General features: G+C 46.3%; 2 protein-coding genes across 3 annotated transcripts; one reads left to right on the top strand and one right to left on the bottom strand.

The window, feature by feature from the left end:
- The first annotated feature begins 3,108 nt into the window (after positions 1-3,108).
- PLEKHD1 (pleckstrin homology and coiled-coil domain containing D1) lies at positions 3,109-29,572 on the top strand. The gene is made up of 13 exons (XM_056493782.1): positions 3,109-3,820; positions 10,535-10,628; positions 11,154-11,243; positions 11,732-11,808; positions 16,468-16,559; positions 18,799-18,851; positions 20,040-20,134; positions 21,068-21,161; positions 22,396-22,574; positions 23,062-23,194; positions 24,804-24,948; positions 26,876-27,025; positions 27,364-29,572. Exons 1-13 carry the CDS (start codon positions 3,669-3,671, stop codon positions 27,522-27,524), a joined length of 1,515 nt encoding a protein of 504 aa, XP_056349757.1. The 5' UTR covers positions 3,109-3,668; the 3' UTR covers positions 27,525-29,572.
- Positions 29,573-46,649: 17,077 nt separating this feature from the next.
- CCDC177 (coiled-coil domain containing 177) lies at positions 46,650-52,244 on the bottom strand. 2 transcript variants are annotated; one of them, XR_008840687.1, is made up of 3 exons: positions 52,138-52,244; positions 48,438-51,533; positions 46,652-47,009 (listed from the first exon to the last, which is right to left on the bottom strand). XR_008840687.1 is itself a non-coding variant. In XM_056493781.1 (2 exons), exon 2 carries the CDS (start codon positions 51,523-51,525, stop codon positions 49,627-49,629), a length of 1,899 nt encoding a protein of 632 aa, XP_056349756.1. In that variant the 5' UTR covers positions 51,526-51,533; positions 52,138-52,244; the 3' UTR covers positions 46,650-49,626. The 2 variants fall into 2 exon arrangements, 1 of the variants encoding a protein (XP_056349756.1); XM_056493781.1 differs by having other exon boundaries at positions 46,650-51,533.
- Between the last annotated feature and the right edge of the window lie 10,097 nt (positions 52,245-62,341).

Raw genomic sequence — 62,341 nt, 5'->3', positions numbered from 1 at the left:
CTCTGATGTATTCTGAAAAATGGCTTTTTAGCAGGAATATTTGTTTAACAAAAAAACAGAGTGAATGAGTTTTCTTCCAGAAGAGGTATCTTAGTAGAATTTTTTAAAAAATTAAAATGATCTTTTCATGCTGAAAGAAATAGCTGTTGACTGTGGTGTTAGTTCCTGAGAAAGCTACCTCCCAAAAGCCAAGCTATGGGGCTGGCTGCTTGCTGTCAAATCCCTTTGCTTCAGTAAACTGTTATCTTATTTTGTGTCTTCCTCTAAGTCTCCTGAAGTGGCGCTATATCCACAGCAAATAGTTGGATTAACGAGGCTCCTGAGCCATCCAGATGAATCTGAGTGGGTGTGAAGGGCTGGGACTGGTGAAGGGCTTTGTGTGGAGCAGGTCGCTGAGACCATGTAATTCTTACCAAGGGATGATGTCAGATGGGGTTATACATCTGTAAGGGTGATGTCTGATGGGGTTGTAAATCTACACAGGCACTTGACTTTAATGCCATTTGCTGAGTAACTTGTCTTTGAGTTCTGCAGAACAGCTCTGACTGTCCATCTGACACTGAAAATATAATAATTATGCAAAAGAAACATGCTCTGTTAGTGTATCTCACTAGAGATGGTAGTTAATTTTCTACTTAAAATAGCCTCTGCACACAGCTGTGCACCTAGGAAGCTGGAGCATCACTTTGATGAGTACATGTGACATTTTGTCTTTGCAAGAATGAAACTGCAGCTGGACTTTACTTCTCCACATTGTTTGAGTACCTGCTAATAACTCCCATAATTGCTAATGTTTCTCAGGGTTAAAAATGGCTATGGAACCTTCAGAAGCTGTAAAAGCAAAAGGAATCTGCCTTACTGGAAGGTAAGATCTGAATCTCTCCAACTCTGCAGCAGCTCTAATCCATCTCAACTTACTGGCCCCAGCCCAAGAAGCAGTTTGTTCTTTTCTGCATAACACAGTATTGTCAGGCTGCCCAGAACATGGAGGTATAACTTTTCACTTCAGAAAAAAAAATACAAGCCTCCTCAGCAGCTGAAGTTAGCCAGTATATGTCTCCTTAAACTGAAGGGAGCATCTTTGAGCTGGAGGGTGGCCTGTGATGAAGGCACATGGGGTAATTCTTGGGCATTTCCTGTGCAGGGCTAAGAGTTGGACTTGACACTCCTTGTAGGTCCCTTCTGACTCAGGATATCCTGTTAAGAAGTGTAACTTCAGTTTAGCTTGCAATGTTGCCTGCTTCAAACTTTTATTTTTAGCAAAATTTTATTGATTTGATGTGTAGCAAAAATAAAGACGACATATTACCAAAATAATTGCCATGCCAGTACAGCCTGTTGCTCCAAAGAAAGGCTTTCTGGTTAAAGGTCCAGTGCTGTCTCTCAAGGATGTACAGCTGTGTTTCCCCTTCATTAGATTAGTACACACTTAAAGGAAATGTTAAAAGAGGCACTATTACTACAAATTACTGTGTCCAGACACCAGCAGTTACAAAATTCACCCTGCTGCTATCTACTGCATTGGCATTGCTGGCCTGTCACTTGGCAAAAGCAAGTTGCTCTTTCCCTCCCCTAGCCTGTTAACTTTAAAGAACTTGCTGTAACTACTCAGTGCCTTGCTTGTCTTAGAGGCCTCCAGAGGAAAAAAAAAAAGCTGACTTTTTGATGTTCAAGGGTAGAAACCTCTTTACTCTCTTAGTCTGTAGAAGGTAAAAATAAGAAAGAATGAAAAATAAGTAAAGGGTGAAAATCTGTCTCCTCATAGCAGGTCACTGCTGTCAGATCTTTGTGTTGTTGGTGCAGTACAGCATCAAGGGCACTGGATCATCTTTGCATAGGAGCTCTGTGGCTTTTCACTGCATACTTACAAAATAAAGTGATGCTGTAGGGCACAGAATAATTTTTACCCTCTGTGCAACATAATTTGAGGGAAAAGGTTCCCTCCCCTGGTTATGAGTAGTATTTCCTTCTTAGTGCTGTGTACAGAATGGCATCTATAGCATTAATGCTTCTCTTCTGCAATGCAGTGTTATATTCAAGAGTTAGAGCTCAGGTGAGATGGAGGCAGTATCTGCTGCTCTCTTCTCCACCCTCTGCCCTAATGTCACTCTGAGATGGGACATGTCCTGTCTGGGACCAAAAGGTTGGTAAAAGCCAGGATGAGAGAAAATAACAAATCATGGAGTTTGCTTGCTCTCTCATCTATTGATTACCTGTGACTTTTATCAGGAACCTGCATCTCTAATTTCTCTAATATTGAATGCAGCCTGTGAACTGAGGCAGGCTGCCTGTATCTCCTCTCTTTAAGATGCTCTGCAAGTGCCTCTGTCTGTACAAAGTTAAGTGAGCTCATGTCCTGTGGTGTGACCTAGCCCATAGCACATCCCAGCACATTTCTGATCGGGGATGGGAAAGGGTTGTGTCTGCACTGTGTTTCTTCTGAACAACTACATTGGGAAGGGCTGACATCCAACAATTACAGCATCAAAATCTATTCACATGGGATGGCACAGGTTAAATCAGGAGCAGACACCTCAGCACCCATGGCATACATGCCATACAGCATGTACATGTCTGTATTGGTTACAGGGTATCCCAAAACCTCAGATGCTTTACCAGCTGGGATTGTTCCCTAAATTCTAATCCTGGAGGGGAGGCAGGATGCAGTAAAGAACAATATGATGCTAAACTGCTTTCCTGTGGGCATTACAAAAGATAGATTCTTTTGGAGAACTGTTTGTATCTGTGCAGGGAGAAAGGGTTTCAAGAGAGGAGCAAGAACAAGGGGAACTAGATTAAAAAGCTTTCTGTGGGAGTACTAAGCAGAAGATAAACATGGACCTGAGCTGTGTGGCATACTCCTATGTGTCTGTGTTGGGGCCAACAAGGAGATGGTACCTAAGAGGGAGGGCAGGGGCTGTTCTTGCTACATCTCCAAGATGCAGGAAAGCATGAAGGCAGGCAGAATTTTAAGCTCTAACTTTGATCAGCAGTGGCCCTTTAAGGCAGAGCAAGGCATGCAGTGTGGACACTGCCCAGTCCAAACCCAGCAGCCACGTGAACTCTCCCCAGGTGGGCAGTGCCAGGCTGGCACAGCAAGGCCCCCTCACCCTCCCCAATGACAAAGGGAATCTGATTGAACTTGCTGGCTCCCACTCACTCTGCCCCAATTTTCCTCAGGACAAATGAGAAGAACTGTCTCCAAGCACAAAGATTTTGGGAATATGTGTCAGAGATGCCTGTCAGTAACACATCCGTCTTGCCCTAATTTCTGCATGGAGTGCTGCAATGTCGAGTGAAATAACCTTCCAAGCTGGCTCTGGTGCAGAGGTATTTTGGCTTATGTTATTGCTGAGAGCTTTCTTTCTGATGAACTCTTTCTGCCTCTCTGTGTTTCTGATGTCTGACTCTCTTCACTCTTCTTTCTCCCTTGGGCTGGGATGTGTGCTGTTTGCAATGCATCAGGAAGTAATACGGAATAAGAAAACTCTCATCATCTGTGCATCAGGGAGAGAATTACTGACTGAGTGCTGAGCAGTCAAGTTATTGATTCAAACCAAAGCCCAGTCTCTCTGTCTGCTGGGCTGGTTACATCCTGCTGGTTCATTGCATTTAATCGGATTCCCTGAGCTGCCACGCAGAGGGGGCGAGTTAGAACAGATCCATCTATGATGTTCGCTTCAAAATCCAGTGCTGTGTCCCCTTCTCCGTCCATGGAACAGGCAGATTCGGATGCTCTGGACATCAGCACCAAAGTGCAGCTGTATGGTGTGCTCTGGAAGAGACCCTTTGGGAGGCAGTCAGCCAAATGGTCCAGGAGGTAAGCCACAGTTCTGAGGGATGCTCGGGTGAAATACAAACCTAAGGGCTCTGGGGTAAGTTAAGAGCCTGAGTGCTTGACTCTTCAGGTGCAGCCAGCCAGGCAGAGGCTGGGGGTAAAACTTGGGGCATAGCTTCCCTGCTGTTCTCAGTCTGCTTTACACACGTGGCACCCCATTGTGCTCTCTTCTCCATCTGTCCAGACCTTGTGTTATGTGCACTTCAGGGTGGGAATAGAGACTAGCTGCCTCCTCTGGATAATGATGATAGTTTCACAAAAGGGGAAGAGTCAGCTCGTGTATTTTGCCCCTAAACTGCCTGAGCTTTTGTTTTAGCACTCCAAGTTCTTTGAGTCCTTTGGGTGTGAGGTGGCAGGGCTGATCTGACAGCGTGTGGGTCTGTGTCTGTGACCAGCTCCAGTACTGCTGTGCTGCCTGACAGCGACAGCGTGCTTGGAACAGCACATGCAGGCTCTTCCCTGGGGAGAAGGTGCCTCTGAATTCTCTCCCATCTGGTTTAGGCAGTTGTAAGCTGCTGTGTGCTGGCTATCGGCAGCCAGCAAGTTTGGAGCTGGAAAGCATTTGCTCTAACCTTTAACCAAGGACAGAAGTATGTTCTCTAATACTGAAGCTGTGGGTCGGTTTTAAGTTTAGAGTTGGTGTAGTTTATGCAAATCACTGAATCTCTGGCATCTTACCAGAGGGAAAAAATCTCACCTTTTGTGGGTAAGTACCTTTGCTGCAGTCTGCAGTGTAGATACAAACAATCCATTTCTAAAGCCAGCTTTGCTCTCTGTAGTAATAACTATAGTGCTGCCCAGTCTGTGAAGATGGCATAGCCTGAAAAAAAACATTACTTGGGAAGCAGTTTTGTGTTTGTAGCAGTCTTTGACCTGTGTGTGGGTTTTATTCCCTCCTGTGCCAAAAAAAGCCTATTTTCACCCAGAAAAGAATTTGTGCTGATGCTCCCTACTCAGCTCCCAAATATTGATAGATAAATGAATTATGTCTGGAAACTCTGTGACTCTGTTACGGAAAGGAAGTGGACAGAATAACAGAGGGGAAGGTAATTTGCCATGGAGGAGGCATTCTTAAATGGCTCTCTCTAATAAAAATTTCTTGCAGGCAAATGGCCCATCTCTGCTCCCTCTGTCATTATTTATTTAGTGCTGATCTATTCCTAGAAGTCACCCCTGTCTTGGGCAAGTGGTAAATATTTTAGTGATAGAAGCTGGGAACAGAAGGGGAGGTGACTGTGGGGCAAGGATGATATGGAAGATTAGTTGCAAGCACAGCAGCTGAGGGTCCTGGGGGACCAGACACAGGTCAGTGAGAGCTGAACACAGAATCTATAGGATTTGGAAGGAAGTGAGTGCTGGGGTAAAAAGACTTGAACAGGAGGAACAATGTGTTATTGGTTTTGTTTTGTTTTATCACAGGAGAGACTTGCTTTAAAGTAAAATAACCTTGCATGTTATTATAACAAATCATTATGGGGAGATAGGAAGCAATTAATTCATTTCCCCCTTTCCCCCCATGCCTAGCAACAGATAGCTAGTCAAGTACATTTTTTTATGAAAAGAAGAAGAGATGTTTCCCACTCTAGGTAAATCAAGCAAAAAATTGACTATTGCTTGATGTCATTGAGGACCTGATCTCTGATAAGTGTGGGTTTTGTCCTGAAATCTTGGACAACAGTACTACTCCCACTCCCAAGGAAAGTCTTTCCAAGATATGGGAGATAAAACAGTATGTAAGGGGAGGATTGATCCCATCAGGCCATCAGCCATGAAGAGGGGTCTGTGGGAGTTACATGATATTTACTGGCTTGATCCCATTCATTTGACTGTAGCAGCAATGCTTCTGGAGAAACTGAGAAGAAAAGCAACTGTTTAAGGGAGGGATGGAATCTGACTAGATAGCAGATCAAGGAAAAAGTGTTCAAGCATGGTGTCCGGTACTTTGGTGATGGAAATCCCAGGCTTTGGAATTTCACAGCAGTAGGGGTTATGCAAGGAGCAGGGAGGGGTAGCAGAGCCTTGTTTTAGTCAGGGCTAGGTCTGATGGCACCTGTGAGACAGCTGAACTTGACCTGAAGCAGCTGTCTGGAGCATTTTTTTCAGCTGTCTTTTGCCCATGCAGTGGTCTGCTCTGAAGCCCAAATATTTGAGGGCTGCTTCAGGTACTGTCCAAGAGTGGGCTGGATGCTTCTGGCACTGGACCAGTGTAGCTGTGTTTATCTGCCAGGCCTCACATCTGAGCATGCTGCCTTTCAGAGCTTGATTTTTGAAATGTCATTAGCAGCATCCTAATGCCTATCTCTTAAAGAAGGGGAGTTCTATTCCTAATGTGAATTTTATTTCTTTGTAAAGTAATATCCTTCCAACAGAGAAGCAACTGTCTTCTGAGTTTACTGGTGCTTTTGACCAGTCTAAGCTTGGGTCACTGCTAGAGTAGCTTTGGAAAATCATATTCTCAGTCCCTGACTAATGGTCCTCCTCTTCCAAACAGCTGCACCCCATTCTTCCTTCCAATGCACAACAAGCAATTTAGTCTCTCCTACTACAAAGGTTTTACTGGTAATGGCACCAATCTGGCACAGAGGCTGGAGTGAAATCCATAATGTGCATACCAGCCCTGGACATGGCATGAATAGGGTGCTGTAGCTTTGCAGGACAGAAGTGGCATATCCTTCTTTGCCATGAACAATCCCAGTCCCATATAGAAATGTCAGGCTCTAAACTGTCACCATCCATGTCTGAGACTTTGGGATTCAATGGGACTGTGCCAGGAAGGGGCATCTGCTTGGTGGACAACTGAGCATCAGAAAAGCAAGAAAGCAAGCTGAAGCACAAGAAATTGAAAACAGAAGAGAACAAAACACAAAATATGCCTGTATGTCTCCATAAATCCAACAAACATGGCAGGTTGGAAGGAGGGAAAGACAGCACGGTTAAGAGAGAATTTTTATCTTTTCTTGAGCTAGACCTGTCTCTGGCATTGCAAAGCAGGTACATCACCTTGTTCTGCACTGTGGCTATTAATAGTCACTGTGTGTGGTCACAGGACAGATGGAAAAGATAATTGTTTAGGACTGCTTTCTGCTCAGAAACTCCCCTGGGAATCCCACAGCTGCAGAGCAGCGTTTGTGTGCAGCATGGGGCAGCAGGAGCTGCTGAGACAGCGAGGCTGTGTGCTTCCCTCTCCTTGTCATCTTCCCATTTTCTATGTTCCTGACAGCAAGCATCCAGCTCTTCCCACTGCCTGCCAGGCTGGGGTGCTCCAGCTGCCAGGGGCCAGGGCAGGAGGCAGGCAGGGACACCTGGAGCTGTCAGGAGAGGAAGAGTCGGGGGCAGGTGCTGCGGACTCTGATCTTTATGCTGATAAACATCATTTGCCCATCGGTTTCCTGAGCTGTCCCCGGGGATAGAGCACTGATCTAGTAAATGGGATTTGCTGCCTGTGCTCCTGGCCCAGAGAAACACCATCAGAATAAAGGACCAGGGAGACTGCTGCTGTTTTATAGTGTAACTACTTCATCTGGGCCACTGCCATGTCAAAATCTTGTACAAAGATTAGCTAATTAATTCCATTAGCCTCTGTGTTACAAAGAGAGCACTTATTCCACAGAGATCAGGTATCTGAATTTGTCCAGTGTAGAGCTGTTGTTTCTGCTTTAGACCCGAGTCACTCCAACTGTTACCATTCCTCTGCTATTCTGGTTTAATTCCTCTGTGGTTTCAGTGCTTCCTTAGTGCAGGAGGCAGCAGCAGAGATGGGTGACCAGGGCAGCTGACCACATGAATGGCTCTTGGATTGCCTGTGCTGCCTGTGCAGTGTGGCTGTGCCAGCCTGTGACCTCTCACACCTTTGCTGCTGTTCTCCAAGGTTTTGAATTCTGCTCTGGTTTTAAATTGCTTATTTTCTGGGTTCTTGTTTGTATTCAAAATCTTCCCCTGCCTTTCCAGCTCTCCCTTTTCTCCTGCTGCCACATCTGTGCCTAATTCAGACACATTCAGTGTCTCCAGTCTCCCAGTCACAGTCCTAACTGGGTGTCTCCCCATTCTCCCTTGGCCATCTTTTCCCTTTCTACTCTAACTCATCTGGCTGCTGCTTTAGTCTTCAACCTGCTCTTGAGTCTCAAAACTCTCTCCTATTATTTTACTTCTTCCCTCTTTTCACCATGCTGCATCAATTGTCCCTGGATTGTTGTATGGGGACTTTGTCCTGAAGGTCATTTAAAGTGATGGTCTTGGTTGCTCTGGTGCTGCTTTCCACATAAGGATAGATGAGGGAATATGATCTGAGCATAAATACATTATGTGCACATGTTTTTCCTTTATTACTTGCAGTGGGATTTTGTTCTTATTATTTTTTAAACTCTCATTTTGTATTTACATTCCAAATCCCCATATTTTTTTCTCCACGTCTGTGAGGTCAGGGATCTAAAGTTCATTTATCTGTGGGAGACACATCAATTTTCAGAGATTTGTGCGATGTTTTGTTCTTATTTTTGTTTTGATTTTGGTTTCCAGTGGAGCATAATCTATATTATGAGGATTATCAGCACTGAGCAATAAAAAGTATGTTACAAATGAAACCCTGGCTTTAACTGGGGACTAACATTTAGATTTAAAAAATCACACAGTTAAAGATCAATATCTTTACCTGTCTGGCAAATGTTTCTTGAGATTAGTCAGACTGGAAAGAGGTCTCTGATGTCTGCCTTGGCAAAGTGCCTGCTTCTTCTCACCTCTGATGTCAACATGAACAGGGACAGATGAGAGGACAAGCAGAAGAAGAAAACTAGGGAACAGTAACTGCTGCTGGTGTTGTACATTCTGAAAATTTCTGGTGTAAATATGCACCTGTTAAATAACTGTCACTTTTAAACACTTTGGAGAAGGTAAAAAGTAGGTCCAGAGCTTGAGTTTGCTGGAGACTTTCAGAAGCTTAGATTTGTTCTGCATTTTTTATTGCCCCAAGAGCCCGTCTCTGTTTCCATGGCATTTGGCAATTTCATCTGTGTTGCCAGAGCCACACCAGAAGAGCAAGAGACAGAAGCTGATGGAAGCAGTGAAGTTTTCACCCAAGTAAAATAATGATCATAATTAATATTAATAATTATATATATATTGTTTTATTGTGATTATGATAATTCTCTGCCAGCTTCAACATCTTTCTTTAGCTTTTGGAACTAAACTGGTACCAGGCTGCTCATTTGTTGGAAGCAGGACAGGCTCCATCTTGAGGAGAGGACTGGGAGGGATGGGCACATCTGGGCATTAGAACTGTCCCTGTGGATCAGCCCACTCGGCCTGGAGCCCTTTACTGATGGTGGCTTCAAGGAAAGGTGCAGGAATGCCCAGGCTGCACAAATGGGCAGCACTGACTCTAGAGGTCTCCTCTTGTTCCCTCCCAAAAACAGGAGCGTTTCTTGGGAATGTTTTTATTACTCACAGAAATGTCTTGTCTTTTCCAGTTTCCTCAGGAGCTCTAAGGACCACATGAAAGTGATTTGCACAGCTGTGTTTTGTGAAGTGTAAAAAAGTGTTTTTAAATAATTTTTACCTTCTTGGCTTTCACTATCTCCTCAAATCTCTCTTTCTCATGATAGAAAATATGTACAGAATAGAACAATACATTTTCTTTGTCATTTATTCTTTTGAAACCTCCCTACTCCACTTGTCCCCATTTTTTTTTTTTCAGCTGCTCTTCATAATTTTTGAGTGCTGCAGAGATTTAGACCAAGTTGAAACTAAGTCAGCTATCTTTCTCCTGTACCACTGCCTGCAGAGTATGTGCAATTCAATTTTTGAAGAGAGAAGGGACTCTCCATGGGGCATTTCAAAAATCCAGATAGGTTAAAGGTGACACTCCTTTATTCATAATTTTGAGGACACACTCCAGTCAGTTAGAGGCTCAGCTTACAGAAGCTGTGATATTTTGTGGCTACTATACAATGATCACCAGAGCACACCTAAGGATGAGTGAGCAGAACAAGGCATATTTTAATGTTACACATATGAGAAAAAAAAAATTCAATTTCCTTTGTAGTTGTGAAGGTCAGCAACAGGAGAGTTTGCCAGGTGCTCTGCTTAAAAATATCACTTAAATTTATTTCTGCTTCTGAATGCTTTGGTGGCCAATTTTTGCCTCGAGTGTCACTTGGGGATGCTAGGATGTGATTCTCTGTCAGGGTGGAAACACTTCCCTTGTGGCTTATGCTGAGAAGGGAGGGAAGAGGGTGGCAGGCAGCATATTGCAAAATAAGCATTTAGCTGGTTTTAATCCATGCAAGAGACCCTTGAATTAAAGAGCAGCTCTCTCCAATAGGTTGAATTCAAGACATGAACTAGAGAAGGCACACATGCAGAGATGCCAAAAGTCTGTGGGGCTGTCTGTGGGCACAGAGTGCTGTCCCAGTGCCCTATGAGCACTTGGTGCTGTCCCAGTGCCTGTGGGCACTTGGTGCCATGGTTTGCCCTCAGCTCTGGGTGTGCCTGCTGGGCTGGACTGCAAGCACAAAGTACTTGAACTTCCCCCTTGCTGTTAAGCACCAGCTCTCAGCTGTCAGCAGAATGGAGCACCTCACCTCAGTCTTAGATAGGAGTAGTAGCTGCTCTGAAAGCAGCTTTAGTTAGGTGGAGATTTTCTTGTGCTGTGAACCACAACCTCCGTTTCACCAGAATGTATTTCCCTTCTCTGTCTTCAAGGTTCTTCATAATTAAGGAAAGCTTCCTGCTGTACTATGCTGAGAGTGAGAAGAAGAGTTTTGAAAGCAATAAATACTTCAATATCCATCCCAAGGTGAGCAGTGTTTGCACCAGGAGGGAGTTATTCTGTTTCTAGCATTCCCTCCCCTCTTCCTCCATGGGCCCAGCAAGTGATGAAGAGGTAAGCCCCAGTAAGTCACATCTCACAGGTCCAGCTGCCTGTCTGCCCCACACAGCACTGTGGGGTTTTGGCTGCTGTCAGTGACTGTAATGAATGCCCCGCCGCTCTCAGGTACCACACTGAATCTGCAAGGTTTGCCCCTGTTGGGAGATCACTTCCTCCTGGATGAAAGTTTGTGCTTCCATGTTCCAGCCCACAGCTTTCCCTCAATGCTGGAGGCAGGACAGCTTTACCCCCTTCCAGGGACTGGCTGAGGGTTTCCTGGTGGTAATGAGGAGAGTCCCTCTGCTTTTCAGGAACTGTGTGTATTGCCCCTCCTGGGGTAGCCAAGGCAGGGCAGGGGTGACAAAGTGGGTGAGGGTGGAAGTTCAGCTCCTGGTTAGTTGATAGTTATACTTCATTTTTCTGACTGATTAGAGTGCTCTGGTTTGTCTCCAGGGTGTCATACCCTTGGGAGGCTGCATTGTGGAGCCCAAAGAAGAGGCCAACATGCCTTATGCCATAAAGATCTCTCATGAAGACTTCCATGTAAGTAGATTTATTTTCTTCTGAAAAGCTCCAAACACCACAGGACAGGTTAATGCTGATGAGCAGAGCTGGATTGGCAGTCATTTCCCTCCCCACCAAGGTATGCCTCCCTTCTCTGGACAGACTATCCTGAGTAGCATCCCAAGTGCCCTCAAGGCTTTGCTGCTGCTTTGACAACCAACAAGGAAACTTGCACTTTCTGACACCAGCATGATACACTAGCAGGCCAGTGGACAGATTCCTAGGAGCCCTGGAGCTCATGTTGCCCCATCAGTATTATTCCCATGGTGACTTTGCTGTGTGCACACTTCCCAGGGTGTGGCAGGCCTAGGCTGTGTTTGCTCCTGTGTGATGCTTCTTGTGGAGGTGGAAGATTGTGGCAGGCTCTCCTCCCACCACAGCTTGTCCAGTTCTTGCCTTGGGTGCACAGAGGTGCATGAGGCACCAGCCTCTCTAATCTGGGTTTTTTCCCCCCTCCCCTCTTCCAGGGTAACATTGTTCTAGCAGCCGAATCAGAGTTTGAGCAGGCTCAGTGGCTGGAGATGCTACAGGAGTCTGGAAAAGTGTAAGCTGCTTTCTATTCCTTATTTGCTTTGGTCTGCTCTGTAGATGTGTAAAGGATAAAGAGGGAGAACTCTCACTAGAAGGGCTTTGGGGACTCGGACAAGCACCTCAAGGACAGTGAGAGCTTGACTTGCCTCCTGGACGCATCCTTTCTCTGGAGGGGCTGCTCTAAAAGTGATGCAGAGCTTCCCACCTTGCTGTGCAGTGTGTGTGGCTGTGTGCTCACCACCCCAGGCTGTCATCTGCCATGTGCTGATACACTGAGTTCCATCTGCTGTCCTCTCCTGTGCCTCAGAGAGCTGGGACCTGGGTCTCAGTGGGAGCCCTCCTGGTCCATTTTGTGTGGAAGCAAGGTTTGCAGGCTTGACAGAAGGGGAGGGTCAAGCAACCTCTCTGTACAAATTTGGGGTAAAGTAAGAGCAGAAAAGGCAAGACATGAAGATAGTGAGCAGCTGTCCATGTGCTCTACTGTGGTCCTTGCTATGAGCAGGGGCCTCACCAGCACAGCACTGACCCATGACAGTAATTGTGATGCAGTTCTGTGTCTGTGGGTGTGCATTCCCTCTGCCCAGATCTGTGGGTGCTCAGGCCATGCAGCAGCAGGATTTGGCCTCTCAAAACAGTTTAATTGTGAAATGTGGAGGCAGCCTACATCCCAGGAGAGGCAGTGTCAGCAAAGCACTTCCAGCCCACCTGCAGGGGTGAGAGGGTCTGATTGCTGTATGCATTCAGTACTGGCTCACACTCTGCTGGCAATGCTGGACAGGGATTTGCAGCTTGTTGGCCTCTAGCACTAAAATCCCCCGGGAGCCTGACAGTGCAATGAGCAGCTGCTCTGCAAAACCAGAGCAGGCTCCCTCTAAATCTCAGCAGATGCAGGAAGAGATAACACTTAAACAGGGATTTGATTTTCCCAGAGGAGATATAGAAACTTCCTGGGTCTCTAGGGGCAGAGCCTACCATTCAGCTATGAGGCTTAAAGCAAAGAGCATTTTGCTCTGCCCTTCCTGGCTGCATTATAACATGTGTGGTCTCTTGTCACTGTAGGGACAAAGGCTGTTTAACTTGTAATACCAGTGTGTGCACACATGTATGTGCACATGCTAAGGCAACATCTCAGTTAATTTCAGGGTTGTGAGGCTCAAAATGTCAATTTGTAATTAATGAGGAACCTAATGTTGTGGTGGATCAGCCCAAGCCAAGCTCTGTGCTGCTACAGTGTGCTTGGCTTTGGTGCTGGGGCAAGCTGTGGTGGTGTATGAACTGCAGCACAAAGCTGTCCATTGAAGTCCCATGGGAGCAGGGGGGGACACAGACCCAAGGCAGAGATCTGCCACCACTCAGCACAAGCAGCCTTGGCTGCTGCAGGGGAGAAGTGACAGACACAGAGTTAGCCCTTGGGCAATTTGGAGATTTTTATTGAAGATCAAGGCCAATGATCTGGGGCCAAGCTCATCATTCAGATGTGTATGGGAGGGAAGGAAGAAGGCAGCACAGCTCAAGAGGGGTACACATATGTAAGCCTTGCACTACTGTGTTTGTCTCAGAGCCAGCCTTTTCTCCAGTCCATGCTTTAATATTCCAGCAGCAGCATTTAAACCAGAAGCTAGAAGTGGCTGCTATCATAAACTAGAACACTTGCACCTAGTTGAAAATCTGCCTGAGACACCTTCCCTCCCCTCTCTGCTTCTGTTCCTGCATCAGAGAGTGGTGCAGCTCCAGTCTCATTGGTGCTGATGGTAGCCTGCATGTGAGGAAAAGCACAGATTATGTGATTTAATAGTTCAGGTTGGGAGATAAACAACAGTCAGAAAGGCCAGCATGGGCCAATAAATTGATCTGTAGTGAACTAAAAGAATACAGTTGAATTATTCTAGGCAATCTGTTATAATGTTCTTTCACACCTAGATGGAGATGGTGCTGGTGGCACCACAGCACATAGCTAAGATCATCCTAAGGTTTTCATCATTGTTTAAAGCTGACCAAAAAACCCCACAACAGTAAACCAAAAACCCACAAATATACAACCTAAAAAAAAAAAACCCAAAAGACAAAAAAAAAAAACCAAACATAGGCTGAGATATGGAAATAGGCGAAGGAGGAAAAACAAATCCAGGCTGGGAAGTATCCTCTGTCCTTTGTCTCAATTTTGTCCTTTCATTCATGGGTGGGTCATGTGTATGTGCCTGCACAACTGGCTATTACCTCCACCATCCCAGTCTGCTCTGTGTTCCCTGGAGTTCTTCAGTCCTTTCCAAGCCTCCTGCCCTGATAGGGAAATGGCTTATTCAGTGCAGAGGGGAACTGAGGGGCTCTCCACGCTTCCAAAGCCTTGTGGCTTGGGTTTACCACATTTGGCAGATTGTGAAATCCTTTTGGAAATGCACAAAGCCCTGGCTCCCTGGCTGCCAGGCTCTCTTCCCACCCAGAGAAGCTTTGGTGCAGCTGGTGGGGGAGAGAGGCACACATCACCTCTCTGTCCACAGCAGCATTCCCTGAACTGGTAGAAAGTAAACTTGGTGGGCAATGTGGGAAGGAAAAGTAACGTAGTACTTATGTCCTGCGGACTATAAAGTCCTAAGTGTCTCCAAAAATTGTCTGTGGGTGCTCCCAAGAAAGGTAAAATGCAGCCAAAGCTATAGAAATATTCCCAGTGCTGCAGAAGTGATTGAGATGTATATGTGATGGAGATTCTCTACAGCTTTGGGTTGGTTGGATTTTTTTCAGGCAGAGTATTTCTACTTGTCCCATGAGCCTTCCTGGTCCTGTGCTTTCCAATACTTTAAACAATGTAGCTTCTTCTGATGAAAACTCACTTGGCAAGAAATGCAAAATAGAAGAAGCCCTTGCCTGTCCCTCAGCTGAAGCCACAGCCTGGTATCTCCCTGTAGCTGTGGTTACACCAGCACCTCTTCCTTCAGATGAAGGAATAAAAGCTGAAATGCCACACAGTGACACGAGTGCATTTTCTAAGTCACACAGCAGTGGGTGTAGTAACCTTTGAGTAACAGACTGGGAAATATCTTGTTAGTCTGGGGAAGGGAGGGAGCCCTGAAAAAGTGAATCTATAAACTGACACCTTAAAGGCTACAGATGTTTTGATACCCTCCATGTAATCATATGATAAACTCTGTCACCCCCCCTCACTCCCATCTTGACCTGTTTGCTTCTCTGGGATCAGATTTGTCTTGTAACAGGGAATGCTAGTGAGAAAACACATTCACACCCACATATTCTCACTCAAGATGAAGAAGTCTACCTGTGGGCTAAACAGCACCTTTTAAATTAGCATTCTAATTTCCTCTCTGCTTTAGAAATAGCCTCATTAGCTGACAAGAAACACAGGTATCTACAAAGAGCTTGGGCTGCTGGAGCTGTGAGCTGCCTGGTCCCTGGGGAGGTGTGTGTTTAATTTATTTGTCTGACTTTTATAGGAGACAAAGTACAGCTTGCCTTGAAATAAGAGGCTGCCAAATTAACAGTTTCTAAAAAGCTACAATTTCAAATTGTTCACAAAGAGGCCCAGTACAGGAAGCTTTACAGATGTTTAATATTTATAAGGTCCGTTAGGATTTAACAAAGATGGCAGAATTTCTGGGCAATAATTGCTGTTCCTGTATGCACATCTATATAAACAGATTGGAATAAATTTTATGTATTTTTTAATGTTATGCATTTTATATGTGTAGATTTATAATTAAACATGCATAGAAGTGAGCAGCAAACTCCATTTTTGGTTCTATTTTTGGGTTTTGTGTATGCTTGCCCTTAGTGTTTAATACCTTTATTAAAGTCTAGCCTGTCTGTCAGCTCAATCAGTAATGGGTATCTGCTCCACAGGCCCTTTTTATAGCTTTGCTTCATAAAGTGTTTGAGAGACCTTGAGATCCTCTGGCCAGTGGTCCTGCAATAACACAAGGTGCTCTTTGAATATGCCTGCTTCCTTTAACATTCCCTACTTTCCAGCATCTTGTCTGGCTTTTATCTCTGGTTCTTCATTGTCAGGAAAAAGCACTTGACTCATAGTGTAGGGCCAGCCACCAAGTCCTAGTGGCTTACAACTTTATCAGAGGAGGGACTGATTGGTTCCAGGATGGATGGTGGGTACAGAAAGACTGAAGGTGCAAGGCCATAGGAAGGATGCAATAAGTGCTTGAAGTCTGAAGGAGAAGAGTGACTCTAACAGCAAAATATTGGAAAGGCTGCAGAAGACAATGTTGCCAGCAGTGGGAAGTTACTAGAGTTAAAAGCTAAAGTCTGATTCTAAAGTCTGTCATTTAAAGGGTTCCAGGTATGTCCTGTTGCAGTTGGAGGCTGTGGATGTCCTGGATTGGTCTGAATAGCCCTCAAAATTAAGCTCAGTATAGAAATCTCCCCAACACTGGAAAAAAACATTTGAATGTTGTGAGGTGTTGACACACAGACCATGTATTTATTAAAAGAAAAAAAAAAAAAAAAAAGAAAAAAAATTACTGTATGCCAGGGTAATTTCTCCAATTCATTTGTGGAGGAAACTTATAGAGAATCATGGTCCCTCCCAACTGATGAGAGTCTGCATGTTAGAATTCCTTGGTTAGTTTGCTGGGCTGAGTGCCCTGTCCTAGTCCTAGTGGGACCTTTAGGTCTCTTACATTGCCTGCTGTGTGTCTGTTCTCCCTAGGACCTGGAGAAATGCCCAGCTGGGAGAAGCCATGATCGAGAGCCTGGAAGCTCAAGGACTGCAGCTGGCCAAGGAGAAACAGGAATATTTAGGTAGGAAACTCCTACTTTGAAAAGCCATAAAGACCAAACTAAAATTTTGTTTTTCCTGGAGTTGTCAGTGTGGTCAAGCCAGGCAGCTACAGGTTTTCTCTGGATGAAGCTTTTGAGAAGTCAGCAGCTGAAATTCAGGTCTGAAGGGAATCAAAACATGCAAAAATTAAGGTGGGATCTGTGTGGAGTGTGAAGGAGTAACGTGCTTTGCCCAACATCTGCAGCCCTCCATGGCTCATCCATACAAACATTTGCAATCCCTGGGAGGTTTGGATGTGCTGGTTTCAGCTGCTCACAGGCAAACAGACAATGCCTTTGTCTTCCCAAATCAGGCAGGACTGATACTTCTGAGGTTGGTCACAGCTTTTATATGTGAGTTTTCTTCACCTAGCTGGTGGTCTTTTTTTTTTTTTTTTTTTTTTTTTTTTTTTTGGTCTGACTCTCTATTTGATCTTTGTGTTTACTCACACTGTTCATATTGGAAGTGGGAGCATTTGCATGGGCTTGTTTGAAGTATCTAATGGCAGTGGCTAATTTGTGCTCTCTCTGTTGACAGTGGAGAAAGAACAGTTGCTCCAGATGAGCATGAAATAATTTAGGTATGAAGGGAAGTAGATTATGTAATCCAATCCCCTATTTAGGAACCAGCCTCTGCATGGCCTGTTATCTTGGATGCTGTGACTGCCTTGGGAGGTCCAGTAATCTTTTCTTTGCATTGCCTATAGGAAGAGCCAAGGGGGAGTAGCCCTTTTAACTCAGATGCCCTCTAAGTTACAGCATTCCCCAGGTCTAAGAGACCTGACCTGGGGGCTGCAGGCCACAAGTGTGGGCCCAGTGACCTGTCTGGAGAGCTGTCTGCTTTAAAGAAGATAGCAGAATTTTGGGTGTTTCAGATTGGTGATACCTTGAGCTGGGGCTCATGGTTTCTACTCCTAATCATCAGACCACTGGAGGAGCTTTTTGCATTTCTGCATCCATGCTGATCAGGGCTGATCTCAGTATATGGTGTCACATGTAACAGTAATCCCAACTCAAGGATCCAGGCATGTTTATTCTGTCCATCTGAGCACCATTCACACATGTGGCTTGTATGTGAGGCAGGCAGGGAGAAGTGGCCCCACACCTGACTAAGGAATAAGTGGGGATGCTGAAAGGAGGACCTGAAAGGACAGAAACAGGAGGAAAATCAGAAACAGGAAAATTTCATAAAAACAGTATTTTGCAACCACCAGAGCAAAATATAGGGCTTAAAAGACTAGAGAGGTCTATAGTATGATAAAAGAAAAGGTGATGAAGGAATAGAGGAATGTACATTCTGTGGCAAACAGGAGATATTTGGAATATAATATATATATTTTACTGGGTTCTTTGGTCCATGACAAGAACATTCAGAGCTGGTCAATTGTCACAGTTGGTTACTTTCTTTTGACAGGAACTATCTATTTCTATATAAGTGCTAAGGCTTCTGCCTCATTAGCCTTACCTTCAATGATCTGTGTCCATCCTGTAGTCAAGCTTTGAGGTCAGGCACTGTTCCTGGAAGCAGGTCAAGGTTCTCTGGAGGAATACAGCTCCCAGGAACTTTTTGCATCTGCACTGAGTTATCTTCCACCCAGCTGAGATCCAGGTTTCACTGTCAGATGTGGACTTTAGAGAAGCCCATCAAGTCCAGGGCTTGGGCCCCCCAGGAGGGGCAGAGGAGGGAAGGGGGAGAGCCTCAGTGCAATTACAGTGCATCTGTGCTGGGTTCTGGCCAGCAGAAGTGCTGTGGCTAAGTTAGGGATTGGTTTCTGGGCTTGGCTGGGACACCCCAGGTGACAATAGGGAGATGGCAGTGCTGCAGGAAAACTGACTGCTGCTACATGTTGTGCCACCCTCTGCACTCACTTGATTTTTCTGCCTTGCTCCTTATCTGTGAAGCAGACATAAGAACATTTTCCTGACTCAGCGAGAGGATGATGGTGGTTCATTAATGCTGTTTAAGAACGCTGAGAGGAAACCTTAGAAGGAGTACAAAGCAATTATGCTTGTTTAGTTTATTAAGTTATTTGGCAGGAGGGAACTTAGAGAATATCCCATTAGTGCCATCTCAGCCTTTGGAGCCTCCCAGACAGATACACACAAAGGAATAGGGAATGCTGCATTTTCAAGCTTCAAAAAGTCATTGTTTCATGTTTGTAAATATCCCAGGGATATAAAATGCTTTTCTCTGTGCTTGGACTTTTTTGTGTGCTTGCAGATAAATTAATGGAAGAAACAGAAGAGCTGTGTCTGCAGAGGGAGCAAAAAGAGGTGAGTTCATCACAAGCCAAATTCCTACAATTGCCATGTGGCAGGGCTGGGAGGTTGGGACTTGATTTGAAGGGATGTCAGTGTTCAGGGAGAGAGGCTTGTGGAGGCACTAGAGTCTCCAGCCAGCCTCTGGATCCTGTGGATGTAGAGAGGAATAAGACCTGTGCCACGAGATGGGTCATGGAGGTGTATCCCTGCTCCCTTTCCCTGTTATTTTCCATGCAGTGGGTTTGTTCTGACTCTAGGAGGACAAGGAAGGAAGATCAAATGAAATTCATACTCACTGGATTGAATTACACAACTGTTATTTGGCAGATTCAAGAAGATTGTGACAATTAAGACCCATTTCTACAGTTAGAAAGCAAGCAAACATTGTTCAAGCATAGGGATACTGTTGTGAGAAACATGGAGCACAAAAAACAATGTAATTTGTTCTTTGAACACAACAGAGATGGGGAGAATAAAAAATGTTGCACTAGGGAAAAATCAAGGGAGCATTCCCTTAGATGTGACTATTATACCTTAATTTATCTTAGAATGCAATGGTTTGGGTTGAAAGAGACCTTAAAGACCATCTCATTCCAACCCCCTGCCATAGGCAGGGAGGGGCATCTTCCACTAGGGCAGGTTGCTTTATCAAGCTTATAATTGCTTTTCAAACTATTCCTAACCTATAATTGCTTAATATAATAAAAGTAGCACATCCTTATATTTACCAATCCAAATCTATGCTGATTTTTATAGCACCATAAAGTCATGGCAAGATAGCTGTGTAAATGGGTTGCCCTCTGGAGCTGTTGGAAAGCCTGCATGGATGTGGACCACCACGTTACAGCCTAGCAAAGTGCCTCATGCTCTTTTCCAGTTAATCCAAAGTGACTGGTGCCTCTCCTTAGGAAAAGATGGCACTGCTGACCTAGGCTTCTCAGGCCTGTATTTTTCTTGCTTACATTTCTGGAGAGCTAAAATCCAAAAGTGGCTTGGACAATTGCTTAGGACCAAGCTCCTTTTGCCTTTGCAGAGAGACATCTCCTAATTGCCCCTGGACAAAAGTGTGGTGGAATCAGACACCCTGTGGCTTTACACAGCTTGGGTTAAACACCATGTTAAAAGTCCCAGGTGCTGCTAACAGGGAAGCCTCTCCTGGCTGTGGTGGCAGGGCACAATCCTGTTGTCTCTTTGGAGCAGGAGCTCGAGCGCCTGAACCAGATGCTGGAAGCCGAGAAGCAGCGCTTTGAGGAGGTGGTGCGGGAGCTGCGGCTGGAGCAGGAGGAGATCAGGAGGTACAGCAGCAGGAAAGGACAAGACACAGCTGCCACACCAGGCTACAGGGCTGCTGTGGTGGTGAATCAAAACAGGCTGTAAAACCCACCCATTCTGTGCATGTAGGGGGGAGAGGCTACATTGACCAGCAATGTTGTGGGCTCTTTACCTGCATTTGCTATTGCTCGTATGACAATAGAATACAGCTTAGCTCCATTTTGCACTCAGGCCCCCAGAAATTTAATTCAAAGTGCTGGGACACAAGCAACCCCCAGATTAGTTTGGGTAGCACAGCAATGGACAGATTTCAGAAAGGAAATTAGTTCAATTGAGCAGCTGTGTGAGGTCCAGACACCTGGATCTGGCTTTCCACCATCAGCTGAATGGCAATGGATGTATGATGATGTCACCTCACCAATATTAATTTTGTCATTTTTAAAGTTAACTGTGCAAAATATGAGCAGCAAATGTACTTAGAAATAGAAGGATCCAAGTGCTTTGCCCAGAGTGTTGAAAGAGCATTTTTTTGCTATTGCTCTCTTTTTTTTTCCTTTTTCTTTTTTTTTTTTTTTTTTTTTTTTTTCTCCCTAATAACATTTCAGAAAAGCCAGTGTGATTTTGCAAACCATTTTTGTTCTCATAGGTTCTGATTAGATGTGACTGCCCTGTCTGAGCTCTTTCAGTTGCAACCATGGCTCTGCCCTTGCTGGAGAAGCAGAGTTAACTGCTGGGTTGGGTTTGATGATCAGGAGGCACAGTGAAGTCCTGGACACCTGTAGTGTGTCCAAGGCAGGATGTGATGCTTCCTGGCAAACTCATGGCTCTCCAGGACTGGCTATACCAACCCATGGTTGCAGGTCCTGCACCAGGAGACCCACAGGCTGCACAGCCTGGGCATGGTCTGTGGGGCTACTGTTCCCCTGCAATAGCTGTCACCCTTTTTGCTTCTTTAGGGAGCTGGAGCTCACAGCCCGTTCCCTCAAAGGAGTGGAGGAAGAGAAGAAAGAGCTGCGAAGCCTGACACAGTCCTTACAGAACACCCTAGAGGTGAGTGACCACTCCTCCCCTCTGAGTGACAGCATTTTGGCCTGGAAGCAATGCTGGCCCATGGAATGAATCCAACATCTGCTCATGCAGAGTTGAAGTGCTGTACAGATGAACAGGTTCGTTTGGTAGCTGATATGAACATCAAAAGGATGAGAAATGGCACAGAGCACAACTGGACCAAGATTTTCTCAGCAGTACCAGGTGATATGGTGGTAGGAAAATAACCATAATAAGTTGTAGTTTAGGAAGCTTAGGTGGAACAGTAGGGAGAGAATTTTCACCAGATGGGCAGGCAGGCAGTCAGAGAGGCTGAGAGACCTTCATCATGGACTGTTTTCAGGCTGTGAACAGCCACAGCTGACCATATCCTGCTGTGCTGACAGACTGGCTCTGAACAGCAGGCTGGACAAGAGCCTGTTGTAATGTCCCTTCCAGCCAACATGACTGTAAATCTGTGATGAACTTTTTTTTTTTTTTTTTAAACTGCACCTCCCTACCTTCTGGTGAAATTGAAGCAACAAGGGCATTCTGTGCTCACAGAAGGGAGCATAATTCCCAAGGAATTTATATACCACGTGGGAATCTAGGAAATAGAGTCTTGATGTATTAAATTCTTTCTTTACTGGTGGATTTTTGGAAAGTGTCTTTTCTAAATTCATATTGTTTGTGAAATTTCCACACAGTTGCCATTCTGAAGCTGCAAGGTCATCTTTAATGTTTATGTCAGATCATGCAAGTTTGTCCAAAAATCTGTTCCTTTGAGCTCTTCTCCTTGCCTGCAATTATGAAAAAAAACCAAAAAACTGGAAAGCTATGGAAGTACCATTCCTGCCCTAATTGCACACAGAACACTTCAGAGGCAAACAGTGTGATGTGTCTATTGCCTGCAGTTAGAAGTACCAGAGGGATGCCTCCACTTCCCACTAAGGAGCAAGCAGAGCAGGGAAGGCAGGGAAGCTGCACCAGGGAAGCTCAAGGTTCCACCCCTGAGCTGTGTCCTTACTTGCATATCACATCAAAGGAGCCTGCTGGTTCATCCCTTTGTAGTGAAGGCTATGGTGGAGGCTTTCTACTCTTGAACCAGCTATGAAATTAAACCCAAAGTTTGTTACTCCTGTGTTTAACCTGAATGAAGCATGTGGATGTAGGGATGGAGGCACTCAGTAAGGAAGAACCAGGCAGGAGCAGAAACATTAGACTTGGCTGATACTCACAATCTCTGTTCTTCTTCAAGGAGCTCTCCCTGGAAAAACAACAAATGCTGGAGATGCTGGAAGAAAATGAGAGCCAGGTCCCACCTCCAGCCAGCCCCAGCAAGGAGCAAAGCCCCATGTGGGGACTGCACTGCAGCCTGCGACAGATTGAGGAGAAGATGCAGCAACTTCTGCAGGAGAAACTCCTGGCAGAAAAAAGGTGAAGTGGGGAAAGAGGACACTTTTGCTCAGGCTTAGTGGTGCCAAATGGTGTGACTGTCTGCTGACTTGCTTTTTGTTGCCAGCACTAGACAAGTCTGGAAGCTTGTCTGGTTCCAATGGCAGGTTACAAATCCTTCAGAGGAGACAGAGTGAGGCAGGGCAGCTGAACTTGGTCCCAGTTGGACCTGCTCCTTTCAAATCAGAGCTTGAGCATGTGGAGGTGGTCACAGCCTGTCCTTAATGAGTTTTTGGTGATGCTGGGCTTCATCTGGGAGTTGAGAATATTCCATTCAAGAACTGTCCTCCTGGCTTTCTCCAGCAATGCTTATGTTACTGGAATGGAGTGCACAGTGCTCCTGTTAGTGTCTCTCTGCCCTGGGCAGTCAGGTAGTTGAGCATGCCCCATCATGATACTGAGCTCCTTTCCTTCCTGTGAGCTGTGTTGGGGTGGGAATGGTCACCTTTCTTTGCTGTGCCATGCACAGGATGAAGGAGAATGAGGAGCGGTCTCGAGCGCTGGAGGAGGAGCGGGAGTTTTACTCTTCCCAGTCGCAGGCGCTGCAGAACTCGCTCTCAGAGCTGACTGCAGAGAAACAGCAGGCAGAGAGAGACCTCAAGGTATCCCTGCATGTGTCACATATTGCTGTCTCTGGGCTCAGAGTGCTTCCATTTTCTCTTTCAATTCATTCCCTATCAAGCCAAACTCTTGGTTTTATTTAGTTTTCACACTGTGGTCATAAATCTTCATTAGCTGTGCTTCATATTGCCAACTGTATCCTGGCCTGCATCCAAAGCAGAGTAGCAGCAGGGCAAGAGAGGTGAGTCTGTCCCTCTGGTGAGACCCCACCTGCAGTGCTGCATCCAGCTCTGGAAGGACATTGACCTGCTGGAGCAGCCCAGAGGAGGATCACCAAGGTGCTCAGGGGGCTGGAGCACCTCTGCTGTAAAGACAGGCTGAGAGAGTTGGGGCTGTTTGGCCTAGGGAAGAGAAGGCTTTGAGAAGGAACCTTATAGCACTTCCAGTGCCTAAAGAGAGCTGGAGAGAGACTTCCCTGGAAGTCCTCGAGACTGGGTTGGATGGAGCTCTGAGAAACCTGGTCCAGTGAAAATTATCGCTCCCCATGGCCAAGGGGCTGGAATGAGATGGTCTTTAAGGTCTCTTCCTACCCAAAGGACTATGATACCACAGTAACACATGAAATTGCCATCTTATATCTATGTAGTACTATACTTATTTTTGTATCCTGAAGCCTGATTAATCCATTCTGTATAAGTCTTTTAGTTTGCTCCTGTGAAAGCATAATCTGTAGATGGAGGGAAGGAAAAAAAAGTAAAAGAGGAAAGTAGACACAATCAAGAATAAAGATGATTTCAAAGAAATGCTAATATAGATGTTGCAGAACTGAGCAGACATCTTCCCTCCTCACTTGTGCTCAGAAAACAAACCTTAAGACTTTTAAATCTTGAGTAACCTCTGCAAGAACTTGAGTTCAAATGCAGAGGAATTTAGCTGAGACACCAGCCCTCCTTCATAACAGACAACATATTAATCTGTGCAAAGGTAACTGGATAAAGTATGGTATTTTATTTAAATCTAAATAATGTAAAGGTTATGTTAATAATTGGCTGTTTGACACTCAATCTCCTTGTACAAATATTTTGTCCAAAAAACACTCCCAAGTTATTCTTTTTCCCTCACCTCCAGTATTTTCTTATCTTGTAACCTTCTACTTGGCCAGACTAAAGCTGAGTTGACCTAAGCTGTATAGTCTTTCTCATTTGCTAAACTAGTACTGTGTTTCTAACTTCTCTTGTGTTTGTTTCTGAAACTAAGCACAGTACATCCCTCTGTGGGAACTGACTGCCTTTATCTCAAGTCTGTCTCAGCTGGATTGATGTCCTTCTGTTCCTGCTCAGCTGCAAGTACTTGCATTAGCACAAATTCATGTGTTGAAATACCATCTCTGATTCCATATGGTTTCTGCAATAGGAGGAAAACTGTGAAAATGAAGTCAGAGTAAAAGAGAATTACCATAATAGTCTGGACTTCAGATTCTGTCTGAAGACATGAGAAGCGACTTTGTTGCCTTGCAATATTTCTCGGGATTTCCATCACTGTTGTCTTTTCATTTTCATTCATGTCAAGTCCCTCACAGACCTTGTGAGTTACCAGCATGTTTACTGAGGAAACAAGCTGTTTTTCAGTAATTCTGATTTTCTTCCTCAGGCTGAAGTGAAGGTACGCATGGATCTGGAGAGGAGACTGAGAGAAGCTGAGGAAGCGTTGCAGAGCTTGGAGCAAGGCTTAAATTCTCTGAATTGCAACAAGGAGAAAGAAAGGAAGATGAAAGCAGATGTCAGTAACTTGAGAAGTAAGTTAGCCATCCTCTCTACTGATGAGCAAACTCAGGAGAGGAAATATTTCTATCTATCTTCCCAGACACAAAAAGAAGATTCTAATTTAGCAAAGCTGCTCATAAATGTGGTCTCCCAACTTCTTCTACCTCAACACACCTTCCCTTTGAGTAGCCATGACATGCTATGCAGGGAGTTGGTGTTTTGCCCTCAAAGGAGGTTGACATTATTCCAGCCTCTCAAAGGAGCATGAAATTATTCCAGCCTTCTCTGTTGGGTGGAAGGCAGACTTAGAGATGAGCAAACACTTTCCAAAATGTCAAGCAGGGAAGCTGTGGCAGAGCTATAAAAACTGACTACTGACTAGGCCTGAGTTATAAGGAGTCCTCTGATTCCCCTCAAGGCTTTATTTCTCAGCCTTGGTTACAAGAATATCACCAGTTTAACGAGGCCCATGGTTGCTGTAGCAACGTGCTGGTAGGTGACCCAGAAGGTGAAGTTTGGATCTTTACTCAGAGCTGAATCACAGCATCAGCCCTGCACTGCGGTGCAGGGTCAGGTGTAAGACTGATGTTCCTCACAGGTTATCCCTGTTTCTTTGCCCTTTTTTTGCTTTGTTTGGGTTGGGTCTTTTTGGGTTCTCTTGGGGGGCATTACCCTGTCATTTGGCCTGAGTCAGGCTTGGGAACTGAGATTAGCAGCTTCAATTGAGTGAAATCTTGCTTGTTTTCCATGCTCAATTCATAGTGCAGGGACAAGGGTTTATGAAAATGCTATGTCTGTACAGTTAAAGCTTCATTTCAGTGAAGGGTGGAGGTACTGAGCCAATACAGAAAAGTCAAAAAGTCCTGTGGTATTCTGAGTACTGTTAGGTAAATAGGGACAAATAAATAATAAATTTTGTATCTATTCACATACTTATATATAGTTAAATAAAACAAGTACTATCTTGTAATTTCTACAAAAGATTTCTAAATGGAGAAAACCAGGCATGATTCTGAACTTCATCCCACTGGCTCAGAGCCATGGTAAGGAAACAGAGCTAAAGTGGATGTGTGGAGCTCAGCATTCAAGTAGATCTTCACAGGGTGTAAGTGAGTAACTGGTACTGAATGTCTCCTGATATTTCCAGCCTTAGATTTTGGGGGATGTTTTCTTCAAAAGAGTGAAAATGTACTGATGAGCAGAGCAGTAGAGAAAATAAGGGACCAGCAATGTTTCCCTTAATACTAGTCCCAGCACAGATTGCCTCATTCCTTCCAAGTGGCTCCTGCAGCTCTGCCCTGCTCTTTATAGAAGAGTTTGGGCACATTAGCACATGATCCCTTGAGCAGCAAGGGACCAGCAACAGGCAGGAGGACAGAAAGACACTGTCAAACCATAAGAGGGGAAATGGGCCAGAAAAAGCAGTTTGTGTTGCAGATCAGGGCATAATAATGTCAGAATTTGGACATGGGGCTTTTCTTGGAGCCCATAATATATGTAACTACGTGCTAGTATTTGCCATGCTATTAAGAAATCCCTTACCATGTGTGGCCTGGACACGTGTGCCTGTGCTGGTGTTGCCAACACCTTCCTTTCCCATTTAGACCTGACTGCTTTTAGAAGTCCTTCAAAGAAAGCACAATGAGCAAGGCTTTAGAGTTGAGAAGTTTTTTCAACTATCAAAAGCTTTTGGCACTTGAATCATGAGCAGTTGTGAGAACTACTGATGTGGAATGGATGGCTGCAGTTTTTCTAAATTTGAGTATGCATTTTTTGGGAACTGGAGGTTTTTATCACGTTGAAAACGAACATGTCCTTTCTGATGACATTCTGGAGCTTTATGGATTGTTGCCCATGAAGGTCATTGTTTCCTGGCTCAGCCCATCAGTGAGTGCAGTCCTGACTGGCTCATTGTTGGAGTGTCTGTCCCTTTGCTGCTACAGTGGTGTCTCTCCCCAGAGTTCTTTGAGGAGTGCATCCGCAATGCCGAGCTGGAGGCCAAGATGCCAGTGATCATGAAGAACTCGGTGTACATCCACAAGGCTGCCACCCGCCGCATCAAGAGCTGCCGCTTCCGCTGCCGCAGGACCAGCGCTGCCTGGGGTGACAGTAGGTGTCCTCTGCGCCTCCTGCTCCTCTGTGCCATGGGGCTGCACAGCAGCAAAGCCTGCAAAGGCTGCTTGTGTTTCATGCTCCTTAGCAGCAGAATGGAGCCACGGTGCTACCTGGAGCTTCCTTTCCCAGAGAGCAGGCACTGACCCTGTGTGCTTGTTGTGTCCTGGGCCCCTAAAGACCATACTTAAATATGACTTCATCAGAATGCCTAATCACAGACTGAGTTAGGCTCAGTCATGCTGGTCACATGGCTCATGAACTCTAGTGAAGCTTTATCTTCAGTTGTGTCCCTGATGGAGAGTGCTTACCTTTCTGTGCTGTTCTTGTTTCAGTGAAACAGTCCCAGTCCTTCATCTTCTCGCACGCAGAAGCTGAAAACATCGAAGAGCTGAAAGAAGCAGCCAAAAGACTGAGCCGGGACCAGCGCTTTAGGAAAACTATCTATCAAATCATGAGGTCACAAAAGGATTCTGCTCCAGGGGACAAAAAGTGACTCTTCTTGGGAGGGGGCTTCTGAGATCAACCTGCCATTCAGCTCTGCAAAAGTTACAGCCTTGGGCACTAGGCTCAGAAGGGAGATTTGGCATTTGGTGGGGAAGGTGGGGGAGAGTTGTGTGTAGGCAATCCCTTCAGTTATTGGCTTTGCTTTAGTTTGAGTGCTCCCTGCAGCCCAGCAGACCTTCTTGGCTGATCACTCCAGACCTGTTTGCTTCAGCTGCTTACATTAAGCCATGTTTTGCCAAGATGCCACAGTAGGTGCTAAAGTGAACCAGAGACTGTAGCTTAGGAAGTGCCTCTCCTTTCCTTCTGAGGAAGCCTTTAGCAGCCTATGCTCCAGCTAGTGTAATCTCCTCAGCTGAACACAGCTCACCCTATTCTGCCCGATCCCCTCTAGGACATGGCTTGCTGCACACCCTCAGTCCATCAGCACTTCAGCGGGGCACATTTCCTGAAGACTGCAGCAGTTCCAGCCTCCCAAACACAGGCAAAAGTAGCAAACACAGGGCCAAACTTTTTTGTCTTGATGCTACATCATTTCAAGCAAACAGCAACAATACGAGGTGAAGACAACAGGAGGATGCTGTGGATTTGGGTCCAAGGAGGATCATGTACAGAGAAAAGCTTATAGGTAACTCAGTGGCATCGATGCCAGCTGGAAGGAGGGTTCTGTTGTATTGATGGTAGGTAGAACATTCCAGGGCCACCTTTGCACATTTTTTGCAATGGGACATCTAGCTATGTCAGAACAGGGGAATATGTGCTAGGGAAGGTGCTAGCTATTGGCCATCTATTCCTCAGTGTGAAGAAGCCTTTGACTCAGTTTTGATGGCTTCCTCAGCACCTCTGTAAAATGAGTTGGAGGGCAGGAGGGTGAGGACTGTCCAGCAACAAAGCCCACTGCTACTTCAGGCAAGCTGTCAGGGCTGTGGAAGAGGAGTACAGGAGAGGAATTTTGCTGTGGAGCCCCTTGCAGCCTCTCCCACCTATTTTAAGCAAGCAGTGGGTTTATAATTACCCATGCTGTAAAACAGCATTGTCTGGTGCTTACAGAGCACAGGATAAGCACACTTGGAGTGACACCCAGTTTTCTCTTGCATATTAATTGGGAAATAAAGAAGTAGACAATACAAAGGTGAATAAAGTTAGCAGCAGAAATACAGTTAGGGTTTAGGCGGTGGTACAGGTTTACTGTACTTTTCATGGCATCAGGACCCCTGGGTATTATGGATGTCCAGTGACTCACAGGTAGTTTCTACTGTCCCATTCAGACTGACAGTGTCAACTCACAGCCTTTGGCTTCTGGCCACCTACATAATTCCCTACCAATTTAGTGTTGTTCCTAGGGAGAAGTCAAGGATGAGGCTGGGAAGCAAGCCTTGGCTTACCAGCCAGAGGAGAGGGATTAATGGGTGTAGGAGCATCCTATGATTGTGTGATGCTCTTGGATAGAATCACTCTAATGTGACCAGAGGAAAAGCTTTGGGAGCATAGCCTGTACTTTCCATTTCAGCCAGTTACTGACTAGTATTCTTCTGCCAGGCATTGGAAGGTTTCATCTAATCAGAGGATCCAGCTCTGAAGGATGATGTTTTTGTGATAAGTGATATGGTAGGAGAAAATTGTTTCCATCCTTCCTTAGCATACCTGATCCTTCTGTGGTTTATCTGCTTGTGTTTATATGCTAGGAAGCCACAAATGAATTCTTGCTCCTACAAGGCTGAAGGGCTGTGATAAAGCAATACAGAAATGTTTTTTTCCTTTATGCTGTTCTCAAATCATCTCTAGCTATTTTCCAGTTATAAGGTCTATATTAGGTGATGCTGGAAGGGACAGAATAAAGGATAGCTAGGGAATGCATCTGTAATTCAGGCAGTTAGGAAAATGACATTGTGGCCTGTGAATATAGCATTTTTGTTCTTTGACCACCAAAGCCACAATATCTGACCCTTCAGAAGTATTGTATGCAGGAGGTAGCCACATCAGGTCTTCCTTTACTGTGCATATTGACAGCAATAAGTAAATAAAAGTTATGCTGACACTAGAATGAATTCCTGTGTGTTCTTGATGCACTGTCACCAAAATGATGTTAAATTGTCTCTGCAGGAGTTCCAACAAATCATTGTGGCACTCTCATTTGCTGCCAGTGCAATTCCTATGCTTCACTGAGTTGCTGTGTGCTTTAACATCACCTCTCAGAAGGACTGGGTGTATGTAAAACGCTTGCACCCTTGCTACCCGCTCCCACTTTTAAATCTATTTTATGTGATTTTATCACATCTGAAGCAGAAAGCTCCCACTTGCTAACCTGAAGTCAGTGAACAACTCTGTGTGTAACCAGCAAGGCATGCCCTGAGCCAGCTGAGAGGAGGTGCTTTCCATCAGTCATTCCCTGCTGCACAGCAATCTACTACCCTGTAATCTCCTCGGAGTCAGCACAGAGCTGCATCTGTGCACCACAGCATCTTAATTCAGTGACTCTCTCCTTTCAAAGGACACAGAAATTACTGATTTCAATGTTCTCTGTGTAGTTTTTAATGCGTCTTCCTTTAACAGGAAGATGGCTTAGGGAGCAACTCACCTCTGTTCAAATAATCTCCACTAGTGATCCTAGATTGCTTTCTTCTGCTGGGAAAACTGGGAATGAGGTAATGACTCCCTCCAATGAGACGAGTTCTCTAACTTGTTCTCTGGTGTCTGAGGATAGAAGAAAATATAGGATGGTTTTCACCTTTAAGATTTCATTTCAGGAGCTGCAGAAAACTAGATTGGCTCTGAAAACCTTGTGACCTTTCTTCACCTCCACCTTCTGGGTAACAGTCAGAAACTTCTTTTCCCTCTGAAGATGTTCCTTGTTCCTGTCAGACACTGCCAAATGTGAAGCCTGCTGATTCTCCTCTGCATTGCCTTGGCTACTTTTAGCAGTGTGAAGGATGGTTTCTGTTAAAGGTTCAATTAACTGATTTAAGGGCTAACATCATCCTCATTGTAAGATGCACAGGCTGTTTCAGTCCCTGGTGAAGAGGAGGAGCGGGAGTTTTACTCTTCCTGCTGAAGTGCCCACTGCCCCAAGGCTTTGCTCTTGCACAGAAGTGAATGTTAGAGAAAGGAAGGCAGCCCTAGTCCTGCTCCCCCAGTCTGTGCTGCTTCTAAGGCAGAGAAAGTGAATAAGAAATGGAAATTGCCCTCAGGGTCAGAAGTCAATAGTAAAGGATAAATGGTTGCTGTGTCTGTTGTGCATTGCTGTGCATGGCACACAAGTGACAGGCTGGTAGCAGTTTTCAGAGATGAAGTATGGCTTTTTTTTAGCTCCAGATAGTAGGCAGGCTTTCTGCTTAGGACTTGGTGCAATATTAGTGTATCTCTATGGAAATAAAATGATAGATTTCCATAGGAATAATCTGTTTTGCATCTTTTCAGTGCAACACTTGTTGTGGTTATTAAAGGGACAGAAGCTGGCTCATGTTGTATCTGGTAAGGAGATGTTTGCTCCCGGGAAAGTGGCCCACACTCTGAAAGCCTTGTCCAAGGCAGGACACTCTGTTCCTTGGTGCTGGTGTGCCTCTGAAGGATGCATTAATTCTGACATCTTCCCCATGCACAAGGACAACTCTGCAGTTTTTCACCTAGTCTGTGTACAATTTTTTACCCACCTAGTCTGAGCGTGGCTTTGAACAGGTCAAAGCACAGGAATTGTTGTAGTGAGCCACTGAGAGCTGGGTCTGAGGTGGCCTGTTGGGGTGATAGTCACTGTGAGTTCAGCCACTATGTGAGGTTTGTTGAATAACCTGCAGTGTGTTTCTGTGCATTGAGATAACACCCCTTTGTCTATATTAAGTAACACTTACTTCTCACTGCAAGCTTAACTCCACAGCCAAAATGCAGAAAGATCCAGCCAAGTACTCAATCAGGTCTGTGAGTCCTTCCTGCTCTTTGCATGATGCACTGTAGTGCTTGAACCAACATACAGATTTTGGGGTTTTTTCAGTGTTGGCAGGTCTGACACTTCAGAGAAAGAAAAATGATAAAGGCCATTTTGTGGGGGTAACAAAGGCACCTTTTGCTAACTCAGAGGTGTTGCAATAAATAACTCAGCAGGGTCATGTGCTCTTATTTTGCTGTATCCTGAAAAGTGCAAACTTTGCATTGCTTAAAATACCAAGTGAATTCTGCTTACCCTTGAGTTCTTCTTGAGTGCACCCCTGCCTCAGACCCCTCCATGGAAATCACCCAAGAGTGGTGGAATATGTCCTCTCCTAGATCTGCTCTTCTCATTTGTTTCTTTTTCATTAATTCTGGGGTGGAGAGACCTCCCTGTTCCTCCACACGTCAGTGGCTGCCCACAGGAGATGCAGCCCCTGCCTCTCCAACAGGAGGAAAACAGTTTCTGTTTTTTGTTGTGGGCTTTTTTTGTCTAAGTTCTGCAAAACAGGAGTTAATACTTTTGATGTCTCCATGTCAATAAGTGGGTTTTAAAACAAACTCTTTGTGGTGGGTGTAAGAAAACAGATTCCCTGCAGTGGAATTAGGCCCTGTTCAAAAGAGGTTCTGGCTCTCAGCCTAGATGGAGTAAGGCTGGAGGCTTGTGTCAGTCACTGCTGAAAGCACAGCCATGATCAGGGTGATGGCATATTCATCAGACCACTGTCTTTGGGACAGTTCACAGAGCACTCATGGTCCCTGGGTGGCAGAGATGGGCCGTGCTTTTAGGTGCACTAATCTTACCAGCAATAAAGGAAGGTGACAATGCTGTGGCTTTTGTGAAAAAGCAGGCTTTTAATGCAAAGATTGCCAGAAATTGATTGGATTGTAACTTGCTTGGGAGTAGCCATTGTTTTAATTTCTCCTTTCCTGGTTCTGCCAAAGGCACACCACATGCTTGTTGCAGATGACAGGAAGATGAGGAGGCTTCAAGAGGAAAGAGATTGAAAGGAGGAGTGCAGCAGGTGTGACTAAAAGCTGGAGCACTGCCAATAGAAGGTGTGTGCTATGGCAAGCACATTTCAATAACCTGAAGACAGCTGTTCTATTTCCCAGTAAGCAAAAAGCTCACTCAATCCAACCAAGGAATCCAGCCCAAGGTGCTCAGAGGAGTCTGCAGCTAAGGCCCTTTTTCCTTCTCCCCAGTTTTTCCTCCCTCTTCCTTCTCCCCACACGTGAGGCATGCCCCATGATGCAGGAATATGATCCCTGTGATTCAGGGATACTCTTATGGCTATTTGTAAGTAACTATGTTTACACAGAGGCTGCTCAGGGGAGCTGAAAGGAGCTGAAAGGTTTTGGGTATCTAAACATGGACTGGAAGAGATTGGAAATTCCTGTCACTCTCAAGGGATTTGGATGTTCAGAAACTCCTCTAACTTGGAGCAGCAACCTTCTAGATCCCTCTCTAATCAAGAGTGTGATACTTCAGAGGGATGCTGCAACCCATGAAGGGATGTGGGGAATGGCAGTGGAGGCTGCTTTTCTTTCTGCCTCTTCTCCTTCTCCTAAATTCCTCTTGCAGTGGTTTCCTCCCTTACACAAATACAGATCAAGTGTGGTTTAATGTGAGATTATTTTATATTAAGAGAAAGAATGTGCAGGCAGAACTATATTTCCTGCCTGTGTAGGGGGAACGTGGGCTCCAGAATGAGGACAGAAAATTCTCAGCCATTCAAAGGCATCACAGATGGGTAAAATAATTGTGCTTATCATATATATCAAGCTTGGATAAGGGGGAGTAATGGGATACACTGTATTTGAAGCTTTGCAGTAAGGGAAAATGGATTTGTTTGGAGAAGGAAATATTTTAGTCCCTCACCCTGGCTGATGCTGAAGGAACTAGAAGGGAATGAGCTCATTTAGTCCACTTGTAGCATGTGGCTAGTTCCTTATGCTGGCATGGAATTAGTTTTGATAGCTGCTAGCTACACAGAAAATCCTTCCAGCTGTGACCAACTGCTGCTGAGTTGTAGCCTTGTTCAGAAACAGTGGTTGTGGATCCAGGGAGCACTCTCAGACCTGGATGCCCCAAAGGATGTGGATGGTATCCCTCTTGACACACTCACAGCATCTCCATGTCATGGGAGCCCGTGGCTTCCCCTTGGCAGTGGGCATGAGCTCAGCTTGCAGCTCTGCTGCCCCCAGGAGCAGAGAGCCCCATGCCACAGCTCCAGCTGCTCCTGCCACCTCAGGATTTCAGCATGCTGAGGCAGACCTTGCCACAGGGATTTCAGCAGCAGAATGGGAGGAAGCAATTTAGAGAGCCAGCCTTAGGAAAGGCTACTTGGGAATAGGGGTGGAGGATATTCTATTCCCTTCCTGTAGGGAGAGGAGCATCTTCTGATCCTGGCCCCCATAGTGCTCTGCTATAAGCACCTGGTTCAGCTCCAAGTGCAGCCTGGCTGTCAGGGGGGCAGCATGTGGGCTCTACTTCATTCCCAGACCAGGGAAGCAGAGAAGGGCAAGAGAGAACAGGTGAATGGGAAAGAAAGAACAGTCCTAGCAGGGAAGCAAAGAATAGGTGTTGTGGGTAGAACCCTGCAATGGAATGAAGTGTCTTGAAGACAGGAGGGAGCAGACCTGAAATATCCTTCTGGGCTTGGTTCTGGTGCACTGCCCATAGCTGGAGTTTCCATCCTGTCTGTACTTGAAGAGGATCACTGAGCTAGTAAACAAATACTGCTTTACACAGTGAGTATCTGCCTATCCAGCTCTCCCTAGCTTTTAACAGGATTGAAAGCTGGCTATTCCTCACCTTCCCCTTCAGGCTGCTCCCTCAGCTTTCTGTTTATTCTTTGGCTAGCTGGGGCTAGGAAATCAGCCTCACCCTGGTGGGGTTTGCAGCACCCAGGAGCAGTGGGAGGACAGCTCTGCCATGGTGGAGATGGGGGGGCTGCTCTCCTTGGAGTGCAAAGGAGGTGAGACACGCCCTTGTAGCTGCTCATGCTTTTTTCATCACACTGGCTTCTTGTCTAGAAGTATTATTCATCCTGCTCCCAAGTCTTTCCGACTCGAGCATTTCATGCAGAAAACGCACAGCGATGGGCAGCGAACACCCCGGGCTCTTAACCAGGCACCTTCCCTCCCTGCTTCACAGCCCACCTCACATGGCTGTGGGCCACATTGGGCACAGAGCTGGGCAGGGGGTGCTGGGTGTCCCTCACCTCGGACATGCAGTGTGAGCCATTTTGGAGTCTTTGTGCCAGGTCCTGTCCCAGTGTGTTTCACAGGGGCAGGCAGAGGAGCCAGTCCCCTCCACTGGACCTTCACTCAGAGGAGTTTGTCATCTGTTCCAAGAAATATTTCATAATCAGTTTTTTTAATTTTTATTGTTTTCCCTGAAAATGATTTGTCCAAAAGTAATTTCCAGTTTTTTCCTCAGAGGCAGAGAGCAGACCAGCAAGTTTTACCCTCAGATGAAGCTTGGTGTGCTTTGTAACTGAAGGTGGCCCTGGAGGCTGTGTCCCTAGTGTAGCTGCACTGCCAGACCCACAGGGAAAGCCCTGGCAAGGACAGCAACCTCTTAATCCTGCATTAGAGACACGTCTGTGCCTCCACTCTGCAGCTGCCAGGTCAACTGTGGCCTCACCTTTTGCAAGTCTTCCAGCGAGCTGCTAAAGACAGGCTGAGCACTCCCCAGCTGCCCTGGATGTGATTGTGGCTGGGCAGGGGGCAGGGGCTGGCCATGAGGCTTGGGGATAATGTGGTTGCTGAAGCTAAGCACATAGAAAGCTTGATGTGCCCTTTCCCTTGCTGCTGCTTTTCCCTGGAAAAACAGTCTCAAATCACAAGGGCTATAAAACTAGTGCATTTCCTAGCTCTAGCATCATGTAAATAAGTCAGGTCAGACAGATGGTGTGCCAGAAATTTCCTCAGCATTTTCCTATTTCATGATTTAACAGACTGCAGCTATATCCTAAGAGCCCTGGAAAGACATCCCTCTTACATGCACCAGGGATGTTTTAAGTATCTCTGAATGTCACTGAAAAAAATGCAAGAAACTGTTTCCTTGGAGGAGATGGCATGTGTGTCCCAGACAGTGGGCTCATGGGGAAAATGGAGGGATGGAGCTGCTGACTTCTTGTAGCTGCAGTGCAGCAAGGGAGAGATGGTGTTATAAAGACTTGCTGGTTTAAGGCTCTGAATTAATTTGAATTGTTTTGCAGAATAATGGGCTTGCTTACTACTTAATACTGCTGTAATGGAATAGCCAGAGAATCAGGTGATGTGGCTGCCTCTGCAGCAGGAGACATCAATTATGGAAGAAGGAGGCTGTGCTGTATAAGGTCAGAAGACAGTAGGACAGGACTATATTCAGCTTTTTCTCTGCCTGTCCATGTGATGTTTGCCATGGCAGGGTGTGAGTTCCCAAGGTAACATGAAATGAATCCTGACTCCTTTCTAAGGAGAAATGGGTCAGTATGTGCCATCCCCACAGCCCTGATAGCACAGCCTGCCATGTTAAGGATGCTGGTTGCAGCAGTAAAGCCATGACTTCAGCTTACCTTCTGGAGGCTGTGTGGAGGAATGTGAATTGTACAGAAGTGGGACGTGGGTACTCATCTTTAGATAGACAGCTGTGCCAAAGACAAATCAGATTTTACTTTATGGAATCTCCTTTCTCCCTAATCTTCAGAGATTTATTGAAAACAGCCTCTAATCTCTTCTGCTTGCTGCAGACAAGTACATTTTACCTATTTATCACAGAGTGAATTTTAGTGCCATTCTTAATCTACGGCAAAAAAGGCTTGGGAACAGGATCTGTAGCATGTCATCTCTGGCATACACCGGGGATTTCCCCATCTGCATTAACTGCTGCCTGGACCAACACATTCCTGCACACAGCCAGCACAGACCCTCCAGGAGCTGCTCAGGAGCAGCAGCTGGCTGGGGAGCATGTGGGCTAGAAGGCTTGGCTTGCACTGAGAGCCAGAAGGCAGAGGAGTTCCCAAGGAAACCTGGCAAACACAGCAGTGCCTGAGCAAGGGGAAGGAGAGGAACCAGGGTGATGGGTGGGAGGGAGCCCATCTCACACAGCAGGCAGGATCTGCTACCACTAATGGGGAGAAGAAGGAAAGTAGTTGCTGTCCCAGGCTCTTAGACTTACTACTGGAGGAGATATATTTAATTACATACATTTTCCAAGAGCTATTTGTATCTAAACACATATGGACCATTTTTGGGGGAAGATTAATTGTTATCCAGGATAGGTGCTGTAACCTTTGGAGGCTGAAGGTTGGTGAATCCTCTGGAAGAAATAGTCCTGTTTTTGGTGGCCATGCTGTCATCTGGAGCATGGTAGAAATGTAGAGAAGAAATGATTAGAGTCTGCTCATAGGGAGGAGGTGAAACTTAATGAAATGGAAAAACTAGTAAGTAGAGGTGCCAGGCCGGAGCTCCATGGGAGAAGAAAGCAGCTCATGCCATTCCCCAGCTGACCTGGTGAACCTGTGCAGCCACTTCCCTTTCTGGGGAGCACCTTGTGGCTTGGTCAGAACAAGCTCTGGGTTGCATACTCAGCTGCATTTCACAGCTCCATCTCTGCAGCTGCATCCCTGTGGAGAGAAGCACACACAAGACTGGTAGGGCAGTGCTTGATTTCCATGTGGTTAAAAGGGGTCCTTTCCTTCACATGCTCTAGAAGAAAGATGTGGTTTTTCTGAAGGGGTTGTGCAGCTTTCAGCTGTGGACAAAGTGATATTGAGGGTTGGATTGTGCTTTCTGCAGATCCTGGGGCTGCAGGGACAGTGGCCATGGGAGAGTCACTGAGGAGAAGGCCCCTGGCAGACTGTAAGGTGGATGGTCCTCACTGCATGTCCCTGTCTCTGCTCTTGAGAGTCACTTAATGGAAGGAGATATTTTTTCCTAATTAAGAACAATATAGAAAATACATAAAATCAGATTTCCCCAAAGGCACAGAGAAATGCAGGTGGGAAAGTGAGGGGAGCCAAGGAGCAGCAGTTGAGTGGAAAATCTGAAGCTCTAGTGGTGCTGTTTTCTACAGAGCACTGTGGGGTGTTGTCTCCTTTGCCTGAGGTAAGAGAGAGGGAAAAAGGACCTTTATTTGCAGCTAGCTCATCCAGGCCCCTTGCATGGTAGGCAGGTTACTCTGCCTGCCAGTCCTGCCTGTGCCTCTGCTGTGCCTTAGCTGTCAGGCTGGAGGTGGCTGCAGGGAAAGGGCTGATATCCAGAATGAACAGCACGCACAAAACCTAAGTGAGCCCTTTGGAGGATCCACCAGGCTTAATAGAGACAGACATCTCAGAGATAATCAGACTCTTCATGTTCTTAACTAAAGTAGATTTTTATCTTTGATTTATAGCTGAAGAACTAGTGAAATTTGCTAAGCTGTCTTAATCTTGTGCTTTAAGGTGGGAGCTGCTTCTCTCACATTCCACAGCAGCACTGCAGGAAGCATCTCCTGGTGGGAAGATGGAGAAGAGCTGCAGTGTGGCCCTTGTTGTTCACAGGTAAGGCACAGGGACTTGGCAGGGTGTGAATTTCCACAGACAAACCAGGGCCTTTGAGGAGCAGCTGGACTGCAAAAGGCAAGATGTGCTGAGGGAGGTGAGAAGATCTCATTTGATTGCTTAGCTGCTTTTGAAAGGTGCAACAAGGAAGATTTAGCACACTGTAGTTTCAACCAGAGTCTCCAGGACTTAGACTTTTGTAAAGAGGAGGATTCCTCCTCTGGAATTCCTGTCTGTCTGTGACCATGAGGAAATCACCTGCAAGCTGCAGGCTATTTGTATTACCTAGCTTTGGGTAGAGAGCCTCATCCTCTCAGCCTGTTTCTGTAATCTCAGTTTACACCTCCCCTGTTTATGTAAAGGTGCTGCTCTTTGCAGCCACAGGCAGGAGGCTGTGGCTTATTGTGCCTGGCTCTGTGCAGAGGGTCCCCAGGCACTCACAGCCATGCTGTGGGAGCAGTGCCCTGTGCTAGTGCCTGTAAGAACCTGGCCTTGTAGCTCTCTGTGCCAGGAGTTTTATGGTGGCAGCAGACCTGGGCTCTCTACATCTAAATCTCAAGTGAAGAATTTTCCCCCCCAGGTGTGACTTGCCCCTCGCAGCCCATTGCTGTGCAGTGAGCTGTGGGGCTGGCAGGCCCTGCAGCTCTGCCCCAACAGGACAGCTTACACAGGAATAGCACTTCCCACCTTCTGATGAAAATGATGAATAGAATCTATGTCCTCTGAAACTGTATTTCTAGATATGTATGTTTCCCCCAAGGTCACTTCTCTTTTGGCCCAGTCTTAGTGCTCAGATAGTTCTTCAGTCTCTTTACTACAAGGTGCCAAAAATGTCAAACCATCAAAACCTCTTGCTCTCAGAGGGACAGGTTTGGAATAAGGGGTGTTTAAGAGAGGGGAATGTATGTATCCAAAATTGAATACCATTTCTGCTGTGTTTATCTTCCCCTGACACCAAAAGACAGTTTGGGGCAGGTGAGAAAAGTCATGCTGCACTTCCTCAGCATCTTAGCAGCATTACTTCCCCAGAAACAGCAATAAAACTGTGGCCTGTGGGCTTGCAATGACAGTTCAGCTCTTCATTTTGTTCCAAGCCCTGGCTGTGTTATCTGTCAGGAAGATAATTCCTTGACCTTGTGGTCAGGGGATGAGTGCTTTGCTTAGTGATTAAGCCACTGCAGTAGATAACATGCCATGTTTAATCCCTTTGGTAGCTGGTCCTGGAGGGGGGCAGGAGGGGCTGCAAAAATACAGTGGCTTGCAATAGGTCTGGAGACCTCAGAAACTGTGGCAACAATGCAGAAACTGTGGCTGTATGTGCCCATCCTCCTAAGTTAATTTGGTGGCAGGCTGGAAAACAAGCAGCCTATCTAGGGCACTATTTTGTCAAGTGATAGAGCCATATGGTGCAAAAACCCCACAGTCGTCTGAGGGCTTAGGCATGTCAGAAATCAGGGAGTCCCTCTGTGTACTGATCCTGTCTGCTAGCTGGCATATACAAAAAGAAGATTTATAATTATTTTTGCCTGCTGATGGGGGAAGGGACTCCTGAATAAACAACTAATCCTGCTGATTTGAACTGGAAAGGATGAGATAGAACCTTCCCCACTGCTCCAAAGCTGTGGCTGGGATGTGGCTGTGAAGCATGCAGCTGGTGTGCTGGAAAGCCCCACAAGCCTGCCTTATTCCAAGCAAGTGCAGCATCAGAGCATGGGTGCATGACCAGCTTCCAGGCTGTGCAAACTGAGGGTTGAAGCCCACTCTTCCAGTGGTATTTAGGGTCCTGTCTGCAAGTGAAACTGGGGAGAGCTTTGACTGACAGAGCTCACCTAGGAGGTTTCATCCCCACAGCCAACTTCTGTCCCCTGCTTTTTGCTGTAATTCTGTTTCTTGCCCCTGCCAGAGAGGAAGATGGAGACATGAGCCTACACCAGCTTGCCAGCATCATTCTTGAGGGAAGACCCTCGGGGTTTTTGAGCAATCCTCTCTTCCCAGACTGTCACTGCATAGTTAAGGATTATGATTCCCCTCTAATCTGGCTTTTCCCTTTCACGAGGTCCCTGCTCTCTTTGGAAACAGCCCCAGTCTCAGATTACCTCTGGCTGTGGTGCCACCTCTGTTGGACACAGGAATGTGCTAGCTGTCACCATGTGCTTGCCCTTGGGCAATTGAGCTCAGCAGGCAGGAACCAATCCCGGCTCTGGTGGCTGAATCGAAATGGTTGCCCACAAATAAAGGCAGGTATGGATCTGGTCTCTGTGAAACACTGTCAGCCAGCAATCCAGTTCCCTAATGAGAACTGGACTATGGGTATGCTGTGCTCTACCAAAACCTGGCAGTTTGATATTAAATTTGGTCTTTGAGGAAGAAAATTTGAACAACTTAAAAAGAAAAATAAAAGAAAATAAAACAAAAAACCCCAGAAACCAACGAAACCAAACCAACCAACCAAAAAAACCTAACCCCCCCCAACAAAACCCCAAAACCTAAACAAACAAGGAACCCCCCATAAAAAAAACAAATTAAAAAATCCCAGCACTCCCCCACCCAACCAAAAAAAAAAAAACAAAAACAAAAAAAACAAAAAAAAAACCCCAAACCAAACCAAACAAAAAAAAAAAAAAAAAAACAAACCAAAAACAAAAAAAAAAAAAAAAAAAAACAAACCAACCCCCCCCCCAAAAAATAAACAACAACAACAACAACAAAAAAAACAAACCAGTCTTTAGTTGAAAAGTGCTTCTTCATCCTGTGGTCTTGATACGTACCTCTTCTTAGCTCATCCTCCTGTTCCTAGCACTGACACATGGTAAAATCTATTCTCTGCCAGCCCAGATTCAAACACTAAAAGAGGTGCTCCTCATCACCCTCTGCTTCAAAGCAAAACCCTGGGCATGCTTGTTTGCTGCCCTAGAGCCCAGAGGGAGGTGGTTTAGCTCAGACTCCTTCCTAACATTGTGGGGTGCTGCCTGACAGATGCCTGGAGCAGCACCCATGCAGACCTGGGATAGAGGAGGCCACTGGGCTGGGGTGCTCCAGAAGGCATTTCTGAGCTGCTGTAATGGAGGAGCCTTCAACAGGAAGGAGACCTAAAAAAATTCACAATTCATCATGACTTTCATGTAGGGTCCCAGTCTTATTTTCATTATATTATACATCTGTTTAAGTCCTTAAGTATATGCTTATCCCAGGCTTCTCTTTTCCACCCTTACTCCCACCATGCATTCAGGACTTGTTTCTTTGCTGTATTGGTATGAGAGAGAGCCTTCATAGTTGGAGATGTCTAGAACAATTTTTCTACAATTTTCCACTCTGACCAACTCTAACCCTTTTTGGAAAACATAATTCCTTTCTTACCTGAGGTCCTAGGTACTTTCCACCATTCTTCATTCCCTGAGGGTACCTAAAATGTGTGAACCAGCTTGGCCATGTACATCTCTTGCATGAGACATATAAACTGTGCCTCATACGATTTTAAGGGTATTTAAATAACTCATTTTGTTATTTCTTTCTTCTTCAGATGTTCTTTCATTTCCTCTGGGGAGTCATTTTGTACCTCCAATTTCCCCACAGAAAAACTAATGCTAAAATTATTCTCTATGCATGTGATACATCGACTTCCTGGCCAGCCCTGCCTGCTTGCAGGACGCTCCCTGTACCTGAGGACACTGCAGTGTGTTGCCATGGAGAGGACTCAGACAGCATTAGTGGGTCAGCAGGTACTGTACAGCAGGGGAGTTTACACAGCACTGGCACCAGGAAGCATGGAAGGGACCCTGTGGGCTCCAGGAGACTCTGCAGAAATTCCCCTAGTACCTTTCAGCAAATTTTCTGTGCATTTGGGGACTCACAGGCTGTGACTGAATCACGTGGCATCTCTGTTATGGTACCGTGTCTTTGCAGGGAGGGATCTGCAGGTTGACAGGAGCTGTGAGACATCTCTGGAGTAGCACAGTGCAGTCTGATCAGAGGCACTCAGAGAGGATGGTAGCTCTGAGTGCGAACATCATTGACTTCAGGAATCTCTACTTCTACAATTTTTTTTTATGGAACCATAAGCAAAATGCATTGAAATACCTGATTCTGCGAACATATTGTGCAGGTTTTCTTGAGAATTGTAGGAATCACAGCAAACTTCTGTTACAAGACAGAGTGCCTTCTGCCTGGGAAATATTATAAGCTCACAGAACCCAAGAGATGTAAGCTGGAGTGACAGCTACCATGAAAAGGGATATAGAATATATCTACAGCTAACCTAAGATGTCAGGTGTTCTAGTGTTACATAAAGCCCTGAAGCTTTCAGCTTGCCTACCTGCCTACCATTTTCTGAGAGCAGGCAGGTCACCTCTGATTTACTGCAACAATCCTCCCCGGTTTTACTTCCTCTGGAGCAGCAGTAGGTGAAATGATAACAGAAAAAATATTATGACTTATAGCCGTTACAACATATCTAAAATCCCTGTCATGACAGGTCATGCAGACCTATATGAGCTTGCTACGGATTTATTGGTAGAATTCAGGTCATAAGGAGAAGCTGGTGATAGTGGTGATAGGATGGATGTATCTTAGGATGCCAGCCTGTCCCCAGAGCACCTGTGCATGATGCAGTGATGATGGCAGAAAGGAAGGCTTCCCTCTCAGGCAAGAAGGGGCACTGCTTCCCATGCCAAGCACTGGTCTAAGTGGGGAGGGCAACAGCTAAGCACTTCCTCTGGGGTGTTAATGCTTGCCCCATTCATGGTATTGTCTGGGAAAGCAATGCAGGGGAGGTAAATTAGCAGCGGTGTTTGATAATTAAAAATAAAATAGTAGCATCCCTTTGCTATGCCACAACACCCAAATTCTTCTGTAGGTTTTCAACCTACACCACCCAAAGCCCAGACTCAGTTTCTGCAGTTGCTTGTGTACAGATACACCCCAGTTTAAGGAAGAGAAGGGCAAATTAGTTTTCTTGAAGCCTCTGCAGACAAGTGGAGACTTGGCTGCACCCTATGCTCCCCAGCTACCTAGCTGCAGGCAAGGGGAGCAGGAGCCTCAGGGGTCACACTAGGAAACAAGGACAGCTTCAGGTGGAAGATGGAAATGGTGCAGAGAATGGTGCTCCTAGAATGTCTGGATGAGGCCTGCTGAAATTCCCTGATGAGAACAAAGTACCACTCTTCAATCAGGGTTCATGTCAGATGTGGACCGAGTCCACTCAGGATGGCCGTCTAGTGGTCCCTCTACAGTGAAAATAGTGCCTGTTCATGGATCTCACCCTTTCCTTGAAATCTGAAGAAATAGCTGTTGCTGGGAGGTAAACATAAAGCCTGTCTTTGCCAGCATGTACAGGAGATAGGTGTATAAGTAGCAAAGCTTGTAAACAGAGTGGTCCCCTCCTAGGATCTAAAAAATTGCATGCAACCTGGTACTTAACAGAACTTTCACCTGCTGGCATAATATTCCTTTTTTTCAGGAGGGAAAGAAAAATGGCTTTCAGCTTTACCTACACATTTGTGTTTGGTGCTCCCTTCCTTATTTATTTTTGTGTCTCTTATAAATCATTAAATAATTGTCAAAAGTAGTACAGCTTATTTTGGAGGTGATTAAAAAAGAGACAAAATTATCATATCACGCCCCTACAAACCAAAACATTCCTAGTAATATCCAACAGATGAAGAGCCAAATCTCTTACTCCCCACTATTTAGCTTACTGTCTAACAAGGTATTTCTGTGCCAGCTGCACTTCCTCTCAGTTGCACTGAGCTGCTTAAGCAGACACTGCTTTGTAAACACCCAGGAACACAATGTCCAGCACCAGGGTATTGACAAATCTGTCACACAGTCTAAAAATATCAATTGATATGTGACCCTCCCATCCCATTGCCTGGGTACTCAGGAGGAGGAAATTTTCAGTAAGCTCTTGAAAGCATAAGCTCTGCGAAGCCACTGTGATTTACATAAATAATGAAAAGTTTAATATATCTAGGCTGTATTCACTCCTGGAATAACTCTGCTGGCCCCAGAGAGCTAACTAATGGGATGAACTGGGCTCTGTAAGTTTAATGTGCTGAAAGGAAGTGTTACTGTATGCTGTCATACATAGACATTTAAGTGATTCTAGACAGGGTGGAATAAGGATACTCAGTCCATGTTTACTCATTGATTTAACATTTCCATCTGTATCTCCTGCCCATTTCTGCTAATGCACCTTCCTCTCACCCTGACCCTGTCCCTGTGCAGCCTTATCTAACCTTCAGGCCCCTCGTTTAAAAGTGTTCAGGGTTTGGGGACAATGGCCAGAAGTGGTGGCTGGTGGCTTAAAACCTTTATACTCCATGAAGCACCAGCTGCAGATCAGGAGTCAGGGAGCTGCCATAGAAGAGGCACAGGGTTATCCCTCCACTGGAACCAGGAAAGGTTAATTAGAGGACTGCATGGGGATTAGGGAGGACATGAGTGAGAGCTCTGGTTGGATCAGGGAGGTCAACATGGCCCAAGGCAAAGCACATCAGTTCTTTCTGCTTCAGTTTGCTTGTACGTAGGCTGGGGGCGACAACTAGTTTACCTCACAGCCAGCTCCTGAGATTAGATGCAGGGAGCTGTGTAAAGCACATAAGAACAAAATAGCACTGGCAGTTTGGTTTTATAATACAGAGTGATTCTTACTGCCAGAGTGGTTTTGTAATGCCAAGGATTCCTTGCTGAATGGCAGGAATGGAGGAGAGGAGTGCTAAGTTACCAGAGAAAGACTTGGGTCCTTCCAGACTGAAATCCTACAATAACAAGGTAATGTTTCACAGTAAAGATGCATGCTCAAATAATGGGCTAAGGACAAAGAAGTCAAACCTAGAACCAATTTTTTTCCATGTCCTAGTGTTAAGAGGCATGTGGGATGTGGGGCATATTCCATTATGAAGGCTCTCAAGACTGGCCTCCCCAGAGTGCTGGATGCTCTCCATGAATTAATCTGTTTCCAGGTATCTTGTGTTGGAAGAGTTTGGCTTTTTTGTCCGTTTCCAGTGTTTTCTCTTCAAACATCACCTACTAATATCTCACCAAAAAGGAAGGCAGAGCTGCTGCTTGCCTAGAAACCAGAAGCATTATGATTTCCTTACCGTGCCTCTGTACTGACTCTGAAGAGTGGGTGCTACTTGCTTGCCAAGGACTTGTGGGGCTGCACTCCCCCAAGCAGCTCTATTAGGGCTCCATCAGCTCCCACTGCAACATCCTGTACTGCACTGCTAAGCAGGTGTCTTGGGGCTCACTTCCAGAAGGACTGGGCTAAGCCACTGTCTTCCTTTCTTTTGCCTATGACAGCCTTCTTTTACAACTATGCAGGCTAAGTCCAATCCTAACAAACTATATTCCCTGGGAGCTTGACTCAGCAAAGGACTAAAGCTTACATTTGATTGCTTTGAAGGGAGCCTGTGTGATCTGAGTACAGATCACAGAGCATTTCTGCTGTACAACAGTACAGTCCCAGGTCCACAGAGTAGAACCATGTGTGAAGACACCAGTTACCATTTGCAATGTGCCACATCTCACTAGTTTTGTATCTCATCCTTAGAGCTTGCTGCATATTCTTTAAAACAAGACTCCAACAAAACCCACAATAGCCCAAACCATAAAAACCCATTCAAAATGGCATTTCAACTACTACATTTTTGTCTTTACCAGCAGAAGAATGCCCACAGCTGAAAGCAAGTCTCTCTTTGATGAAACAACCGCAGCAATGAGAAGCCATCCTCAGGTAGGACATGATAAGCCTGGCTATGTATTGCAAATTCTGTTCCTCACACCTCCCTGTCCAGCCTTGGCTAAATGAAGACCTGTAAATCAAACTAAAGCCCCTCTTAAACCTATGAGCACTGCATATTCAACATTTGTTTAGCAAACAGAATTCCCCTGGCATCAGGAGAAATTTTAGCACAGAATGAGTCTGGAGCTCCATAAGCATCCCAAGAGGAAAATAGTAGGTAACCACGCCGAGAAATCTAATCCTCCCTCTTATTCATGTGCTGAAAGAACTTAGTATAAACTGGCTTAAAATTTACCTTGTGAAATATTAACTAGTGGTGATGCAGCTGCTCCTCCTAATAGCTTTTAGATGTATCTGCCAAATTCAACCTTGACAGAGAGAATGTGTTTTAGTGATGAATTTTGCGTGAAGAGGAAGCATGCAGATAAGATTGCTGGCACTCTCTCCAGCACTGAAGGGCTCCAGTTTCATCCCAGATGCCATTAAAAACTAGACAGTCCACATAAACAAGTTTCTGAACATAAAGACGTTCCATTGTGTTCCAAAATTCCTCCAGAGCTCAGCCAAAAGAAACTGCTCCTTAGTCAGTGCTTCTCCTCCATGTTGATTACTTTTTTAGTTCTCTCTAACCTGCAGCTCAGTAGCAAAAACACCAAATAAACCCCATCTAAAAGGGCCATGCTTTTTACATGTGACACAGGGTTTACTTTCTGCTCCTACAGAAACCCAGTAGTAAAATTCCTTCTCAAATAAACAGAAACATAAGCAGACCCAAGAAATGGCTCTCATGCCTCCAGCCAAATTGCCGACTTAAATTTTCCATGCTGCAATTTTAAACTCATAAACTCCACTGAATTTCAAGGACTTTGGACTTAAATCACTACAGAAAAAAATAGCCATACACAGATTAATGTCTTTTGGAAAAAAAAATATTTTTTCTCAGATTGCACATTCAAAACTTGAGCTGTACACTGCACAGTACAGGAACACTAGTGCCAATCCAATTACCATCATGTAGGTTTGTGTTGATTAGTTCAGCTGTAGCCCCAAGGTGTCAAACTCAGTCAGCAGCAAGAGATGGAACCTAGGTGTAATTACAGTCAGTGGTCAAGACATCACCTGGGCTGCAGAATGTTCTCCATCTGGAAATGCCCTTGTCAGAGGGAGGTTTGGACAGTCTTCAGGCAGACTGCAGTAGAGCTTCAAGGAAAACATGCAGCTCCAGTTAGAAGCTGCCTTCTCATTTACCCACCACCACTTGCCTTCTTTTCACTGTTTCCCAGGTCTGCTAAACGAACCAAGCATGAATTTCAACCACAGTGCAACGACACAGGAAGCAAAAGCCATAATATTCATGCTGGCAGGCTTTCTCTGCAGCCCCAAAGGCTACAAACCAGATTAAACATTGGCTATGCTGGAGTGGAGTCACTGCAGGTTTTATCCCAACTCTAGAGCTGTCAGGGAGCAAGGGCAGTTTTGCACTGGCTGGATTTGGGCCACTGGCCATCCCTTTTCTAGGTCTTTGAAGCTACAAGGGCACACATAGATCACTGCGGCATGGACAACATGTGGAGAAGTCTGTGTTTTCTCAGGGACCTTGTCCAGTGTTAGAGCAGGATTCATTTCACTGCTTTAATTGCTGCTTTGAGGACGAGGGTGAGGGGACAGCCTCCCTGCTGGAAACAGTAATGCAGCTGTTCTTTCCACAGCTAACAGATTTGGGTATTAATGGTTTTTACCAAGGGACGTTTTACTTTAATAACCACTCAAATAAATAAATAAATAAATACATAAATAAATACATAAATAAATATTACTTTGTGCTTTATAAGTAACATTTATCCAAAGTCTTTGAAGTGCTTTACCAAACTGAGTCTTACCATTTCCTGTGAGTCCCAGCAACCCCAAGAGCCCACCTCTGCTTCCATTTATATCAATAGGAGCAGGTCCAGCCTCTGAGGACTTGCCTGGCATTACACAGTGAGCCAATGACTGACAGAAAAACCTTTGCTCAGATGCCCTAATTCCTACTTTCATGCTGCCTGCCCTTAACACCACCACTCGTACCACGTTTCAAAGACCAAGTCCTATAAAAATAAAAAAAATACCTACTTCTTAATTTTCGACACTGTTTGTGTAATGCCTCTAGCCTCGCAGGGCACCAAGGCGTATTTGGTCTATTGTAACTGTTACTGTTCATTTAAGACCTTCTTTAAAGCCTTCTAGGAGGACTCTGACCCGCTGTTACCTCCTGGGAAATTCTGGTAAGAAATCTATGCATGCAAGGCTGCATGTCTGCACCGCATGTCAACCCTCTTCTGGTTGTCTCTTCTACTGTGTTGTACGTCACAGACATCCGCAAAGAATGTCTTTTCTTGCTGCTTCTCCTCCGTGCTCCAGGTCTGCCTGCTACCATCCAAGCAACCCAATACGGCATCACAGATGGTGGAACAGAGAGCTGATGCTGCTCATGGAGCCAGGAAAAAACCAAAGTGCCTGCGTTGGATGTGTGCTTGCAACTCCAAGTCAACAAAGAGTAAATGTGGAAACCTGGAGCAGAACACTGTTGTACTTGAATGCAGTGCACAGGGCACAGGTAAGCTTTTCACATTTCTGGTGCGTTTACTTGCAAAAGGACTCAGTTCCATCTAGAGATTATTGAGTTAACTCTTATAAAAGACATGATCCTCATCTAAGAGAATCTGTAACGTACCTTATTTTGTGCATCTACTCTTTCTTGTGCTCTATTTAAGAATACAACTCTTAGCACCAGTGGCAGAGAAATGCTGCCCTGCTCAGTAGACGATGATAAGAGTTGGGCAAACATCTCATTGTATGCAGCTCATGAGAACTGTAAGGCTGGAACTCTGGAGAACATCTGGTCCAAATTCCTACTCAAGATAGGGAAAATTGGATAAGTTGGCTGAGGGTCCTCTTGAGTTTTGAGAATTCCTAAGGGTGGTGATTTCCATTTACAGGTGACCTCTGTACTTCCCCCAAAGTCCAGATTCCACAGGTTCATTCACTTTTATATCTTAATTAACAACTGGCTTGTGAGGGTGCTCATCAGTTTGTGGACTGTTCAAAAACTTCTCTCCTTTTCTCCCTTCTCCAAAAGAAAAGAAGGAATTCTACAGATGCTTGTAAGATAAATTTGAAAAGAAGGAGAGGTGAGGATACCTGGGAGGGGTAACAGTCACAAAAAAGCAAAATCAAAATTGTGTTTGTGAGCCCTTTTAGACAGCCTCTGCCCAGCTCTGATCATGATGTCTACTTACATGGCCTTGATCTGTGCTTTCCCTACCTTGGTACTAGCAGCAGCCAAGGGGCACCCAGGGTATATGGCATTCTGTACTCCAGCTTTCCTCACCTTCAGCATGGGAGCGCAGCAGCTTTGAAAATGCAGTCTCTTAACTTAAACCAAACTGCCTGTCACTCCAGGCAGAATCAGCTTGAGTGGTTTTGGTACTTTTTCAGCAGGCTCTAGTAGTCAGCAACCTCTGTTTGTATTTCCAGCTGGAGAGTGCAGCTGTAGTCATCTCTGGTGTAAACAATCAATCAGTAACTCAGAGGTTCAAGCAGATTTTGCAGCCCTCTGAAAAAATACGTGTGCTTGTGGGGTGGAGGACACAAAAAACTTGCTTCCTCTCTGTAAAGATGACTGAGGTCAGTCTTTAAAACACACCCAGAACGAAAAATGTATTTAAAACACTATGCGAAATAGCTGCCACGTTTTTGTGCGGTACCTTGCTCCTCCAAAATACAAAATTAGGGTGGATGTTGGTTTTCGTTGTTTTTTAAACCCTTTTTTAAACCCGTTGTTTTTTAAATGCCGAGGAGCTTTCTGTCACATTACGAAGGGTAACCAGTGGTGCATCCTCACTCACCCGTGACCGGATCTTTCATTTCTTACTAAGGTGAGCATGCAGTTCTGCTTCGAAGGCCATCTTGTCAAAGGTGCGCACGTTCGTCTCCTCCCGCACCTTCTCCCGGACGTGGAAGGACGCTCGAGCAACAGACCTGGCATTTTCTATGACAGTCTTCTTCTCCTTGAAAATCTGCTCACTTCTCTCCAGCTTCCTTTCTATAGAGAGGAGAATTTCCCTGCGCCGTAAGTCCTCATACTCTTCTACCTTTTGCTTGTTCATCTTCTGCACTTTTTCCTTTTCCAGACGGCTCAAGACCACTTTGCGGGCTTTTTCTTGGACAGCTTCTTCAGCCACCTGGGCAGCATGCTGGAGCTTTCTCTCTGTCTCTCTAGCCAGTGCTTCCAAGTGCTCCTTCTGCTCTCTTTCCTTCTTCTCTGCTGCCAGTTTAGCTCTCTGGATCTGCATGTCCTCACGCCTGGCCTTCTCCCTCAGCTCCTGGTTCCTCTTCTCCACAAGCTGCTCATAGTTCTCCTGAGCCTTTGTCAAACTCATCTTCAGCGATGCCTTCAGCATTTCCTTCTCTTCTGCCTCTTGCTTGGCCAGTTCCTTGAGCAAGGCCTCATGCTTCAGCTTCTCTGCTTGGTTGAAGAGTCTCTTTTCCTTCTGCAGCTGCACCTCCTTCTTCAGCCTCTTCTGTGCAGCTGTGGACAGCTTCTCTTGCAGGAGCTGCTCCTCTCGCTCCTGGTGCTCCTTCTTGACCTCTTCCTTCACCTTCAGGTTGAGCTCTTGATGGAGCTTTTTCTGCTTGTCCTCCTTGATGGCCCTCTCCAGCCTCTCCCTCCGCAGCCGCTCCTGCTTCTCGGCTTGCTCCCGCCACCTCTCCTCGCACACCAGGAGCTGCCTCTGCTTCATCAGGGCGGCTTCCTCCTGCTCCTGGTTCAGTCTCCCTCGGCGCTTCTCCACCTGGCTCTCCCACATGCGCTGACCGTGCAGGAGGGCCCTCTGCTTCTCCTTCTCCTCCTGCTCCTTCCGCCGCTCAGCCAGGCGCCGCTGGCTGTCCCACTGCAGATGGGCTGCCTGCCGCTGCTCCCGCAGGATGTTGGCCTCCTGGTGCTTGGCGATCATCAGCGCCGCGATCTTCTTGTCTCTCTCCGGCACCTCGGAGAGACCCTTCTTCCTCTTCACCTCCCTGACGATCCTCTCGACTCTCTGGGCAGTCTGCGGTGAGTGGCTGAGGTCGCCCAGGCTGAAGCTGCGCCCCAGCAGAGCGCCATTGGCGGCGGCCACCCCCCGACCCCGGCCGCACACCTTGCCCCCGCGCTCCCGCAGGCTCTCCCCGCTGTAGGACGACGAAGCGCCCGACTCGGAGGAGGTTTTGCCCCAGCTGCCCTCGCGGCGCTTCTGCAGCGAGTCCAGGGAGTGGCTCTTGCCCTTGGCACCCCTCGATGCCCTGGCCTTCCCCCCGCCATGGGTCCGGGGCCCGCCGGCAGCGGCGGCCGCAGCCCGGGCTGAGACGCGGGCGGCGGGCGAAGGCGGCAGGCTGCCGAGGGGCGCGAGGATCCGCCTCTTCTCCTCGCGGATAATCCTCTCCCGCTCCTCCCGGCACTGCTGCAGCTTGCGGCGGCGCTCCCGCTCGTAGGCCTCGTAGAGGCCGGCGGCCACCCGCATGGAGCGCCCGGGCGCCTCTCTCAGCAGGTCCCCCAGCGCCCGCGGCAGCAGCTCCACGGGCCGCACGGCGCAGCGGGCGCAGGCCTCCAGCGACCGCGGGCTGGTCAGCACGTACCGGCTGCCCTCCGCCGCCGCGCAGTCGAAGTTGTACAGGTCCAGGTGCAGCAGCGGCGACTGCTCTCCAGGACGGGCCGGCTCTCCCCCCGCTGCCCCCCCGGGCGCCGGGCAGGGCTGCGGGGGAGGCTCGGCCGGCGGCTCCACCATGTCTCGGCCTGCGGGGCAGAGAGCGGCGGCGGGTGAGCGGGCGGGCAGCGGGCGCGCAGAGCCCTTTGTGTCCCGGGCAGGAGCGGGCGGCGGGCGCGCATCGGGGGTGCCTGGGCTGGGCTGTGTCTGTGCGGGAAGGGGGCAGGTTGGGCAGGTGCTGGGCGCGGAGGGCAGTGCCGGGGGCGGGGTGCGGAGCCGTGTTTGGGCGGTCGGGCACAGGGGCGGGGTGCGGGAGCCTTCGGGACGCGCGGGTTGTGTCCTGCGGTGCGCGCGGGGGCGTTTGGGGTGACGGGGGTGTTCGGGGTGACGGGAGGGGGGGGACGTTCAGAGTCCTCCGGCAGGTTTGGGCAGCGGCCGCAGAATCGTTCGGCAAGGAACGGGGATGCTGCGGGTGCACGGCGTGTGTCTGGGCCGGGAGGGCAGTCCGGGATGAGGGTGGCCGAGGATGCTTTAGGTGCGCGGGGCTTGGCGGAGCGGCGGACGAGGGTGCGGCGGTGAATGGGTGACCGGAGAAAGGGGTGCTCGGGGATGTCGGGCAGGGCTGGCAGCGGGACCGAGATAAACTCCCGCAGGACGGAGCCCCCCGCCCGCCCCGCTCCCCGCGGCACTCACCGGGCGGGCGCGGCCGCAGCCCCGCTCTTTGTCTCGGTGCCGGCGGCCTCGGGGATCAGGCGGGCGGCGGCGGCGGCTCCTGCATGGCAGCCCGGCCCGGGGCGGCGGCACGGCGGCCGCCCGCAGGCTGCGGCGGCCCGCGCTGCCCGCTGCAGCCCCGCGCGGGGGGCGGGCGGAGGCGGGAGCCCGCCCTCAGCCCCGCCGAGCCGGGCCGCGCCGGGCCGGGGGCAGCTGCGGCCGGGCGGGAACCCGCCCCCGCCTCCCGCCTCCCGCCTCCCGCCGCGAGGGGCCGGGCCCCGCTGCTCGGGTGGCTGGTGAGCGCCCGGCCCGCCGGGAGAGTGTCCTTCCCTGCGGGCATCCCCTCTCCCTGTGTGCGCATCCCTCCATCCGCGCGTCCTGCCCTGCACCTGCCCCTCCGAGCTCATGTCTTTCCCTGCAGATCTTCCCTAAGTGAGCGGCCCTTTCACGGTCGTGCCCCTTGTTTTGCACTGTTCCTGTACACGAATAAGCCCATCTGTATTTACCATTAATATAGACAAGGATAAAAGGGGTGTAAGAAAGAGCAGGAGATGCTAACCCAGTTTTACAGATGGCAAAGTGAGCCCCAGGGAGATGGAGGTGCCTGCCTTGGGCCACCTAGGGAATTCATGCCAGAGCTGGAAAGGAATGGTAAAGCTCTCAGATTTCAGTTCAGTTTCCAACCATGAAACCTTATTCCCTTTAGTGCTAGTGTAAGGAAGTTACTGCATGATGCAGGGATGTGTCAGGCAATACAGTGCACCTTTTTGAACACTTTGAAAATGGTGCTTACAGTTACTTTGAGATATCTCTGGTTCCTACAGGATTCCTGGGCTCAGCAGCCTCAGTGGAGTTGTGAAATGCTTTGCTCTGGAAATAATATTCAGCCAAAAGAGGATCACTGCTGCTTGGGGAGCTGCAGAGCATCTGTGCCACTTAGTGGAGCAGCTCTGATTTTTGCAGGCAGAGGACAGGAGTAGCAAATGCACCATTAGTCACTGTGTTATAAAGTCAATGTTTTTCAGCAATTTCTCATTTAACTTCTACAGGTACTCCTTAATATGCTTTGCTTTAATAAGGAAGGATGTGGTACTCACCAAACAACTTTCCAGGATGACTCAGGACAAGGATACAGAGCAAAAGAAGGACGGAAAAAGACTTGGGAGTTCTTAGCAGAAGGCTATGGAGGAGCTGCAGGTTGGTTGTCATTTCATATTGTACAGGCAAAGATTGTGCTGAATGAATGCACAGGGTAATGATGCATCCACAGCAAGTGAGCAAACTCCACCAGTAAGCCATATTGACTAGTCTGATCTCATTCACTCATCATCATGATAGTCTGCAGGGGACAGTTTTAAAGCTTGGCTATTAGCCACGTGAAAAATCCTCAGGGGACAGCTCTGGCGTCCAAGGAGCCCAGCCTTCTGGCTGGTGGGGCTAACCATTAATGCTTGCTGTAGCACCATAGCTGTCAAGCTGTAGCCATGTTCCCTTCTCATGGGAAGTACTAAACTGGTAAGTGTATATGCCAGGGAAGGTGTAGGCTCCTCCAAGCTTTTGGTATGTTGCTATTTCAGCCTTCATCAGGACTGTACTTGGATCTTGATCTTTTCAGGTTTCCACGTTGACCTTTGGGAGCCTGTAAGTGGTTTCCCAAATGCAATTAAAAAGGGATTTATCAGGAGATTTTTAGAAGCAGCTAGATGTAACTTTAGGAGACATTAACACACACTTTCCAAACACAGAGTCATATCCCTCCTCATCAAGACTAAAGGAGATTTGGGATGGGGAAGGAGGAGATCATTGGAGGACTTTAAGTGGATTGCTGCTAGTGAGTCATTTTCCCAGACACAATTATATAGCCTAATTCTCTGTTGGCTAGATATGTCTAGAAATCTATGTGCTCAGGTGGAGCAGTACTGTAAGGTTATGCTTTAATCAACATTTTCCAGTTCTGCATTGCTACTAATGATAGCAAGAGATGTGGGGCAATGGAAAACTGGAACTACAGATTGAGTGGGTGGAAATTTTTGTATTACTTCAACAAATTCTTCGTATTCCTTCCAATGCTTATGTGTTATTTACTTTCTTCCCATCCAACTTTAAAACTGCCCTTACCAGGGTTCTTCTCTGCTCTCTTCATGAGGCTATTTCACAACCTACTATAGCTCATTGGTAAAAGCTTTTGAATTACTTTCAGCTTCACTTTCCCCTCTCTTTGTTTTGTCTTCTCTAAGCAATTTGCACTCACTCCTGCTTGGGTGTATGCCTTACTAATGTTTGTAAGCTGTTTCTATGTCCCCTCAGAGACAAGGAACACGTACTGTCATCACAAATCAATCCCCCATAGTTGCACAAGGAGCTATCACCTTCTGTCTCCTCCCAGTGTGTCAGACTCTCACAGTAGCCACAGCCTGAACTGAGCAGTGGGTTCCTGCCCAGCACCCAGCTCTGTGTTGTCTGGCAGGGTAGCTGCGTGCACATTCCTGGTGCTGGTGTGTTGCCTTCCTCCTCTCTAGCTAATTTCTTTTTGTCCCCCTTCTCTAATTTTCTAGCTCTCCTAAGGCTGGATCAATATAGTTTGACTTTCCAGAACTCTTCCCTCCTCTGCCAAGAGAAATGTTAGTTGGTGAATTATTTCCTCCTTGCTAAATAGCCTTTGTTTTCCAGGTTGAATCCTGTCTTCATCTAGTTTGCAATTTCTACTCTGTGTGTCATGCTTTTCATACTGTTGTTGGGATGATCCTGACCTATTGTGTAGCTACTTCAGCTCTCAGCCTATTCCTTCTTTCTTAGACTCTTCCTGGTTTTGCACCAGAATATTCCTGCACCTTTGTGAGCTCTGCTGATAAGGGGAAAGTGACAGCCTTGGGGAGAGGACAGTAAGGAGACCTGTGACACAATATTGCCCTTCTCTTCCTAGCTGCTGGGACACAGGCACCAATCATCTGCCCAAATATGTCCCTTCCCTGCCCAGATGCAGCTCCTGCCCCTCTCCCAGGACACACCAGAGCCTCTCCAGCACAACCTTCTTCTGTCAGCTGGGTTTAAGCACTAATTTAAAACTTTATTGAGGCACTCAGTCTAATGTTTTACTGATCCCCATCGCCATGGTATCCCTGGTTCCTTCCCTTTGAACAGCCACTTGTCACATGCCATAATCCTTTGTTTTCAGTCCTGCAGCCCATCCACCTGAGTGATTTTACAGCCTGCTATGTGATAATGCTGAACATCTAGTCCCATTTGACTTTATACGTTGGAGTTGCCTGATAGCCAAGGTCCAGAGCCCAGCATATCACAATGTCAGTGTAACAACCTGATGAAAGCCAAAGTCCTCCATAAGATTTCAGTGTTGGTTCCTTTTTTACAATTCTCGTGCTTTGCCTTTGGTTTTTGTCACTCTGTGCTTCTGCTCTGCCTGCAGTTCGTCACAGCTTGCCTTTCCCTTCCTCCATGGGGGGCAGGATGGGTGTTTGCCTCCCTCCTCTGTGGCCCCCTGCCAGGCTGCTCAGGTGTGGTGAGCATCAGCATCCTGAGTGACTTCAAAGTAACTGCCCAAAGCAGAGGCACTGTCCCCACCACTCACAGCCCAGAGGCTTTGCCTAATGTTGTCATCTGTAGCTGACCCTCATCAGAGTCTCTAGGGAAATGGAGCTTCTGGCTGGGGCAGATGCACAGAGCAGTGAAGCAGAGGAGATGAGGCGTGAGGAGGAAGCTGGGAATGGTGACATACGGTGGGAGGCGGTGCAGAGGGCTACTGCCAGAAGCAAAATGTTTGGCAGCCACTGGGGACAGACTTGCATTGCAAATGCTGTATCTTCACTCTAATATAAAGCTGGAGTCTAAGGCAGTGTGCTGATGGTGAGTTATTTGTGTTCCTCTTGCTGGGAAACACCATGGTGTGTGTGGTGTTTGCTGTCTCCCTGAAACCAGTCAGTTCTCAGTTATGAAAAGATTTTGTTGGTCCCTGGCTGAAAGGATCTGCAGAGAGTTGTCTTTCTCTGTATTGAGGACTGGCAGCAGTGTTGCTGCATGGATGCTTTCTTAGGGTCATGCTAAACAGTTCTCTATTTGGCTTTGTGCAAGTTTGGCACATCTGCAGTAATTTTGTATTTGGGTAAACCTAGTCAGTTACCAGGGCTGCTTGAAGAAAAATATGGTAGGCTGGCAGAGAAAATGAGGGGAAAAAACCTCATCACTGCGTATTTCCATGGAAACAAGTATGGAGGTGAGGGTAGATTTTATTTGGTTTTTGAGATATTCTGTTGTCAGTGGTTATTCCTGGAGCAATTATTAGAATGTTGGCATATATTGTCAGAAACCAAACCTCAGATGTAGGTGTTGAACTTATTGCACCCAGTTCTTTTGGTCAGTCTTGGCTTCTTTAGAGAACTCATGGGTCGTGAGGGAGTTATGGAGCCCTTGCACATGGTGAATCATGGAGGATTTGGCCCCAAGGTCATAGAACAAACTTCAGATGAGGTAAACAAGTACTTGGAATGAGTATGAGGATTGTCTTTGTTATGAGAGGTTTTCAGAGTACATCACTGGAGTGATCCATGCAGGACTACAAACCACATGTACATGAGCTACTATCCATATACAAATAGTGCAGTGACCCAGAATTGTCTCTAATAAGCAAGTGCCATTGAGTGTAAACTCAACAGGAAGGGTACATCCTAATGCTACATGGTTACATTTTCAAGCTGAAATGCAATTACATCCCATTCATTTACTTGAAAACTGTTGGTTTTGAGCAAATGATCAGTCTTGCATGCTGCTTCAGTTTCCAAACTGCACTATTTATTCTAGCACAGCCTGGAAATCACAACATGAAGCTATTGAAAAACAGTGGGAAATGCAACATTGCTGGTGATGCTCTTCCAGGGAAGTAAAATGCAAAGTGTAATCAAACAGAACAAACTGTCAGATGAAGACTGGAGATTTTAAATTTTTGTTTTAACTAATCTGAGGTGTTTATTAGCTGAATAGTAAGATTATTTCTTTTTGTATGATTTTAAACTTCACTACTGCTTGGATTTTATCAGTTAGGCATTTTAGAACTGCAAAAATCTCACATCACTCCTCCTTCGCCTATCGGAAGCCACATCAGAACATAATATTCTAGGATATAGTATTTAATGTTCCAATTTAAATATGAGCTGTTTTTCCATTCCTAGATTGTACTTGGTCTTGCCTGATGGTGCTGTGCCAAGGAGCTGGCAGCCAGAAGGAAGGGATTTGCTGTTTGCTTCTGCTCCTGTGTGGGAGTGATGCACAGCAGGGAGCATGAGAGGGGTCAGGAGTTGGAAGCTGGGCCTTTCCTTGTTTTGTTATCCATACACCCATGCTTGTGGAGTGTAAAGGATGTAAATGGGGCCAATGCACTCTGCCTGCATTGGTGTCTATTACAGCCTGGGGAGAAAGGCAGAGAGGTGTTAAACCCATGATGCCTGCTCTTGAATTCAGGAGAATGGAAGACAAATATCCCACTCATGGAGGCAAAGTGAACACACATAGGCAGGGTTGCATCACTGTCCCACATTAGGTCCACAGGAGGTAGCCCAGGCCTGGGTTGCCCCTGCTGTTTTAACAATGACCTGAGCTACCAACGCTGCCATGACTTCAGCCAAAGCCCCTTATGAATAATTCTGCTTAATTATGGGTGAATGTCTGCAGCTGAAGCCTACTACCCATAATGATAGGATTACATTTAAATTCCTCAAGTTATGCCTATAGTTATATGCTTAGACTTTGGAGGGGGGATAACCTCTATTCTTTTACAGCATGGGCTGGGATTCTGAATTCCTTAGGCATCAGAAAGCACCTCTCCAGAATCCCAGAGGCCATATACCAGTTCCAGTGAAGTTCAGAACCTATCATCTGAATCGAGTGTCAGCAAAACCTCCCCATGGGGGGAAGCTGTTCTACCTGAAGAATGGGTAATTGGAACTGGAGACAGTGCCAAATAGATTTTTCTTTTCCATTGGGCTGATTTCTGGGAATAAAGCCAACTGGAAGACTGCTAGAAGAAAATCTTCCTAACTGATCATATTTGCAATCAGGTTTTATGCCAGATGTTGCCTCAGAAAATATGATAGTCAGCAGACAGTAGTTCTAGTATGTAGCTTGAAGAGGGCTGATTTTTATATAAAGAAAAGAAAATTAAGATTTGCTGCTTTCTTGAGCTGTACAGAGTCTGTATGAAGCCAAACTATGCAAAGTCATGTAGAAAGAACAGGTGGGAATCCAAGAAGTTAACAAATGTCCTGTTACAAAAACCTACTGTGTAATAGAAAGATTTCTACAGCTACCTTGAATTTTGAAGACTTAGTCAAGACTTAGAGATGCCTGACTTTCTCAATTTAATTTTCAGAGTTTACAGAGAGTTGAGAGTAAATTGGACTGCCTTTTGGGAAATTGTGGAACATGAAGTTGTCAGAAAGAAGGAAGGGTTGAGATCAATGGATGTTAGACAGGAACAGATTCAGTTCTTGTCACATCCCGAGGTGTCTCCTTAGACCTGAGATCACCTCTGGAGGACATGCAGGTGATCAGGAACCCAGCTCTTTCCAATGCCCATCAATGAGAGACTGCAGGAGGCTGTTCTTAGAGGTTTTCATGGTTGTTTATTGTTCCTTATCTCAGGAATGCTTTGTCCAGTGAACAGCAGTCTGCTCGCCAGACGTCCAGGGCAGAATCTGCCTGGCAGAGGCAGGACTGATCTTTTATAGTCTAAACTACGTACTAGGTATTTACAAATGACCCCCAATACAATACAATCTTGTTACATGGTCCAGCTCTGTTCTCATCCAATCTAAAAGTGCCAGCGTGTCACCCAGCATGGATGACATGGAGAAGAATGAGGAAGAGGTATCCACACCCCAAATTCTCCATGTTGGCCACCTGTCCCTTATCAGAAACATTCTAGAAATCTGCTAATTCTACATTCTAACAGTCTAATTTACACTCTCTTTATTTTTGTGGCTTGCATTTCTTCTCTCAATGTTGGTAAATTGTTCCAAGGAGCTAAATCCAGGCCCTGAGACACCTGGGTCTCATTCCAGGGTCTTTGGGGACCCCGCCAGGGGGGTCTTAAACCTTCCAGGGAAGCCAGAGGAATACTCTGGACTCCCACAAGTTCTTTGCCTGTCACTTTTTTACAAAGCAAATGGTATGAGTTAGTATCTATGGGATCTGTAACACCCTCTTCCATCTGTGAAGAGGAATAATAGCACCTTCCCTAAGCAGTGCATAGTCAATGTGATAATGAAGCTGTATATTAAATATATTAGATAAACTTGGCAGTGGGAGGACTTTAAGTTGGTTGGAATGTACTTAAATTGCTTACAGGATTTTATGGTGAAGGAGGTCTTGTCCTTCTTCCTCTTTGATTCCCTTTACCTCTTCACTGTAACACATAAGCAGTGATGCAACTACTGTATCATTGAACATACTAAAGGGGGTGGGATAGATAGTTTACCATAACAGTTTTGTAGAATTGGTGCTTCCTATATATGTTTATAAAGGTCAGATCCTGCAGTTTCTCTCCTTGAACTAACCAGGCTCACTGTACTCAGTGATTTGGGTTTTGTTGTACATTTTTTTTCTTCCAACTCTCATGCTTTTTAGCACAGTGTAGGGATGAGATTGATGAGATGGTGCTAGTACAGGTCCGTGGCACTGAAGAACACCACAGTGAGACACCTGTGCAGGATGGCTACTGTACAGTGGCACTGTGTGCAGGCAAATTGTTCTGCTGGGATCTGAGTGCCATTTTCTGGAACGTGGGGTAGGTGCTGATTGTACCCAATTGAAGCAAAATGCTAGGAAAGCAAATGTGACCTCTTGGTTTATTGGGCAAAGTGTCTCTGATAGAAAGAAAGTACACCCCTCGTTTGCAAGGGACTGAGGAGACCCTGTGCAGAACAATGTGTGTTACTCCAGTGTTGGGAAATCCTGCAGGCAAGACTCTGGTGTTAAAAAAGATTAAGTTTGAGACAGCAGGCTAGTTCGGATGATCAGTGAACCAGTAAGCTAGCCTTAGGACAGGGCACTAAAAGTGCTTCTATCTTTGAGCCTCTAAAATGAAATTTGAGGCAGGATGTGGCAGACCTTTAAAATATGCAAAGGAGCAGGCAATTTGCTCAGCCAGTGGCTTTCATGTATCTTTCATTTTGCTGTGCTAACCCAGGGACATGTCACAGTCACCCTCAGAAATGCAGACTGAAGAAACCACTCCTGTGAAAACCACGGTAGTTTGGTTGTTGACTTCAACCATAGCAAGACCTACAGGAAACTCCCTTTTCCTTGCTCTGAACATTTAGCCCTCAAGTGAAGTGGAAGTAATACCATTGTGCTGTGTGGCTTGAAACTAGCACAACTGGAGCAGAAGTCAATTTGCTGTATTTGAAAGAAAATTAATTAAGGCCTTGTTTGTTTCCCTCAGAGAGAAAAGCTCTGGGTAGTTTCCAGGAGATGATTTTTTTTTGAGCTTCTCTGGTACAGGCCTATGTGTACAGAACAAATGTAGTGCAGCTTCATCACCCAAATCCCTATAAACTCCAGGTTGTGAGCTGAGTCTTCTGGCTCCCATGACAGCATAACAGCCCTGGTGACTGCTCCAACTATGCTGCATTTCAAGTCACAGAAGGAAAAAATCTCTTAATGCAGTGCATGTTTGTGGTACTCCAAGAAGGCAAATGCCATGGCAAGGATGCCATAGCCAGGTTTAGCCTTACCTGTTCTTCATCAGCAGACTGTGAACTCAAGTGCCCTAGCAAGGCAAAAGGGTAGATAGTGTGTCAAGATTTCTCTTTTATTCTTGTTTTTCCCATGTTGCTTTAATAGTCTTTTGGAGATGAGCTGCTTTATTTATGTGTACTCTGAATATTAGTAATGAATAATGCCCTGCTAAACACAAAAAATGTGCCTGGGTTCCAGTGTATGATACTGGAAGTGTAACTGAGAGCTAGCAGACCCTGAGGTGTGTGCAGAAGGAAGTGGGGTAAAAGCAAAGGCAAAACAAGAGAGGTATAAAGGGCTAACGGGCTGTGAGGATTTTGAAAGCACTTAAAAACTCATTTACTCCTGCACAAATCCTGTTTCAAACAAGTTGCCAATGAATAGGTCACAGGGGTGTTACCACAAGAAGACAAAGAACACGAATGTGTGTGGCTGTCATGTATGCCCAAGTGGGAGATGCTGTTTGCTTGAATGAGACCTGGCATGCTGGCAGTTCCAAGAAAGGACATCTCTGGTGTGATGCCAGCTAGCTGCTTTTCCACTGGAATCTGGATGTGGGGGGTTGATGGAAACAGAAAAATGTGAGCAGCTCTTCTGCATCTTAGCAGTAAGAGCTCTCTCTGAGAAAAAAGGGTTTATAAGAGAGTCCTCTGAAGCCAAAAAGTCTTTGGTGACTGAGCTGGGAGCTCAGGGTGTCTGTAGCAGCCTGTCCTTAGAGTGAAGCTGCCTTAGTCTTTTGGTTTGCTGGCTGGGCAGCAGTGTGGAGGAGAGAACATGAAACATGGAGCAGGTACAGCACTCCCTCTTTGTCTGCAGAGGCACACAGTGCTGGGAAGAAGGAGGCCACATAGGATGGTAACATTACCAAGGCTCATGGCCAAGGATAGATTGTGTGACAGCCTGAAGTAACATTATCTCTTAGACTATGTTTTTTCTCCTCTGATAGTGCTTAGACTGTCATGAGACCTTTTCTAGATAAGCACTACCATCAGAAATGGTATTTTATCAGTGGCTTCTCTCAGATGTGAAGTTACCTTGAAATTGTAGTCATGTTAGATATGTAGCACCTGAAGAGAGTTCAATAACTTTTGAAGTTGTATTGGGTTTGCATGGCCAAGCTTTGGTAGCAGTGGGGAGGGGCACAGGGGTGGCTTCTATGAGAAGCTGCTAGAAGCTTCCTCCATGTCCAGTAGAGCCAGTTCCTGGTGGCTCCACAGACGGATGTGCCTCTGGTCAAGGCTAACCACCGGTTAGAAATGGTGTCCTTGAAGGACTGCACCCCATGGAAGAGTGACCCACACTGCAGCAGTTTGAGCAGGACAGTTGCTGTGGGATGAACTCAGGCTGTGACAGCTTGCAGAGCTGTTGCTTGTGAGATGGACTCAGGTTGGAGAAGTTCATGGAGAACTGTCTCCTGTGGAAGGGACCCACAGTGGAACAG

This window comes from Oenanthe melanoleuca, chromosome 5 (genome assembly GCF_029582105.1).
Source record: "Oenanthe melanoleuca isolate GR-GAL-2019-014 chromosome 5, OMel1.0, whole genome shotgun sequence".
Classification (NCBI taxonomy): Eukaryota; Metazoa; Chordata; class Aves; order Passeriformes; family Muscicapidae; genus Oenanthe; species Oenanthe melanoleuca.
The sequence above is the reverse complement of the archived record's forward strand: the minus strand, read 5'-3'. Positions and strand labels throughout refer to the sequence as shown.

Excerpts from the sequence above, each read along its gene's own strand:
- PLEKHD1 (XM_056493782.1), top strand. The coding sequence starts at position 3,669 with ATGATGTTCGCTTCAAAATCCAGTGCTGTGTCCCCTTCTCCGTCCATG. Across the intron at positions 10,629-11,153 it reads ACTTCAATATCCATCCCAAG|GGTGTCATACCCTTGGGAGG; the intron begins GTGAGCAGTGTT and ends GTTTGTCTCCAG. Across the intron at positions 27,026-27,363 it reads CAGCGCTGCCTGGGGTGACA|TGAAACAGTCCCAGTCCTTC; the intron begins GTAGGTGTCCTC and ends TTCTTGTTTCAG.
- CCDC177 (XM_056493781.1), bottom strand. The coding sequence starts at position 51,525 with ATGGTGGAGCCGCCGGCCGAGCCTCCCCCGCAGCCCTGCCCGGCGCCC.